General features: G+C 40.7%; 1 long non-coding RNA gene across 1 annotated transcript; it reads left to right on the top strand.

Moving 5' to 3' along the window:
- The first annotated feature begins 29,807 nt into the window (after positions 1-29,807).
- On the top strand, positions 29,808-42,590 carry LOC106500461 (uncharacterized). Its single transcript, XR_001295414.1, has 2 exons — positions 29,808-29,941; positions 42,327-42,590. It is a non-coding gene; the product is annotated as an uncharacterized lncRNA (long non-coding RNA).
- The last annotated feature ends 29,499 nt before the right edge of the window (positions 42,591-72,089 follow it).

Below are 72,089 nucleotides of genomic sequence, written 5' to 3'. Positions count from 1 at the left end.
CTTTAAATTAGAAAAGCTCTCAGATCTCCTAGATGCCACTGATTGCATATTTAGTCTCCCCATCCCCTCCCACCTAAAACATTTCCTTATCCATTTATCCTTCTCTAAAATCTGACAAAAGATAGTTTTCAGACTGCTTTGAAGGCCAGAAAGTCCCATCTATGTAACCTAGGCAGAATATGGCCATGTCTACATTGCCAAAGGTGTCTACCCTGGGAGCAGTCCCTGACCCATAGACCAAAAGGTGCCAAGCTGCTTGTGTCTACACTGCTGAAGACCAACTCCATCTCTAGAGCAGATGAGCTCACTGTACAGCACACAGGATGACACCAACTCCCCACATCCCATGAGGCTTCGTGTCTACTTTGGGCCTCTCTAACACAGAACATGTGGCACTTATCCAGTCCACACGCAGTGCAATATGCCTGCAATTATTGTGTAGGCAAGGCTCCATACTATGCTCACTGGTGATTTTCCCTCAGCATTTGTGAACAGACTATCGGCCTTTGTTGAGTGAGAGACACCACAAGAGATAGAGCAGGAGGCCTCAAGGACTTCCAAAGGAGCTGACAGTCCAGCTCCCACTCTGACCCCTCTTTCTCCTGAAACTATCTTTGAGGAATGCCAGGAAGCATCCCACAGCCTCATATTCCACCTAGCAGTGGGCCACCTTCTTCATGGATTCCAGAACTGGTCCTACTCCTAGCTGACGTCATCCAGTGCCTCACCTAGTCTCCTCTTCTTATCTTCCAGGTTTCCTGGCTTCAGAGAGTGGCAGCTACAAATGTGTCTGCTGAAGGAAAATAAAGAGATGCCTGCCAGTCAGTGCTAGCTTTAGGTGGGAAACTGTGTAGTGCACTTCAGTCCATTAGTCCTCCTTACAGAAATCTGCATCACCAGATCACACTTTGCAACTCCGTTCATCCTTTTTTCAGAGTGCACCCCCGAAGCACAGTCTGGAGAGGAGCTCTGGACTGCAAAGACCACTGAGTACTAATGAATGTTCCTGTGTCTTGCTGGAGAATGCCTTGCTCATGACCTGTGCATCCCAGTGGCAGGCTGATGCTTTGCAGTGGGTGGGGGGAAAAGCAGGCATGGTCAATAGAGTGTGCAGAGAGGTTACTGCAGTAATGCTACCTCTCTACTGAGTCCTCAGGAATGTGTTGCTTGCTTCCACTGTTCACATGAAAAGGGGAAGATGCCTTTGAAAGGAATGGCAGAGTCCTAACTCTGTTTGTTGTGCAGCTACTTCAGTTCATACTCGTGCCTGGACAGATTAAGAAGAGGTGGCACAACATGCTGCCAGCCCAGCTGCTAGGAGCTTCCCTTCAGAGCACATCAGGGTTCTTGCTGCAAGGACAGCATGCCACACCGTTCACAGGGACCGTATACATCAGATAAAAGACTCTGTAAGGAGGAATGCCAGAAAGCATCTAATTTCTGCAAACATCAAGAGGTCCTAAGTCTTTGCCTGCACTTGTTACCTGCAAAGAGAGAGGTCTGAATTCTCTGAACCTCAAAAGGAGCATGGGACAGCACAGCAGCACAACAGCCTGTTTTGCTAACTCTCCAGATAAACATCACACCATTCCTCATCCTTCTTTGTCACATCCATGGCCCAGATAGCTCTCCTTCCTGCATGAAGGACTCAGGAATGTGCAGAGAAAGGATCATTCTTGAATGTATGCTTTATGATTTACTATGAGATTTTAATCCTCAAGCTTTAAACCCTCTTCTTAACTTCAGTTCCATTTTTCACAGGTTTGGCAAGGATCAGTGGGCATCTTTGTTTGGGGTTATGGATGACTGAGACACAGCTTGATAAATTACAATTTTCAGTTTGTGGAAAAGAGCGCCTTTTTAACTTCCCTTTTATTGAAGCACCAGTAATCTACATTTTTATTTTGCATACGTTTTAAACAAAATGTTTCCAGAAGACTGGAGTTAGTGGAGAGAATCTGGGAGCAGCTTGGATATTTTTCTAAAAGGTTCAGTATAACTCCAGAGAAAGATGAATTTTATGGAGACGAGCAGGGCCTGCCTGGGAGGATGCTGTGTTGCTAGGAGACACTAACAACAAAGTACCATGAAAAGTATCTGCTCTTTTTAAATTTCACTTGGGCTAGGAAATGAATGAATAAAAAGTAGATTAATGAACCAGGGTATCAAAATTATCAAAGAATGTAAAAATATTTCATTTCTATAACAGTAAGCCAGTGTTAAATGAAAATCTTAATGTGATACCATCCGAGGTATGCCATAAAGGGCAGAACCGGCTCCGTGAATCATTAGATAGCCTGAGTCAAGAACATCAGTGAAACAAGAACACAAATAGGTTTGTGCAACTGTATGACTATTTCAACTTGCTGGTATTACACCAAGTTGTATAGTATGCATGACAGATATCTTCATGCAGTAAATTAGTTAAGCTTATTAAAATAATTTTCTCTCCCTTGCTCCATAGAATCACAGAAAATGCAGCCATGAAGAGATACCTAATCTGTCTCTGTGCCCAAGGAGATTTGTTTATTCATTTCCTCTTTTGAAAAGTGCTTACATTTTTAGATACTGTTATCACATCTCCTCTCAGTCTTTTCTTCTCTAGACTAATAATTCTAATTCTTGCAAGCTGCCTGCATCCATCATATTTTCAAGTGCTCTGATCTCTTTTGGTATTCTCCCTGTAACATGTCCAGTGCAGAGGCACTTCACATAAAGACTGGATAACTTCTAGTGGAACTTTGGAAATAGGTGACTTGGAGAAAAAACACAGGTTTATTAATTCATAGCCAAGGAAAATGGCTCTGGAGTACAGTGCTTATGCTGATAGCACAGCATACTTTTTCAGGTCAGCAGTAAGTGTTCTGTCTCATCTGTGAATGCACATCACAAAAAAAAAGAGAAATTCCTGAAATTGTCAAATGACTTCTCACAAGGAGCCAGAAAATCCTGAGAAAAACAGTCTTTTTTCTTGAAATAGCTAAGCAGTAACTGGAGATAAACACCTTTCTGCTTTCCTCTGTTCTCAGTTGTGCTGATAACCAAAAGTTTTGCAAGTGAATTTCAATTGCAGTTGAGTTGACCTCTTTGGAAAACAGTGAGGTTACAGTTTTAAGATTTTAATGAAATAAGCTGCAAATTCATAATATCACAATAGAACTTCATGGATTCTGTGCTAAATGGTATCTATCACCAAATGTTGGTAGTTCTATTAGTGTGGTAATGGGCCTGAAATGCCCCACATCTAGTGGTACGATAATATAGCATAGCCCCCCTTTTCTTTTAAATTTTGCCTTAAATGTGAAGGGAATTAGGAAATAGAAAAATGATGTTCAAATAAAATCAAGTGACTGAGAAACCCACAAAATGAAAATGAAATTTAAATTTTGAGCTGAAGCACAACAGGCACCTACCTGATGACTGTGCGCTGCCAGGATGTTTGTCCAGAGGAAAGGGTGAACTCTGTGCATGGATGGTAGCATACAGTATCCCTGGAAATTGAGGGGTGTTCAATGACACACAGTGCAGAAGTGGACTTTATATCTGCAGCCACATTTTACCTCAGAAATTATTTCCTTGTTTTTGTTAGTGGAGAGTCAGGCTCTGTAGTAACAACATATTTTTCCCCCAGTATTTAACTCCCTTTTTGCTTCCATAGGGATCGATTCTTGAGACTCCAGATGTGCAAGAGCCTTAGCAAGTGACCAATACTTTAAATGTCTTCACTTTTACAATGCAACATGTGGTTGGAGAAGTTTAAAAATGAGTTAAGATTAGATACTGTTTACCAAGTCCAGTAGTTACAAACACAATTGGAGAAAGACCCTATTCTTTTACTGTAAGGGGAAAATCTGTGCTGCAAATATTTGGAAAAAACAGTTAAAATTTTAGTTGAATTTCTCAGTAATCACTGCATTTTTCCATGAGTTGAGTACCACAAGATCCTAGGAACCATAATGAAAACCACTTAGTAGGCTATGATTGCATCTATATCGCTAAATAAACTAGGGAAGGGAGTGAACCGAAGTGAGGAACCCACAACTACACACTGCAAAGCCACTAGCTCTCTTCATCATTATTTTGAACCCCACCTGCTCACTCTTTCAGCAATAAAGCCCATGAGTTGTTCAGGAGATGGTTTGTTGAGGGACCATTTTATATGGCAAGGATGATACTTCTCACAGCATGGATGAAACTGAACAAGGTTTGGTGAACTTACCTAGATACCACCCCAGAAGGCCTTGCCATCTCAGAAACACCCTCACACCAGCCACCCAGCCACACCACATGCACTCTTGTCATCATGTCACAGAAATATCACTTCTAGAGGGCTATGAAACAGCCTTCTCATGTCCTACTGTCACGAACGGACAAAAAAAGTATGGGTGAGCCAGTCTGCCTCTCTAGTAAGAGCCTATGAGCATATGACTCACCTTGGATGGTGTGGAGACTGGTTGCACTGTTCATGCTGGAATGTGATTGATATGTGTGCTCTGGCGCTGGCCAGGGACTGGGGCTGATGTTCAGGAGACAGACAGGTTTTGGTGAGGCCTTGGTGAGACACAGGACTTTGCCTCTATTTTCTGTGCTATTTGATTGGGGCATCTTCTTTTTGTATGTGCAGAAATTCTGTTTTTCAAGCCTTATATTACATGGAGGTAGGAGGTATGACGTTCTAGAGTCTTTCTGTACAACAGAGTTGTAACAAGAGGCATGAGTGTAAGTGAGGTCACAGAAACATGAAAAAGTACAGAGGGAATGAATTCCTGAGCAGGCTGACTTGTGCCAAACAGTCAGGCAAGTATTTAGATGATTTAAGGGGGTGTTCAAAAGTTGTTCAGAACTAATTTTCTCCAGATGAAGACCTTGAGGATTAGAGTGCCACAGAGCCTCTCACTGAGTAAGTGGAAGAATTAGACATATGGCCTGGAGCAGGTGAATTACAGCCTCGTAAGTTGCTACCCATTTTGGGAGGAACACATAGCCTAGACCTGGATATCTAGTTAGTGAAATGAAACATACTCAAGAGATTGGCAACAGGTCTGTGCATGGTTCTTAGGTGTAAGTTAAAAACCACAAAGTTGCTAAAGGTTCCTGATCAAATTTATAATTCAGTGGTTGCAGGGATGCCTTTTATTAGACTTTGTGTGTATTTCTGTTTTTTCTCTTTGATTAAAATGAAATGATGTCTTGTTTGCCTTTATAAGTTAGATTATTTTCAGCCCACACATCTACTTTGCACTGTGTGCCTCTTCCCATGTTATTGAAGATAGCATGAGCAAAAATGAAGGAAATGTATTTTCCGAGATCTCACTGTGTAATGGCTCACATCGAGGTACCAAACTATAAATGGCCTCTTTACCTGGCAATCTGTCACTGTCACTTTAGTGTTGTGCTGCTAAGAAAACACTAACAAAGTATTTCATAACTTAGAGCACTGAACATTCTCTATACAAATGCTACATCAAGACTTTTTTTTGCTTTCTTTTTTTGTCAATGTGTTGCTTTTACACTTTTGAGTTTTTCTGTGTATTTAAAAACATGGCACTCTTGCATCTGGAGATGAATGCCAGTTTTCTCACCACCTTATACTGCATTGGATCGCTTGATATTTCCCAAGAATAATCATGAATACAAAAAATAAATGTTCTAATAATTTCTATGTACCAGTCCCTTCATAATTTGTTAGCTGTATGAATGTATCAAATATCATGTGGAGTGAGATTTTAAGCCAGCTTCATACTGTTACATGCTTTCTTTTTTCCATTTTGTTTAGATTCAGTCCTGAACTCCCTAATGTAGTTATTTCCATCAGCTCTCACATCATCATAATGCTGTATTTAGGGGAATTGTTTTCCTTTGCTACCCTCTCACATGATGTAATATTTTAAATGTGGGCAGGGTGGTATGGCAAACTGACAGAGGGTGAACTTCTACCGTGTGACTTGATTCACAACCATAACAATGCTGAAAGTTACACCTTTATTTAATCATTATGTTAAGGTGACTTGCTTAGGTAATAAACAAAAGTATCTGAACCTATTCCTCTGGGATCATCTTAGCTTTGAAAATTAAATTTAAAATGCAATTCCAATAATTATTTTCCGTAGTAGTTATCACACTGTCAGGAGGAGGGAGAGTCGGAAGATAACATTCTTCAGCTTTTTCTTGTAGCCAGGTTTTAATACCTATAAAATAGAGGGGATTTTGCTTTACTGGTTTACCTGCAGCTTCACTAATTCACAGCTGGCTAGATCCAGTATGTGTCCTCCAGCACCATCTGCAGTTAAAACACAGATATCATTAGGCATCATCACCATGAATAAACGCTAGAGGCAGAAGTTCCTATCAGAGATATGATATAATCCACAAAGTTGATGTTAAAGCACTAGTCGCTCTTTAAAGCAATGAAAGTGTAATAATTGTTGTTCAGTCTCCTTCTCCACAGCATGACATAAGAAACAATGAACAGCATGGCATAAGAAACAACTTTCCTTAAGCTGGCTTTATAAATGTAGCCTTTAATTAGTAAAACTCCAAGAGAGGTCTTTCTAGATACATCTTTAAGTGTAAAGGTTGATTCTCCACTGCAGAGCTTAGGTGAAATGAAGAGAGAAGAGAGGCCAGCAGGGAGCTGATTGCAGGTCCTTGATGTCAGACACCTAGTCCCAGGGTATGTTCAAAAGTCATAACAACTACCTTTAAATGTTAGATTACAGATGTAAGCACAGCATGCTGCCATACCCCAGCCCTGTCACTCCCCCGTGGTCTCCTGCTTGCACATCAGACAGCAGAAATTCAGCTGGAGAGGTAGAAAGGCCAAAGGGTGGCTGTGAAGGATATGATCTTCTCTCTATCCTTAATTACAGAATCACAGAATGGTTGAGGTTGGAAGGGACCTCTGGAGATCATGTAGTCCAACACCCCTGATCAAGCAGGGTCACCTAAAACATGTTGCACAGGATTGCACCCAGGCAGGTTTTGAATACCTCCAGAGAAGGAGACTCCACAACCTCTCTGGGCAACCTGTTCCAGTGCGCTGTCACCCTCACAGTGAAGAAGTTTTTTCTCATGTTCAGATGGAACTTCCTGTGTTTCAGTTTGTGCCCATTGCCTCGCATCCTGTCGCTGGGCACCACTGAAAAGAGCCCCATCCTCTCGACACCCTCCCTTCAGATACTTGTACACATTGATAAGATCTCCTCTCAGCCTTCTCTTCTCCAAGCTAAACAGGCCAAGCTCTCTCAGCCTTTCCTCATAAGAGAGATGCTCCAGTCCCCTAATCATCTTTGTGGCCCTTCGCTGGACTTGCTCCAGTAGTGCCACATCCCTCTTGTACTGGGGAGCCCAGAACTGGACACAGTACTCCAGATGGGGCCTCACCAGGGCTGAGTAGAGGGGGAGGATCACCTCCCTCGACCTGCTGGCAGCACTCTTCCTGATGCACCCCAGGATACCATTGGCCTTCTTGGCCACAAGGGCACATTGCTGCCTCATGCTTAACTTGGTGTTCACCAGCACTCCCAGGTCCTTCTCTGCAGAGCTGCTTTCCAGCAGGTCAACCCCCAACCTGTACTGCTGCATGGGGTTATTCCTCCCCAGGTGCAGGACCCTGCACTTGTCTTTGCTGAACTTCAGGAGGTTCCTCTCCACCCACCTCTCCAGCCTGTCCAGGTCTCTCTGAATGGCAGCACAGCCCTCTGGGGTATTGGCCACTCCTCCCAGTTTTGTATCGTCAGCAAACTTGCTGAGGGTTCCCTCTGTCTCTTCATCCAGGTCATTGATGAAGAAGTTGAACAAGACTGGACCCAGGACTGACCCCTGGGGGACACTGCTAGCTACAATTTTACCCCAGTAGAGATAGCCCTGCACTGAGGGATGTCTTCAGGCAGAGTCCCCTGCTGTTTTGGATTTGGTGCCTCAGAAAACCTGGACCTAACAGTCCTGCGAGATTAATTTGGGTCTGAAAGAGCTTTAGAACATCCCCCTCTCTCATCAGGGGCCATCCAAACAGCCCATGAGAGGAGCAGGAAGGAAACTGTTAGGGTGGTATATGTTTATAAGGTAAAGCCAACAAATAGGAAACATGTTCAATTTGCTACCTTTATTCTTACCCTCTGTCTTTCAAAAGAAGGATTTCCTCCTGACTCTGCACTGAAGAGCATGGTGCTCCTCTGCCATGGGATGTCAAGCTACTGAGACCTTTGTAGGATGAAGTGTGAGATGAGGTTCCTGACCTCTGAAGGTCCAAAAACCCTCCACAAGCTTGCAAGATGTGAGGTTTGTCATTCTCAGCTGACTACATGCCAGCTTAGAGGCTCTGCTGCCTACATGTCCATCCCCCCTGCTTCTGATTTTTAAGAAGCTAGGTAACTTTGTTTTGTGTTTTACTTTCCTCAGAAAAGCAGGATATTGTTAGCAGAAAAAGCTTTCAGAATGAGTTTTCCAGTTTAAGTCAATATTGAACAAATACTGACAAAAATGAGACTGAGAAGCAAAGGTAAGAAAAAGACTTACCTATTTAAATATGCACACATATGTGTTGATGAATTTATAAGAAAGAGAAGCGTGCCACGAGAGGATGGAATATGATGCTGTCTACCTCTCTCTCTTGACTAATTGCTTCCAGCATGAGGGAACTGGCCCATCCCCATGTATCTGCCAGTTCAATTCTTTGAGCTTTTTGTCACCACTTAACCACTGTTCACCAGAGTGTTAAAAAACATTTAGCAGTCATACATGCTTACACAAGCCTAGTTAGGAAGGTAGCAATAAATTCATCTGAGTTTATTAATTATGTTAGTGACAGGCTCTGGCCAGGGGGGAGGAGGAGAAATTCTTACTTTAAGTGCCTATAACTAGCAGTTTATATGTATGTGGGGTATAAACATTTATGCTTCAGAGCACAAACAAAACAGTCGCTAATGAGTTTTGGAAGGACTTTCTCTTACTAGCACTTTATTTCATAATTGCTCAGTATAAAGTTTCTTCTCTTCTCCTCTGATACATCCTATTTGTGGACTCCAACCAATACAGTATGAAATTTGATACAACTCTAGTCTGAACCGGTTGGAGATATACTGGATACCTGATTTTTGCTTCCATTGCCTTTACCTTATGGAGGTCCTTGCAGAATCATGATGTTTAAAAATTAAAACATGCTTTTCATCCTCTCAAAACTTTTACGAGAATGCGTTTCTGGTTTACAAAAATGGGGAAAAAGTGTGGGACAACAACTGTGATACAGTTTCTTCATCCCTTTACTTCAAATATTAAAATTTTAGCCAGCAGCAATTACCAAACTGAGAAACCCAATGAGCACTATGGTGTCAGTGTTTTTTATTTTCTTTATACTAGCTTAAGTAGATAAAATGAGACTGTATCACACTGTGAGCATGGTCTCATAAACTAGTTAATTAAAAGAAGATTAAATTGGCTATACTGGATCAGACTAATGGTCTAACAGGTTTGTTCTCCTCTCTCAAACAGCGGCCAGCAATGGACACCTTGGAAAGAATACAAGAACAGGCAAAGGATATGGTAAAATTTCCTGTGTATACCTCCCAAACAAATCAGAGCTTTTCTTTTTCTGTTTAATAGCACAACAGCAAAATCCATTTCCATGTTGAACTCATATGTGTTTCAACATCCACAACCAGTTCCAAAGTTTAACTGCATGTTGCCTGGATAATCTCCTTTTCCTTGCTTTGAATCTCCCACTTGCTACGTTCATTCACTGCCTTCTAACGCTTGTCCTGGAAGGGACAGCGAGCAGCCACCCTGCCTCCCTGCTCTGTGCCCCTCAGGGTTTGATCGTCCCCTGCCAAGTCCCCTCTCAGCTGCCTCTGTCCCAGACTCCCTGGTGCTTCTCCAGAGAGGGGCTGCCCCACACCTTGGGGCAGCTTTGCTCTCCTTCCCACCTCCTCCCGTTGGGCTGCAGCCTTTCCAAAAGGGGTGAGGACTGTCACGAGTATTTAAAGAGCTGCCACCTCACAAACGTATACAGCAGCACGGTGATTTCTCAGCCTTACTCTCCAGCCTTTTTCCAGCCAATCTTAACGTTCTGTTTAATTTTTGGCCACTGCCAAACATGGTGATGACATGGATCTATTCATGGATCTATTATACCTCCAAGATCCCTTTGCAGGGCAGTAATGTATATTTCAGAGCCCATCATTAAATGTATAAGAACTGTTTTTTCCCACCTATATGTGTCACTTTTCATTTGTCTACACTGAAATTCAGCTGCTGCTTCTTTGCCCAGTCAGCCAGCATCAAGAAATCTTTTTGCAGCCTTTCACCATGAGGCAATGAGGTAATATGAATAGTAGGGTGGTACAGTGTTCACAAGGTAAGTACCAGGGTATGTACAAGGTCTCTTTCCTACCTCTCCTGCTTACAGCAGATATTAGCCTCCTCTAATATAGCAACTCTGCAGTTCTGTTGACAGTGACTGGTTGCAAAATTTTGAAATAACTCAGTTGCTGCTTCTCCCAATGCAGTTCTAAAGATATCTTTGAATATCTTATATCCTACTAAAAAACATCACAGAGGTCTTTAATATATTCTCCAAAAGTTTACAGAGGACTAGTAGACATATTTGCTGTATGCTGTGCTGTTAGTACAGACAAGCAAATTTTTTGGGGGTGGTATGCACGAATCAACACATTTGGGGGAAAAAAACCACAAAACACTTACCATAACTTAGAGTGGACAGCTTTGCAGATAATTCAGAAATTAATAAATGGTATCCTTATTTGGAATGGGCATAACAAACAAAAGTAGTAAGAAAAAAGCTATACTACCATATCAAAGATTGAGACACCTGTCTTAGCAAACATTTCATCTAAGCACAATAACTATAAAATAGACATATACATAGAGAAAAAAAGATATTTGATATAAATCAACAGAAATGATTGGTAGGGATCATCCAAACTTGAATTTATAACTCAGATCACACAGGTTACCCCGTTTCTTGCAAAAAAGTATTACTATTATCAGCTCTGTCATGAGTATGACTCAATGAGTTGCAGGTAAATACGAACACATCAGATAAGAATGGGCAAAACTGGGGTCACTTTTGTAATCAGAAATGCTGTTCTGACTTTAGTGGTTGATTTTTGTGTTGCTAAAAAGGGTACAGGGGAAAACATGATCTGGCTGCACTATTCAAAATCCTGTAGGTAGAAAAAAAAGCCAGCATCAGTCTCTGATCTGAAGCTTTCAAGCTCATTTAAAGGCAAAGCATTGCATGACTCAGGAAAAACTAAAAACAGAATCACAGAAGGGTTGACGTTGGAAGGGACCTCTAGTCCAACACCCCTGCTCAAGCAGGGTCACCTAGAGCATGTTTCCAAGCATTTGTCCAGATGGCTTTTGAATAGCTTCAAGGAAGGAGACTCCTCAGCCTCTTTGGGCAACCTGTTCCAGTGCTGTTACCCTCACAGTAAAGAAGTTTTTTTCTCATGGTCAGACGGAACTTCTTGTGTTTCAGTTTGTGCCTGTTGCCCCTCGTCCTGTTGCTGGCACCACTGAAAACAGTCTGGCTCCATTCTCTCTACACCCCCCCCCCTTAAGATACTTACATGCATTGATAAGATCCCCCCTCAGCCTTCTCTTCTCCAGGCTGAACAGTCCCAGCTCTCTCAGCCTTTCCTCATAGGAGAGATGCTCCAGTCCCTTAATCATCTCAGTAGCCCTAAACTCTGTGTAGCATTGGCTGCTGAATAAGTCTGAATGCTGAACTCCAGCATAACTGGGAGTATCCCATCTTCAAATTTATTAATACTAAAATCTTGCAGGAAGGTGGGCAGAAGAAGGAAACATAGCCATCAGATTAATCTATTTGTAAAAATATAAATTCAGTTAGTTTTCTCCCCATTGATACTCCTGACATTCCCACTGCTCGCTCATGTAAGGTGCAACTCCCCCCTCCTCATCTTCCTGGCCTGTCCTTCCTGAATAGCCTGTATCCATCCATGGCAGCACCTGAGTCGTGTGAGCTATCCCACCATGTCCCCATGATCCTAATGAGACTGTAGCCCTGTATCTGCATAGAGACCTCTAATTCTTCCTGTATGTTCCCCAGGTTGTGTGCATCAAGGTACAGGCACTTCAGACAGACACCCAGTCATGCTAATTTCCCAGAAAATGTGTGAAAGCTTCCCTCATTATGCTGGTCTCTTAGCACTTCCTTATTTGTGTGCCTGTGCTTGAGGTGGGCCACCTTCAACTCTGTCTGTTGATTACAAAGTTTCTCTTGTCCTCATCACCTTTGATGCCACCCCCCCAGGCCACCACTTGCTCACTTGTTTGTGGGTTGCCATCTCCCTCCCACATCATTCCTACTTTAAAGCTCTCCTCACCAGCTTGGCCAGCCTGTTGACAAACATGCTTCTGTTTTCTAGGTTTCTACTGTTCCATATAACACAGTGAAGAAACACAACCTCCATCAACCTCTATCTGTTGAGGTAAAGAAAAAGTCACACAAAAGGTTTCTCCTTCTACTTGAGAAATCTGAAGTCACTTATTCTCTGAGGATAAAACAAGCTTGACAATTCTGTATAATTTAGTTTCTTGCAATCTAGCAGTTCTGTTGCTATGCTGTTGCTCTCAAAGACGAAAACCTCTGTGAATCTAAGCTGTCGCATACATAAAATTTGGAAACACCCTGTTTTCTCTTTCTTTCTCTCCATTGTCTCCAGCTCAGAGAAATCTTTGACGCACAGGCTGGTGAAATTAATATTAGATAGGAAACCAGGTTACAGCAAGTTGCAATCTACTCTGCTGACGTAAATAGTTTAAAAAATAATCCAGATTGGTTTAAAACCAATTATTAAGAAGATTCAGGACATCAGAAGACACGTAAATGCATAAACACATTTTCAGTTAGCTTCAACCATTGCTTCTGTCATGTAATTACAAGTACAAAAGTATTCTAATTTACAAGAAGACCATAAATAAAGAGAAAAAGGAGTGAAATTCATCACTTTATGGACCACCTCAGGTGTCTTTTCTGTATATCTGAGGATACAAAGAGAAACTGCTTTCTTTGATAAGGAAATTTGTTTTGATGGCAAACAAAAAATCACTGTACAGCATGATGTTTTTCAAAGTACCTGATGTCTATGGCAATTCTATAAATTATTGAAAAGTAACAAGAACACTGCATGACAGTCAGTAAGCTGCAATTAAAGATGGCATACTGATTACAAGCAGAGAAGAAGGTTTTCTGGATGTTATGTTCGTTCTTTTGTTTCCTGTGCAATATCAAGAAAATAAAAGAAGACCTGTAGTTTCACTTTACTAATGAACATATTCCATTAGTAAAAATAAAGCACAAAAATGATGAATTACAAATTCTAGAAAAAAGGTTTAATGGATTTTTACTTACCCAGATTTTCTTTTTTGCATTTGTCATAAGTGAATTCAAACTTCAGAAGTCTTTGCAGGACTGTGGTTATTTAAATGTATGATGAATAACAGATGAATCACTAGACTTAGGCTCTTACCTTTCCTTGGACTGAATCTGCCCTAATCTCTATTATCAGAAAGTGAAAGGAAAAAGGAAAGAACCTACTAGAATTTATCCCATTAACTCAGCAGTGGAAACTGTCCTAACTCAGATCAGAGAATGAAGAAAACCTTCGAATACTGCCTTTGCCTGCTTGCTTTTTCTTTTTCTCCTTTATTTTTCCATTTATATGTTCCTCCAGGGGCAGAGAGAGAGAAAAAAACAAGCAGGCCTCAAGTGAGCATCCAGCACTGGGTATGTGATTGTCACTTACAGCTTTTTTTGGACACTAAAACTTGCCATCTTCCTTTTCCTCAGAACAATGAAGAAATAGGGAAACAAATCTGTTTCTCAGAGAAAACATTTTGTGTAGCCCCAAACTGCCAGGCTGAACATGAAGACCTGTCCAGGCAAGGAGACAAGAAGCAGGGAATTGCCCTTTACATTACATGAGAGAGCTGTGGGGATTTGTGAAGCTCTGCCTAGGAACAGGTGATGAACCAGCTGAGATCCTATGGGTCAGGATTAGTTGGCAGATCAACATGGGTGATGTTGCAGTGGGTGTCTGCTACAGATCGCCTAGTTAGGAAGAAGTAGATGAAGCCTTCTTCAGACAACTGGAGGAAACGTCACATTCGCAGGCCCTGATCCTCATGGGGGACTTTAACCACCCCGATAACTGCTGAAGGGACAACACAGCTGGGCACAAGCAATCCAGGAGGTTTCTGGAGCCCATTGATGACAACTTCCTAACACAGGTGACAGAGGAACCAACAAGGAGAGGCTGGACCTCATACTCACAAACAAGGAAGAACTTGTTGGGGATATAAACGCCTGGGACAGGCTTGGCTGCAATGACCATGAGATGTCAAAGTTCAGGATCCTGAGAGAAGACAAATATCAGGATCAGCCCTGGACTTAGGGAGAACATGCATTCACCTGTTCAAGGATCTGCTTGGAAGAATCCCATGAGATACAGCCCTTGCATGAAGAGGGGGCCAGGAGATCTAGCTAAGTTTCAAGGGTCACTTCTCCAAGCTTAAGTATCCACCTCCATCTGCTGAAAGTCAAGCAAAGACAGCAGGAGGCCTGCATGGATGAACAAGGAGTTCCTGACTAAACTCAGACATTAAAGGAAGAATACAATAGGTGGAAGCAGGGACAGGTGATCTGGAAGGAATATGGAGACACTGCCAGAATGTGCAGAGATGGGGTTAGAAAAGCCTAAGCTCACCTGGAGTTGAATCTTGTGGGGGACATGAAGAGCAACAGGAAACACTTCTACAAATGTATCAGCAGCAAAAGGAATACTAGGGAAAATGTGGGCCCACTGCTGAATGGGGCAGAAGACCTGGTGAAGACATGGAAAAAGCTGAGGTATTCAAAGCCTTCTTTGCCTCAGTCTTTACTGGTAAGATTTGCCTTCAGGAAACTCAGGCCCCTGAGACCAATGGAAGTCTGAAGCAAGGAAGACACCCTTAATAGGGGAGGATCAGGTTAGGGAACATTTAAACAAATTGGACATGCTGGGATGCACTCATGGGTGCTGAGGGAGCTGGCCAATGTCATTGTGAGGCTGCTCTTGATGATCTTTGAAAGGTTGTGGTGACTGGGGGAGGTTCCTAAAGATTGGAAGAAAGCAGATATCACTCCTGTCTTCAAAAAGGGCAAGAAAGAGGGTCTGGGAACTACAGGCCAGTCAGCCTCACCTTGATCCTTGGGAAGGTGATGGATCAAATCCTCCTGAAACCATTTCCAAACATATTAAGGACAAGAAGGTGACTGGGAATAGTCATCATGGATTTACAAAGGGGAAACTATGTCTGACCAACCTGATCACCTTCTATGATGAAATGACTAGCTTAGTGGATGAGGGAAGAGCAGTGGATGTTTAGACTTTAGCAAGGCTTTCGACACTGTCTCCCATAACAGCATCCTCATGCACAAACTGATGAAGTATGGACTAGAGAAGTGGACAGGGAGATGGACTGAAAACTGGCTGAACTGCCAGGCTCAAAGGATTGTGATCAGTGGCACAAAGTCCAGCGGGAGGACAGTCACTAGTGGTGTACCCCAGGTGCCCATACTGGGTCCAGTGCTGTTTAACATCTTCATTATTGACCTGGATGATAAGAAAGAGTGCACCCTCAGAAGGTTTGCAGATGATAAAAAACTGGGAGGAGAGGTGGATAGACCTCTCTACATTGTGTTGCCGTTCAGAGGGACCTAGACAGCCTGGAGAAATGGGCCGATAAGAATCTCATGAAGTTCAACAAAGGGAAATGCCAAGTCCTGCACCTGGGGAAGTATAATTCTGTGCACCAGTACGCATTGTGAGCTGACCAGTTGGAGAGCAGTTTTGAATAAAAAGACCTGGAGGTGCTGGTGGACAACAAGTTGGACATGAGCCAGCAATGTGCCCTTGTGGCCAAGAAGGCCAATGGTATCCTGGGGTGCAGTAGGAGGAGTGTTGCCAGCAGGTCAAGGGAAGTGATCCTCCCCCTCTACTCAGCCCTGGTGAGGTCACATCTAGAGTGCTGTGCCCAGTTCTGGGCTCCCCAATATAAGAGAGACATACAGCTGGAGCGAGTCCAGCGAAGGGCTACTAAGATGATTAGGGGACTGGAGCATCTCTCATATGAGAAAACTGTTTAGCCTGGAGAAGAGAAGCCTGAGGGGGGATCTTATCAATGTTTATAAATAACTGAGGAAGGGAGTAAAGAAGAGGAGCCATACCCTTCTCAGTGGTGTCCTGTGACAGGACAGGAGACAATGGGCACAAATTGAAATATTTAAAATAATATTTAAATATAAGAAACCTTTTAACTGTGCAGATGGTCAAATATTGGAACACATTAGCCAGAGAGGTTTTGGTGTCTCCACCCTTGGAGATATTCAAAAGCTGACTGCACATGGTCCTGAGCAATCTGCTTTAGCTGACCCCACTTTGAGCAGGATGGTTGGATTGGATGAACTCCAGAGGTCCCTTCTGACCTCAATTGTTCTTTGATTGTGTGAATCCTGCAATACCCTTTACAGGAGTATTTTTGTGTCTTGATAGCACCAAATTTGCAAGGACAGTTAAGGGATATTAATCCAGGGAAGCTTCTGCCTTCCAGGAACTCTTCTCTAACAACTATAGAGTCTGAAAACTATCACATATTTTTGAGTCCGGGATGATTTTAATGTCATTGTCACAGAAGGGAGCACAGGCTCAGTGGACAGCATGGGGGATGGAGCAGCCTATTTAAAGACTGGAAAACATGGACTTCTTTCCTATGACATTTGGGACATCTGTCACAAAACATGACTTTGAAGAGCAGAAGAATATGTTCCAAAATATGTGTTGTTGATCTGAGCTAACATACTGGGAGAGTTCAGATATTTTAGAGAAATGAAAGGCAATAAAAGAAGTATATTTCTAATACATACTTGTGCTTTCTTCCCACTCTCTCCACTCCTCAAAAAAACAACATTTTTCTAGGCTAGAGATATCTGAGGAAGGAATTAAAGGCAGAAATACCTAAATATATAATTTTAGAATTTAGAAATTTAGAAAAGTGTGTGTTAGCCTTTTTCCATTCACTTTTACACACATTTCCACAGATAGTTTTATAACTCTGGCTTCTTTTCAATCATCAGCTTGAAAGGATGTTCAGTCTAATTTGTTATTCTGAACTGACAGAAACCCATTGGATTTGGTTTCACCTTCTGGTTTTCAATTTGTTTTTCAATTCTTTTTGTACCACCTGACTTTTAAGTTCAAACAGAACAGAATCCTTAGAGAGAGAGTCCCCTCAAATCATTTTCCCCCTACTTTAAAGACAAAACCACTGATTTTTACACTCTTACAACAACATCCACGAACCCATGCAGTTTCACTTCTTAGCAAGCAAGCCCTGAACATTGAAATGAAATCTGAAAATGGACAAAGTTATGGAGAGCCTGACCTGACTCAGTGCTGCAAATTGACTTAGCTTTGTTCATCATATCAGGTTATTTTTGTTATCAATAAAGCTTCACCACTTTGCTAATCATGCTGAACTAAGGAGATGAAATATTGTCAACACTTCTTAGTATGCAAAACTGAAACACTAGACAGTTCATTAAGCTTTAAAATATATACATTTGTTGCTTCACACCTTCAGAACTACTAATGGAAGTTAGTGTTCCTTCATTGTGCCAAATCCTAAATTCCTCCCATTTTGAAAATGAGTCACTTGGAAGTAACCTGTTCTGAGTACAGCTGGATGAATGTGGTCCTGAGCAGGGAAAGCAACTATTTCCCCATATATTGAGTTAGCCTGTGTACTTACACTAAGAAAAAACACCCAGCAAAGGAAAAATACTAGCAGTTGCTTTTAGTCTGGCTCAGGTACTTCAATGGGTGCTGAATAAGCAGCTTTTAATAGCAAAGAAGTCTGCAGGTGTCTCTTTCCCCTAGCTGCAGGAGGAGTGCTATTTATGGTACCAATAACTGCAATCATGTCTTGAAATCCCCAAAAGCAGCTATAGTTTTCTCCCATTGTGTTAACTGAGCTTTTAAAATGGTCTGAGGCCTGAACAGGAGGAGGTAGGAACCACTAAAACGCGTCCTGCCTGTTCTATCTGTCCTGGCAGGAGTCATGAATGAGCACAGCACAGCCTAAATCAGCATGTAATAGTCAAACTGGGAATATAAACTCACAGACTCAGCATCACCAGATAAACACAGAAAAGGAACCTTAACTGGTAAAGTGGATCTGTCTAAGAGATATATGTTATAATTCTAAACTGCAAAGTCTCCGCATTTGGAATGAAAGGAGGTTTGCACCAACATGTGCATTTTTCTTTCTTTTAAAAATGTGGCAGTCAGGTAAATCTTGTCATTTTTTTTTTCAGGGTGAAAAAAACTGACCTCCAGAGAGAGAGGTTTCTGTGTAGTGCTCATTTCTTTACAGACGGTAGCAACAGGCTTTTCTCACGGGTGCTCAAAACCACACAAGTCATATGTGAAAATATCAGACCTTCTGCCCTATGTATTCCCCATCACAAGATGCTGTTGTAGGTATGTCTTCAATGGATGTTTGCACTTCCTTTGACATTTGCAAATAGTTTAGGGATTTGCAACTAGTCACACCACAGTACCTGATTTTCTGCTCTTCAGCAGGATTCCTAGATTATACCATTTAGTTCAGCACTAATAAGGAATTATAATTATTTGAAGTTTACATGGTACAAACCCAAATGGATATAATCATGAATAAATCTACATAGGACACTTTTCTTTCCAGGAATCAGAGATGGGAAGATTTTGGGCAACCTTTTAAACAGGGCAGCAGAGACAAGAAATGTAAAGTGGTGTTAAGCAGAATTTAGAGAGGACTGTATGAAAAATAATATGCATGGCTCAGAGCTAGAGCTTGCATTTAGTGATGCAGGGCTTTAGCTATTCACTTTGCTGGTATTGAAGGAGGCTTGAACATGTTTTCTACACTTTATTCAGAGGTTATATTAATCATATGTTTCAAAGTTTCTTTAACTTGCTTATAATCAAAGGATTTTTTTCTCCATCAGCTTTTTTATTGTTGTCTTTGACATGTCAGAACAAGATCACCCAGGGCTAGAGATAGTCACTGGGGTGGGTGTGTTGGCGTTCTACCAGCAGCACTGTAAAAGCCACACTCAGCTGCCTGGTCGGTGGGTGCTAACCCCACCCCTGGATTAAACTGATCACCAGATGTGAGATCAGGAAAGAGTTGCTCCCCAGATCAGACTGGGTGGCTGGCTGAAGGCTTTTGGCTTCCCTTGTACTGTAGCAAATGCCATAGCTCACTTCATAGGGTCATCCTGACACTTTCATCTGACAAACTCTCTGAGAGTAGAGGGCACAGGGTACCAGCAATACCCCTGATTGCTCCTGCTGCCTGGTATGCTATAGTTTCTGTACCCAAACACCTTTGAGCATCTCTTTCTTAGGCACTTAACCACCCCTATGTGCTCTCTGAGGAGTGTCGATAGCACAGAGCTATTTAGCTCAAGGATGAAAATTTCATTTGGTGGCAGGCCCCTGAGGGTCAGATATGTCTGTACTTGACCAAGCAACATCCAAATCCCTTCATAAAGCTGGGTCTCAGAGCTGCAGTTCCTCGTCCATGAAATGTAGGACTTGCTCTCTCACAGGGCAACAGTGAAAATTTACTGAAGCACAGTTATATCCTCAGATAGGAGCAATGTAAATACTGCCAATAGAAGTTTTCATAGTTAAAAATAATCTCCCAAAAACTAAAAAGGAGAAATTTCTCATGCTATAGGAGCAATGTAAATACTGCTGATAGAAATTTGCATATTTAAAGATAGTCTCCCAAAAACTAAAAAGGAGAAATTTCTCATGCTATAATCTTCCATTATAATGGAGGGAAAGTATCAGAAATGCTCAACACAGAACTGTTGCAATGAGAGTCACTCTAGAGAGTCTTATTACAGATTTCTTGTTAGGAGATTTTTACAGCGGAGGGACAGTGATTGACTAGAGCATAAGGCCAAATAAAAATGAAGATCAGACACTGTTCTTGGAAGACTTAGTGCACTATAATAATATACTCTCTCTACCAAACAAAGCAAAGAAGGTCTCCCCTTCCCCTCTTCAAATAATAATAACTGCCCTACTTAGATTGCAAAACCCAGCTTCACACAGCCTAATGAAAAACTAAGCAGCTCAGTCCAGAGCCCTTACAGAAAATGCTCTTTCTTATCCTGAATTCTTCTGCATTCAGCTTCAGCCTCGTCAGGTCTCCACACAGGTGAGGGAATGCAAGGCAGTAAGTCATTGCTGGTGTCCCCAGCTTGGACTCATGAGATGAAACCTTTCCACCTTTACAGTATCAGATGCAAAGCTTGTCTGAATGTGTTCCTTTGCATCCTGAGAGAAAGAAACTGCTGTTCAGGTAATGAGGTTGATAGAGTTTAAGTCTACCATTTTGGTGCCAGCAGCATTTTAAAAGCTGCTTCTCAGTTCTTAACTGACTCTGTAGATATCTAAGTTTCTGCTTCTCAGCATTTATGAGATACCCTATCACCATCCCATAGATGGTGAGTTGCTGTCATTCTAGTGTAGCTATACTAAATTTAGAGTGAAAAATGCATCTCTCCATTGCAACCTATCTTCTGGTTGCATTCAGGGCATGTCTGAGATGTGGAGTCTGCTATCTGGAAAGCTGTGGGGATAGATCCCAGGGCAACAGAAGAAACGTAGGGCATAGAGGAAAATGTAGCAGGCATCTCATTTTATGATATGCAGGATCTGATGGATAAGCCAGAATGGTGGGGGTGAATCTACTGTAATTGCTTCTGCGGATATGTTTTAGGAGCACTATTGATTTCCTGGCTGCTTTTAAGCGCCAGGCCAGAATATAATCTATTTTTATGGTTCTTGTCTTTCAATGATCTGTCCAAGAGTCTGAATGTACATTTAATAAGAATGAACTCTGAGCCATTACAGATGGCCCTGGAAGGGAAGGTTCATCTGCAAGGGCCCTGACTTTGCTTCAGTAACCAAATATACTCTGATGGAAACAGTATAAGGAAGTGCATTCAGAAAAGCTTCAGAAATCTATAGTAAGAAGAGAAGATTTGTAAGTAAATATTCCTTTTGTTTTTTTCTTCTTTTTTTTTCAGTTTTGATAGGAAGAAACACCTTTGATTTCTGTAACTGCAGCACTGAGGTGATCATGGAGGAAGGATATCAGACTGAACAGTGGATTGGGGCCTTTGGGTTGGGGTAGTGAGGAGTCAGATGTGGAGGAGAAAGTTGGAAGGAGTTAAAAAGGAGGAGAAAGCTGGAGAGAGAAAGTTGCTGGGAGCTGGATAAATCCAGCCCACAGTGGATTTACAGACCTGAAAGTTTCATGCATTGATGAAGATGCTTAAGAAGCCTGAAGCACTTCTGTGTCGTTCACTCCTGGGCTTCTGGCTGCAGATTGCAGGGACGTGCTTGGTTTGCCCTGGCCTTGTCCGTAGGGCCACTGGCACAGCAGGGCCTTTGGGTGGGATGTTACTGCACATGGACCTTAGCATTTCTGAGGGCTCCTTCTGGCTGTGGGAATGCTGCACACCCTTTCCTCCAAGGGCAAGCTGCATTTCGCTGGACTTATAGTTCGAAACAAAGGTATAATGGCATGTAGATTATAAAGAAAATATCAAAGCAAAGATGCTCTGCTTCCTCCCTGTCCTGATGGTCTGTTGTGGTCACAGCATTGGAAAACGCTCACAGAGGTAAAAGTGGTATAAGAAATAATGAAGAGCAGAGTCTCTCTTACAGAAATGCTGAGGCCAATATTCAGTAGGCTTAGTTGTATACTGAGAGGCATAAACAAAAGTTAACTGGGAGGCATGTGAAATAGTCGAAAAGATCTTCAGATATATTCATCCAGTGAGGTTTCACAAGAGAGCTGTATTCATGCAAAAATTTTAAATAGAAGAATCCTATTTTTCATTCTGTGGTGCCACTCAGTAGTAATATGTCAGTGGAAGTTCTGTTTTACAGCACAGTAAAGCAGTGGGTTAGCGATCAGACAAAAGTATCTTTGCATTGTCTGGATGGTTCTGAAGCATGTAACTGAAGTATCCTGTAAAGTACCTATCTATGCATAACTAGAGCAACACAAGCAAAGCTGTAATATGGCATTTGACATGCAAAGGTGAAGAATATTTCACAGTTTAATCTTCAAAGCCTTGTACGAGAGCAGGAGACAGCAAATAGTGCAATAGCGCTCTCTGGTGGAAGCAGAATAAAATCTGATTCATCAGCTGAAACAAAATCAGTGATTAAGTCATATGTTTTCAGTTAAAGATGATAAGAACAAGAATGTAAGCTACCAGAAATTGTATACGATGCAGTACTGTCGAACATACTGGGCTGCAGATGATAAGGAAAGCTGCAAGACTGTTTCAGTAAGAGGGAACAGAGGTCACGGACAGCCTAGAACCAGCATGTGTGCTCCTGAAGGTCTGGTCTGGGACAGGAGAACAGGGGCAGGGCAGCGGAAGAGCGTGTATCACAGATGATAATTTAAAGTTTGGGCCTGTGTTTGATACGATATTCAAAGGATATTTTTTCCGAGACAAGACATCAAAGACCTGGTCATACCAGCACATTTGGAAGCTGCTTGGTACAAAATTATGCTGAGACATAAATATTCTTGTATTTGTAATTTCCAATTTCTCTTTTACTACTATGTAAATGAAAGGCAGAACTAGCAGCTTCTCTGATTCACTTATTGATAGGTACCACATGACCTGGTCATATATAGGCTTTTCTGCTGTTGTTATTGTATCAACAAGCATTCATAATTTTCATCAAAAAGTAGAAAGGTGTTAGTCAAAGGCAGTGTAAACTCTTTTTATGCTGACTCATTCATTGGGACATTCACCTCTCAAGTTTTGATTAAAAAGTATGACTTTGGCTTTATCAGTAGGAAATATTCCATTAATGGATGGGCTAAATATACAAAGAAATCTATATTAAATTATATATATATACACACACATATGTAAGTTGCTAGAATTTATTTTAGAATATTTCATAGCATTAGTGCCTGCAGGCAGCAAATGAAATCAAGACTTCATTTATGTTCAGCTCTCAAATAAAAAGATATTTTCTGTGCCAAAGGGCTTAACTACTAAGTAGACAAGAGAAAAGGAGAATAGGCATAAAGTAGTATTATCCCCTTTGACAGAGTTGAAATTTATGTATAAAGAGCCCAAGTCAGCAAAGCACATAAGCATATGCTTAATTCTATTCATATTCAACAGAAAGTGTTTTTATGTATTTTGCTGAAAAGAAACAGAATTAAGTACATTCCTATGGTCTTTCTTGGATAAGGGTTATTTGACTTGTTTACTCTCAAAAAGGATGTCTTAGGAAGAAATAAGAATTTGCCTTGGAGCAGCCTGTTCTAGATCTAATGTCCTAAAACCCTTTATTTGGAAGTTTTAGTCTCCCAAGGCAACCTACGCAGCCTATGCAGAGTAAGCAACCGGATTTACCTACAGAGAAAAGTACTGTTTTACATTGTCCCACCGCAATATGTAGGCTGCGAGCATGTCAGGTAAAAGGTAGGGGAGGTGTTTAGGAGGAGGAGGTATCACAAAACTTCAGCTGATGATTCCTCTGCCAAAAAGCCATTGTTTGGGTCAATATTTGCCCAACAAGTTAAAGTTGGCTGAGCATTAACTTGAAATAAATGTGTGTCTCAGTGATATCTGCCAATATTTAACAGGGAACACCTACAAATATTTCTCCACTGACCTTTCACTAACTCTGCTTCAGAGACCTGTGTCTCTGAACATGGCAGGGCCAGGGCAATGGGGATTTGTGAATGTATTCTTCACTTTTTGGAGTCAAGCAAGAAGACAAGCCAACAAAAAGCGAAAAAGCTAGCCCCATGTTCCAGAGTATTCTGATAGCCCAGAGGACAGTTGGTGGTACAGCAGCACACACGCGTATTTAGAGGGCAAAGAGGAGCTTAGCAATTCTCATTATGGCTGGAATAATTTAGCTCTGGATTAAACTTTTTTAACTATGTTTGCTTTTATGACCACTAAAGCTAAAGCATCTTTGTGGAGGCTAGTAGCATTTGAGTGTGAACTTTCAGAGGAAGGAAATCCTTTTACAGCAGGGAAATCATTCTGAACTTCCTTTTGACTTTGGGGCGTAATTCTAACTGGGGATCTGGAGAAATTTCCTCATGCTTACGGCCAGATGAATTTTATTGTTGGTACGTTTGGCTGAACTGGTGGCTTGCAGCACCGTGGGAATGCGCAGGCACCGTGGGGCTGAACATCAGGACCAGTCACCAGAAGTCACCAGAAGTGAGGATTAGTTAACATTTGTGTGAAAAACAAATCACTGTGTATACGCTTAACATCATTATTCGTGTTCATCTGAAGGAATTTAGAAACAAGACATTTCAATTTATGCATTTACGAATGAACAAGTTGTTTCAAACTGCTTAACTGGTGGACCTGAAAGAATTGCCTCCTCAGGGCCCATCTGTTACTCCTGATAGGTATCAAGCAGCTTTCTATAAACCTATACAGTGACCCAATTTCTAATGTATGTATTTCCAAATCTTTTCAAGGACATCATTTTCTGTGTATGAATTGAGGTACAGGTATTTGTTTACCCTTCAGTGTTTTTGCAAATAACACTTTTTTTTTTCCCCCCTAAATGAACTTGCCTTCCAGGCAGATGCATAAAATCCCATTGCAAGGATCATTCCTGTACTGTAAATATGAACCTCTAATGGAAATGGTCTAATTTTTTACTGACTTAATTCTGTAAATGAAGAGGAAAGTATTTAAGGAATGCCCTTTAGAAAATGAATGCATTCTCTTCTGCAAGTCATTCGCAGAAAAATAATTAACCCCCCCCCCGACAATTTATAATCAGGTTTAGTTTTTCTCTGTATTACCACATGGTGGCCACAGAAGCACAGCAATGTGGATTGCTGTTACAGTAGCGCTGGCAAACCTTGGTAATTTCAGTACCGGTTTTCTATTCAGCTCACATGAAGAGATTTCTACTCTAAGGCCTTCTTTGTAAATGCTCAGCTTCCACAAATTCAGTAAAATCTTCTAAAAACTCAGGCAATATAATTTCACAAATTATTCGGCTTGATTATTGGACACACATACAATGGCTTTATATTGAAAAATCGTTGTAATCAAAACACTAAAAGTATGAGCATAAATGGATGAGAATTGGGAAAAATCTTGTATAAATCCTCAAATTCCATTTTTCAACTTCTTTTGAAAAGTGAGGGAATTTGTTGTAAAGAACTGTGTTGTTTTAACTTTGAACAGTGAACATGCCACATTATGTATGAATCAGAAAGCTGTTGGAGGATCTTCTAATAGCTGTGACTGCAATGCCACTGGCCTCTGTCATCTGCTGTGAGAGGAGTCCCCGGTCTCAGTGGGACTGCAGGGGAGGAAAGGTGACTTACCAGTAGTCCCCAGGCAGAGGTGCTTTTGCCAGGGAGCCTGGCCAAAAACTGGGTGGAGACATGGGGTAAGTGAACCACGTCTCACAAGATACTGTGGTAACACCTCCAAAACAAAATATTATGCTTCTTGACCAAAACCCAGAATCTCTTCAATTTTAAGTCAATTCCTTTTCAGGTCTAAGAATTGAAATTTTCCATGGAAAGCAGATACTTTTCACAAAATACTTTCTGACTTAGTTTTTTCATTGTAAATCAATCATGAAGGTGATTTTAGAACTCCCACTCATAAAGTGTGGAGAATGATCTCAAATGAATTTGGGAAATTTGGGGTCTAAAAGCAACATTATTTGAACTGATCCAACACCCCGCAACACCACATGTGATAAGCACCATCAGGAAGAAGAGCTTTCTGAAAGGCTGACAGCATCTCCTAATGTGTGCACCATGGTGGAATAGATCCAACTGTTACAGGCTGCCTCTTGCAGAGTCCCAAAGCAGGCCCTAGCCAAACCAGTGCCCACCCTGGATTAAGCTGGGCAAATGGCACGCAGATTTGGCAAGCCCAGGCTTCCCCACAGCAAAGTCGCACTCTACTGATGCAAGCTCACTGCATGGCACCTTTGCGCAAGCCCACCAGCAGAGCCCTTCCCACTGGCATTTTGTGCTACAGTTCTTCCCAGGTGATTGCATCTTTTGCAAAAAAATGCAACTTGTCTATCAGTCCTGACATGGTACAGTTTCCTTCCTCATTACAAAGAGGACAAATTCCACACTAAGTTAAAGTAGAATCTGGGTTTGAGCCTAGGTTCCAAGCTGGGTGAGCTAGTCCAAAATTCCAGTGCCTGGAGAACGAAGCAGTAGGGATACACTATTTTCTGTGAATATATTTCTTCTGTGTAGAGGCCCAGATCTAAAAAAATTGCTGGCAGCTCCCCAGGGAAAAGAGAATCATCCACAGAATGAATTCTTTAAAGGACATAGTTATTCAGCTAGGGTAGAGAGGACAGGCAGGTTGCAACCATGCTCTGTGTGGGCACCGTATGGACCATATCTACCATGTGGCAGAGTCAAATTCACTGGCCAAGTTTCTAATGCCAGAGAACATCACTAAGGGACTATTACCCTCCCACACCCTCTCCCCAGGATTTCTGCAGCAGGGTTTAAAACAGTGGGATTTAGAAAAGTAAGAAGTTCAACTTCATTACTACAAATGTCTTTGCAGGAATGAGAGTTATCTCTGAAAACTGTGATTGCATCTTGCATATTCCTGAGAAAATGGTTTTACTGAGAAGAGATGCATTTTAAGGAAATACCATTATTGTTTCAGGTTGCCCCTTTGTGTTTTCTGCAAATCTTCAAAGTGAGTTTGACTGTAATTCATCTGGGCTGTGGGCAGAAGGAGACATTCCTCCCAAGAGAGGGACAAACTACATGTGTGTTTGGTCCAAGAGAAAACAGCTTTAATCATGCTCTGAGAGTAATAGGCATTGTACTGTGACTAAATTTACTGTGCTTTCTGGCAGACTCTTTCCGCAGGGAGAAGTGGTGCATCTCAAGCTCTAATCTTCGTTTTGTCTGTATCTTTTCACTCTTTCTATCCTATCTTGATACCAAGGGCCTGATCTTCACAAAATAGGGCCCAAAGTCAGTATCTACTTTTGCAAGCTCAAGTGCCTTCCACATGTACGTCTAAGTGCACATCAGAAGTGAATCATAAAGTGATCCAGCCACATGGCTATGCAAAGTCCCTATTTGCTTTTTGCACATTAGAGATTTTAAACCACTGTAGTTATGCTTTTGAGAAAAAGATACTGGCTGATTGATTCAGAGATACATTTTATCCTCATCTTATTGACACATGCAACTGAAATACCGTCAAAGTACAAGCACACTGCTGACCCTACAGTTAAATTGAAGTCCCAGGCTCAGCTTTTATATGGATTTAATTGGCAAAGCTGCAATCTTTTCAGATCTTTTTGGATTTAGTCATTCTCTTTGACCAAAATCAAGAGAATTAAGGCCAAATTCAAGCATTAAATAACACCATAAGGCCCCCATTGTCCTCATGAAATGGACAAACATCACATGTTTTGCCTCAGTTTGATTTACGCTATCAGCATTTGGAAGCTTAGTCATTGTTTAGCTGAACCTGCCAAATGTTTTCTATTTAATTAGACAACGCAACCACAAATTGTCCTGGGAAAAGATTCCGTGTGTATTTATTTATTTGTTTAATTAAATTTATGAGATATCATTACAAGATAACTAGACAGAATTCTCATAAAAAATTCCCAAAATAGAAGTGTTCATAAGCGATGTAAGAAAAAAGTAGTTGTATTTTCTTTAAATTTATCTGAGAACAAGAAAGAAGGCAGAGCAGAAAGTGGACTGAGGATTTTTTTAGTTTAACCATAGTAAATACAAAAATCTACAGAAGAATTGGGAGACAAAGGGAAAGATAACACTGTATTAAAGTTGTGTGTCATTTTATGCCATGTAGAGCAGATGAGGGACACGTGGCACTTCCATTCAGCCTCCCTTTTTTCCTTCTTTCCTTCCACCCTTCTCACTCTGTCACAGTGAATCTGTCTTGTCAATCTGAAGTTTGGCCTTACCTAGTCTGAAGAGAAGGTGTCTCATTGTCACAAGATATAGCTAGGGCAGATTCTTTCAAACATAGATTATATTTTTATAAATAAAAGTATCATCTCAAATTGTATTATCTAGAGTTATAAGTATAATCCTTTAGGGCACAAACTGATCACCACCAGGCTTGTCAAAGGAATGTCTTCAGGCCAAGTATTATTACCAGTGATGAGTGATAAGTTATGTTATTTTCCATACAGAAGTACTAACTTGCAGTCAGCATGGTCTTTTAATTTATTAGAACAACAAGGCAAGGAATAAAAAAACTGTAATGTCTTTCCAAGAAAGACAGCGAGCAGCCTCATGTACACAATGCATCCATACAGTGTGTACAATACATCAGGCACAGCGGTGGAGTCACTTTTCAGCCAGCAGACGGTTTTCAGATTTAAAGGAACATTATAAAGAAACCATAAATTCATCACTAAATAAACCAGACCCACTGATCTGAGAAATGAACTCTTTTCTCCTACTAAAATGTGCCCTTCATATGCTCTAGCTCATACCCTCTGAAGGTTTGGGGGGGTATCTCCCTTGGCTTTCCATCTATTTTTGTGGAGAGCAAAAGCAGCTTGACCCGTGTAATTCCTCCTCTCACATTTTGTTTTTGACGGGTCTCTGGGGCTTTGGGGTGTGTAGGTCCACTCCTGACCATCATGTCATCTCTCGTCAGGCAAAATGCCATCTCAGGGGGCTGAGAGTGGCTGTCTCCCTTCACTGACACAGCAAGAGGAAAACAGGCTAATTGACAGCCAAGAGGCTGCTGAAAGCCCCAACCAGCTCTGGGGCGCTTTGGTAACAAAAGAAAAAATATCCTCAAAGCGAGGAAAAAGTGAGTGGGAGCTCACTACAGTACAGTGTAGCATGGATAATGTCGCAGCAGGAGGACATCACCGTGGGGAGGGCAGCGGAGAAACCCAGCAGGCAGACCTCCACTGTCGGAAAGGCATGTTCACGGAGGTGGTGGTGGTGGGGAGATGTTGTGTCACACATTTGCAATGTTTCTGAGACAACTACCTCTAGTCATTCAGGGTGACAACCCACCTAGAGAAGGTCTGCCACAGTATGGCAATGCCAATGGGTGCACGTCAGCCCTGTAGAGGTGCTCCCCATGCCGGCAGGCAACCAGTGGCAGTGCACATGGGCCTTTCTGCCAGCACCAACCACAGGGACAAAGTCCCCTGCCTGGTGAGCTGCTGGGGGAGGGCCGACCAGGCCCCCAAAATGCACACACCAGCATTTAGCCTTCTGCAATTCCTCTTCCACATGCAGGATTTCCTGAAAAAGGGTGCATCATTCCAAGTGGTTTTAACCAGGTTTCACATCTTTCATCATTATTTTAATTTTAAAATGTTCTGGAGAGCTAATTACTTTTAATTCTGCTCAAAAAAAAAAGTGTGGTAAAATAACATTTTTAACTCTAGCAATTTAAATTGGGAACTCTTATAAAATTGCCAAGTCATTTGAATTCCAGCCCAGAAAGAGATATTTCCTTTTATGATTCTCACTCCCTTCTTCATGTAATATTTAACCCATGAAGCTATAAAGGTTATACAGGCTGCATACTTTGCAAGGTTTATTCCTCCTCCCAGTGTTATAGCACACAAATAAGTGACTGAATAAGTAAAGCTGAATAAACGAACTCAGAGAAACACAAACCAAAGTGAGGTATTGCTTATTCTTAATCCTGCCTCATTTGGAGCACTTCTTTGTGAGACTCCCGAAGTAGCTGGAGATCCCTTCAGAGAAAAGCTAGTTATAAAAAACTTATCCTCAGCGCTCATGTGATCAGGTAACGTACTCGATTCACACACACAGGTAATCCACAGGGCTGCACTCTAGACAGTTAAGTGGCTTTAACGTAAACTCCTATCGCAGAGGGCTGGAAAGCAGATAAAAGCTTCATTTGTCTTCTGAGCACTTGCTGAAAATCTACCCATTATACAGTGCAGACCTGTATGAAGGCTCCTGGTGCCTTTTTGATGTGGGGGGCGGCACTCTCTGTGCAGAGTCAATGACCAGCTTTTTTCTTCCGCGGGGCCAGGAGCGGGTGTTTGGGGGCCGTGGCGGAGCGCGGTGCTGAGCCTGGCCCGCTCGGCACGGCGGGATCAAAACGGGGTCGATGCTTTGTTCTGTCGCATGGTGTCAGCAAGCGGTAGCAGCCAGCCTGCCCACCGCCAGGCATGTCAAGGGGAGGACAGGTCCTCCGGTTCACAGATAGAGCAACAAAGGTTTGCTTATGGCTCGCTCACCTCCCGTGAAAAATACTTTTTTTGTGTGAGGATATTTATCATCCGCTCATGTCATCATTTCTGGGTTTATGGTGACAGTTGCGGCATGGACAGCATACAGAGGCTTTTATCTGTGAATGTTAACATTTCTTTGAAGACTAAGCATGAAATACATTACAAGAAGTTTACTGATAGAGGAGCTGGAATGACTTCATAAGAGGAGAGGATCACAGAAACAGACACATAACTGTTTGTGGGCTATGTTTAGAAAATAAAGCTATGTTCAAAAGCACAAAACTAAACAAATTTTGTGTTTGCTTCAGAGGTCTGAGGCTGGGACCCAATTCACTTCTCTGAAGTCAGCAGGAGTCTTCCCATTGACCTCAATGGGCATTTCATCCAGCTTCTGCTTGCTCTTAAGTTTATCGTAATTAAACTGCTTTCCTCCTTTACTGATGATAAAGATATGTTTCGATACAGCTGACATACACTACACTTTTTTTGCACCCCTAGCTCTGAGTTTCTAAAAGGACTACAGCCCCCCAAAGGTAGTGCCTTGGAAGAAGGGACAGCAGTCCTTCCTCCCGGACGCCTACAGCGTCAAGTGTTGGGCTAGAGTCAACCTGTGTAACCCTGCTGCCACCCACAAGTTTTTTATGCTTCTCACGCTTTCATAGCTCAGGAAAAGGTTTGTTTCAAAACTCTAATTTTTCCAAATCTTGTCAATATTTTCTGGTTTCGTTGCATGCCAGCTGTTGTAGGATTAAATAAGTAAAATATCTGACTGACAGAAAATACCAGCCTTGAATGCACAGTTTTGGATGTATCTTTTAAGTGGCATGCCACAAATCAATTTGAATTTAGCTAATGGGCCATGATATCTAAGAAAGCCAAATCTGGCAATGTGATATCTACTAATGTCTAAAAGCAGATTATGGTTGCTCATGAAGAACACTGAAGGTATGTTCACTAAAATCCAAGTTATGGAAAATCCTTTATTAAAAAAAAAAAGTTTTCTTTCCACTAGGGGTACTTGTTAATTTGGGGGCAATTTGTGCTGCTGCTGCTGCTGCCATTAAAATATTGAAAATGCATTTCTGAATGAAATTAATTCATTACTTTGCAATTCTGAGCTTCTGGAAGCAAAAGCCTATGTGGGCTGTGTGCCACTGAGATATGCTACACCAACTCTTCATTTTCAGAACCCTCCATAATCTTTTGTGTTTGCTGGTAGAGGCAGCCCACCCAGCATAAAAAGGCATGCAAACGATTTTAACAGACAAGCGTTGTGTTGACCAAGGTTTCCAGTGTTAAACTATCCAGAAAGATTTAGACAATTTTTTCCCTGTGGTAAAATGCCTATGTTAGTTTAAAGGTGAAGAGAAATAAAATGTGTTATTTATAGCCTGAAATATCCTTAATATTGCACACGTGTATTTCACTTAATCATTGTTTTGATAAATAACCACACTGCTAAACACCTAATGCACAACAGGATGTGGTTTCCACTTAAATTAGCAGATGCTGTAGTTTCTGATTGTTAATGATGGACCTGTTTGCCAATAAAAACAACTGATGGATCAGCATGTGTGAGCTACTGAACCTCAGCAAAAGCCCAAACTAATGAGAGAGAGAGAAAAATGCTTCAGGTCACAGTCAGCAGATGGGAACTGGCCAGATGTCTGTCTGGGGCAGGGAAAGTGCAGCATATATTTAAATATATATCTATGTTTTTATATAGCAGCAACCACTGGAAAGTTCAAATACTTGGACTAACCAAAGTAACAGTTCTGAGGTTTACTTTTGCAGTTGGGGGACAAAAATAAATGAAAAGGGTGAATCTCTAAATCTGAATCTTCAGCTTTCAGATGGCACTGAAATGGTCATTACATGCAATTCAAAACACAAGAAGTGGACTCAGAATGCTGCAAGTCAGATGAAAGCTGCATTAGGTGATTTTGGCAACATGAGATGCCATCTGTGAGCAGTAGAAAATAAAACTGTGTTTTCATTTTCTCTTATGTTTTTATTAAGCAAGACATGCTATAAAATGTAACATGTCTAAACAACATTTTTTTGAAAATCTGTGACATATGTAAACAAACTGAGATTATTAGCTAAAAAGATGAAGTCGTGCCATTTCTAATAAAGAACCAAGTTATATAGTTACTTATCAAAAGCTAAGCTAGCTAATTTCCTAAACATGCAGGCAGTAGATACATGATTGAAAATGTCAGGATTTTTTTTAATCACATGCTACTGCAAAATTGCACATATCATACATCTCTGAATAAAATAAATAAAACCTGCTTATTTTTCACTGAAAAAACTGCACTTCTGCCCAGATTCAGCAATCTGGTCACACTGTCTCAGTGAGATTTATTCATCAGCTAAAAGATACACAGGTGCTTAAGTGTCTGACTGGACTGGGGCCTATAAGACAAAATTCATTATAAGTAGAAAAGTAATTTGTTCATGGATTGAAGCAATTTGAGCGTTTCATTTGACTTCTCTATAAATGGAATTTCCCTATATGCAGTTCACAGCAAGCATATTTTTCCACGGGGATCTGATCCAGACCTCACCAGAGTCAATGAGAATCTTTCCACTCGCTTTGGTGGGCTTTGGATCAGTCCCCAGGCACGAAGGGGGTACATCTGCTAGCCAGCACCAGACCTGTGTTTTGCTGTAAATCAGTGTGTTCTCAGCTGATGGGTACTTTGCCATTACACTGAGGGGGCCATAGCACTCAAAAAGGAAGTTGCTGTAAGGAAAGCTGTTGTGTCATGCTAATTAATGCTAACATCAGACAGAGAAAATACAGGAATTTTCCGCTGGAGAAGCCACCCTAAGCCCTCAGGACGTTTGGGTGCAGAAGGGTCTCGGCAAGGGCAAGATGCAACAGGAGACATGGAGGGGGGCAGGTGTGCTAAAGCTCTGCCTCCTGCTGTTGCACCTAGAAAAATGGACTCAGGTGTGTCATGGCAGTGGCAAGACACTACCAAGTGCCACTTGCTTGGTAGCAAATAGGGACAGTGCTAGAGGGCAATAGGAAGCAGGAAGATGGGAGATACCCCAGCTGCCAATGTCTTCTTTGGCTGGCGTGCATAACATTGGATGCAGCTAGACACATACACACCCACATTGGGGGAAAAAGATTGTCATGAGACAAATGCCCATTTCTGTGGCTTTTCTCTTGCCTTTACACCCTCTTTCCACAGACAACATCCATGTTATTCAAGAGATACATCTAGGACAGCTGTAGGACAGGAGCATGTCTGTTGTCTTTCAAAAAGGTTCAGAAAAAAACCCCGTGAACTGCATCTGTCATGGTGTGCATGCTTTGTATCACGTACGATATTGTGCCTAAAACATACACTACTCACTCACTAAAACACTGGAAGGAAAGGTAGAGGTTATTCAAGCACAAGAAAACTCCTGTTCCATAGTTTGACTGCACAACAATAGAAACCTGCACCTGCACAAGTTTCTGCCAAAACTGATCTCACACAACTGTTGATCTTGGTTAAATTCATTAGGCAGGGAGAGATGGATTTCTATACATCTTATTGTGCGTGTTTTATAGGTTATGCTCCTGGGTGGAATATAAGGTGGTTTTTGTTCAGGAGACAGTAGGAAAATCATGCTGAGACCCAGGCCTGCTTTAGAATTCAACAGATTCAGCAAAAACTTTGGCCAGGACTTATTTTGGACTTCAGTAAAACTCTATTATAGGAGTTTCCGTAAGTTTAAAGGAACTGTCTGAGAGTTTGTATATATTATAAATCCTATTCTGTACAGATTTTGCCTGCAGTAGCAAAGCAGCAACATTTTTCAACGATTCTGGCTTAAGTCATAAAGCTCTATCCTGGAGCGATGAAATTAGAAAAATATTTTACAAAACCAGAACACAGGTCACATATTTGCAATATCTTGCTTTAGCATTAGCTCTCTTTGAAAGAAGTTTTATGTCACAGCTGCACAGCACACATTGACTGGTTGCATCCAAAATATGGAAAATAAATCACAGGTTTGTCCACACATTTGATAACATAAGAAAAACCAACAGACTTTCCCTGCTGACATTTATTCCTCCTTTCTACCTACTCTGTGGGGATGTGTCTTTATATGTATACATACAGACAAACAGAAACATGCACTCTAATTTCTGTCTTTGCACTTTCCCTTGATTTACTGTTGTGCAAACAAAAGACTTGAGACCTGATTATAATCTCACTACAGTTAATCAGGCTGTTTATGTGAGTAATTAATCACTGTTGCATGTAAAGGCTTACAACCTGCCCCAAGGTACATAATTTACCATTGCCTTTCGCTTTGCATCGTTATTTGCATCAGTATAAAGGGAGCGCAAATACATATGCTGTTGTGTTCCCCATTCCCCAGAGGTATGTGACAACAATCTATAGTAGGTAAAAATGTGAAACTAAAAGAATATAGCAGCATAAGGCATTTCCACTCTGGTATTGCCCAGGATGAAATGGGATAGTGCTTTCGCCCGTGTTCTTGCGAAAAGAGTCACCATCCACAAAACTCCTCTCCCAAAGAGTGCTCTTGTTAGCAGATGTATCAAAAAGAAGGCAATTGGTAGCTCTGAAGCATGAGCTCCTCTCTCACCTATTTGGTTGTATAGCCATACACTGACAGAGATAGGGTGCGGATCAATTGGGAAGCTTTGCCTTGTTGTAGCTTAACCTGAGCTTCATCTATAGAAAAATACAACCTTTTACCCTCCAGCGCTGATGTTCTGTCACTGTAAGATGACAATTGCACTAAGACTCATGGACATGTTTCGTAAGTATGTGTGTGTAAGTGTGCATATGTTTGTGTATATGTAAGTGTAGGGTTATAGAGCTAGAAACAGCAAGATGTCACAACAGCTGATAAATAGGATACGCTGCTGAGCATACAGCTTAGAACTACCATAAGCTCATAACAAACTGTTTATATTGGAATTATTTTAATGTAAAGCAACCATCTCTGAGATGAAACATGGGTATTGTTTGAAAAATGCAATGACAGTATTCAGTACTCTATACCAAGACAGTACCTTGCCTGTATAACAGGGACTTTCAAAGCATCATTCATGCGTCCTTTCAAACTGAAATTTGGGCGGTGTGGGTCATGTAAAAAACAAGATCTGTAGTGGACCTACATTTCTTTAAAGGATGTGGCATTAATATTAGACTAAACAGAGTTATTGGGTTCTTGATTTTTGCAACATTTTAAGAAATAAATGAATATTTATTTTAAAAGAACTGTTTCATGCTAACATTTTCCAGGTAGGCTCAGGAAGAAAACAAAAAATGCAAACAGTGTGAAAATGCTTTAATCCTGATGCATTGAGTGGGTCAGCTGGCCAGAGTACCCGAAATGCCGCAGGGCTAGATGAACTTATCTTTAAAACTCAAACAGGAAAAATAGCACAGATAGTTTTGCGCATACTCTCACTGAGGACTTCTGCCTGTTTTTAATGATTCCTTCCTGAAGAACTTAAAAAAAAAGCTTTTTTAAAGGAAGAAAAAAAAAACAAAACATCTTGACCCCTTAATCCTCAGTAGGTTGCCTAGTTTTTTTATCCATATCAGAGCTATCTTCTCCTATGGCTGTCTTGCACTGAATAAAAATATCTTTCAGGATTCTGGCTCTTGAATTGAGGGTTTTTATCCAGCTACCCAAACCCTCGTTTGCTATGGCCTTTTCTAAGGCAAGCTCTGAAGTCATTTCTAAAGTGAATAATTGTACATCTAGATGATAATTTCTTTGCTACATTCTGTTATTCTTATCTAAAGATGGGATGAATAACCCTGAGGTTATGCTTATTTCTCCCTGCTTAATATAGAGAGACTTACACAATTTGCTCACACAGGATGCTTAACTTTCAGAAAACACAAGTGAGGTGAGATAAATCCTATCCCTACATGCACTGAATTGCATTGTCTGGGCTGGATCTGATGGGCCTATAAATGGCATTTGAGAAAGGCTTCAGCCCAACCTTAATGTGCTCACTGGGAAACATGAAGAGACTGGGGACAAGAGAAATTGCCTGGTGTTGTTTTGGGATCCTTCCAGATGCAAGGGAAGGACTCTCCCCTGGGTACACCTGGTCCCAGAAGAGACCAGAGGTCTGTCCACAGCCCCCTTCATCAGAGGAATCAGGGGCAGCTGGTACAAGCAATGGGCATGAATGTTTCCTCTCATTTCGTTCAGAGATGAAACTTCCACTGACCTCAGTGGCCCAGGTCGATCCATTTACAAGGAGACCATCCAGCAGTGACACCAATACTGGAGTTCTGATGAGGGTAAAGAAAATGAACATATTCTCAAATAACTTTCCATATTCTTAGCATATGGCCCATACCCTGAACCCTTATTTGGGTCAAAGAGAGTTTCTCATTCAGAATGAACACAGAAAACATGCACAGCCTGTGCCTGAGAGGGGGCATATGCCTGGAACCACTAAATATTTTAACGGGGAAAATGCACTTTAACAAAGGAGCTAACTGCATAAGCTTAGGCAAGTTTTATTGAGGGCATTAATTTACACAAGCTGTATGACTGTGTTCTCGTGAAATCTGCCATGCATAATTACTAGAGATGTTAATAAACAGTCAGCAAATCAGAACAGCTGGTTATGATGATATCCAGCTTTTTCAAGAAAACACAGACTTTAATCTCACCACCATCAATACTGCAGAACATATTCTGACCAGTGTATGTGATGGGATACCCTAAATAGATGAATATCCATTGCATTTCCTGTCCACTCCTGGATAGCGCAAAAAGGCCTAAGGTTGGCATTTTCTTTGATGTGGACCTTCCAGCATAATTGTCTTTAGTTAAAAAAAACCCAACAAACTATAAATGATACATACACAGGAATGTTTTATGTTTTCCTTTGAAGTTAGGATGAGATGTTCAGATACAGAGATTGATGCTGCTTGAGAATGTGGATAATATGTAATTGCAGTCAATTTTCACCACTTTCTGGATAAAAGTGTCCAGTCACCCTTATACTAAAAACTACATTTGTGCACACAGAAATTGCTTCTTTTTCTGCATGAGATATCATAATGTTTTCATAATTTATGTAGCTAAATGCAACTTTGCTTCCCTCCCCTTTTGCCAATTCCAGTTTGCAGTTTCAGAAGTCAGTCATCCACTGAACTGTTTGTACTCTGTCGCTATTGCAAAGGCCAGCAGACTTACTCCCTGCATTTATTGATTTATTAATTATTAATTTATCTGTTCTAAATTTTCTCCCATCCAAACACATTTCTGAAGAGCTCCCTGGGTCTATGCTTCGCATGCTAATGAAGTGTGGCTATTCAGATGCTGTTCAGGAGGTTCTGCTTGTCAATATATATTATGTGTCAGAAACCTGCTAGCTTGGAGCAGAACCAAAACTGGGGATAAAGTATTGTTATGGCTGGCTGGCAACTTGGCACCTGGAGAGGACTTAAATTTCCTCAGCAAATAAGGAGTGACATCAAATTCATGGACTAATGTTCACATAAGCATCATACAGAGCTCTCCCTGGCTGGATATATCATACAGCTTCTTTTGACAAGTTGTCCTTCCTGAGAGCTATTTTCCAAGTTCAGCTCCCAGAATCAAGAACTTTCACATCTCTTAATCCTGTCTGTGCTATATGTTAATTTCCTCTTCAGCTAAAAATAGGTCTGATGAATTGCCTGTAGAGTGTTTATTATCTCCACTAACTAATACAGAAACCTTAGCACATATAGATGTCTGTATTGCATGAGAAAAATCCCATTACAGTCTCCATAGACCAAGGAATATTTAATTATATACACAAAGCAAAACAGATCTAACAGGAAAGTTAACCTGGTGCTTGTGGCACTTATTTGGTCTGTCAGAAATGCAGGTGTGAGACTCTGATCTGATTTAGACAGCTGGGGACTGTGGTGTTGGGTCTCCCAAGTGCTAGAAGAAAGTCCTACCAGTGGGCCTTGATTGCCCTAGAGCATGCTCTCTCCGCTCACTCATGTAACCATTCAGTCTCAAGAAATTTATGTTGAGGACACCACAGGAAAGTCCCTGACTGCTCTGTCCTCCACTTGTCCCATGCCATAATCTTTCTGTGCAGTTCCCGCTGTCCTACTCATGCGTGTCACTAGCCAGCCAACCTCTCCTCTCTGAACTGTGCCATTTGCTTCAAACCTTTTACAAACCCTTATCTCACCTCCTTCCTCACACTAACATTTCCTTCAGTAGATGCTTTGTCATGGTCAAAACAGAGCTATTTTTATGGCTACCTTCAGGCTAGAGAAAAGCTCTCTTTTTCTCAGGGTAGAGGAAAGCCCCACTGGCCTTGTTTATGGCAGGCCAACCCCACTGTGGGCTTGGTCTCTCCTCTGTGAGAAACAACCCACAGGAGGTAGCTGTCAACCCCATAGCCATCCTTACAGGAACATCGAGATCCCCTTGAATAAAACCCAATCCCTAAATCTCATAGCTGACAGATTGCAGCAATTAGCTGTGAAAGTATCCAGCCTCCTTTGTAACCAACAATAGCAGCATCAAGTTTGGAGGTAACAGCAGGCTCCTTTGATAAAGGCCTCTTCCAAATGCCAGCCTGTCACTTCCCAGTGGGAGAAGGACTAAAAGCATTTCAAGGGAAGAAAAGCTTCCATGGGCAAGTTACATACCTCAGGAAGCTTATTGTATGATGCTGCTTTTATAATGTATCGTTTTATTGTTTGTGTTTATATATAAATCCTGAAAGGTAAACTTCTGCATTGTAATGTTTGACCTTAAAAATGCAATTTTCTCTTTCCGCATAGTAGCTCAGCTTGTACCTAACAATCCACTAAAAAAAGCAGCAGGAACATTTTTTCATTCGAAAAAAACTTAACATTTTTTTCCTGGTTGACAATCAGAATTCTAAGTCACTTAGAGTAAATTTGCAATAGGCCTAGGTTAAGTGACAAATATAAATGTGGACCTGTCTTTTCCCCAAACTGAGAGGTGTTTTTGCTTTTTGTCTCACTTCCATATTTATTTTCAGTACTCAGACTATGAATATACTGAAGTTGTTCTTTGATATATCATAGCATATCAAGACATTCCAGCACTAAAGATGCAATCACTTGTAAAGAGTTAATCAAAAATCACATCCTTATTTGACACAAATCTTAGTTGCAAACAAAATATGTTTCCAAATGTTGAAACATGGTACAGAGAACATCTTTTTTTCCTTCTTAAATCTCTGCTGACTGCTGAGAATTTTATCAAGAAATGATGTGAAGAATGATTAGACTGAAAAGCTTCATAGTTTCCACCCTTAAAGATGAGACAAACGGAAAAGATATAAAGGAAAGTGGCTCATTTCTTCTCCTCCCACATGCATCATGGTGACTACTGCACTCTGAAAATTTGACAGCCATGCCAAAGTACATACTATCTGAAATTTTATGTCGTCTTGGAATAGGAATAAAAGGAAACAACAAAAATTGTTGTTCAGTGTAAAGGCTATTAGAATAAATTTCACAGAAATCATTGATTTTTATTTATGCTTATTTGATGAAAAAATGTGCAGCCAGAATATCAAAGAACATAGAGGACAATGGGACAGCTCACAGAGAAACTCAGAAAGAAACACTAAAGGTAAATATTTAGTTTCAAAGCACAAATCTCAAAATGAAACACAGAACTTAGAATGAAATGGACATTTCAGAAAGAAAATAAAACCCATAATTTGATCTGCATCCACTATAGAAGACATGGACCGGATGATTTTGTGACTTTTTTTTAATTTGACAAAGTAGAATTATTCATTTAAAATATTTCAACCTTTTTCAGCCACTTCTATCACTGAGTTCTTATCTCCAGATTTGAATGCACATCCGCCTTCACTACTATATGTGTGCTTTCCTACTTCATCTCCCATGGGGCAAGCTCTACTGCACTATCTTAAAGTAAATATTAGTTAAGTTTATGAGCCTATTTATTTCATGGTAACTTGTGAATGATTAGTAAATGAAAAATCACTGCCTAGAGAGAGCAGACTATTGTTGAATGAGGTGGAAAATGTGGCCAGGAAAGTCCAGTATATTTAGAAGTCAAAATAGCAATGATCGAAAGCTAGTATTCTCTATTTTCTTGTACTTTACACAATGTTCTGTTTCTCAGACACACTCCCCCACTTTTATGCAGACACACAAACATACAACATTTTCTTGTTGAGATTTGAAGTCAAGTATGTTCTGCTTTACATTAGATATATCTGGAAGTCCTAATCTTCCCTGTCTTTTCTGGTAAGACCAGGCTACTTAAAAATACTAGCTACCTCCACTGTCTGAATTCTCTCATAAATCTTCATGGGGGTAACAGAAAATAGCTGGAGATTCTTCTTGTATCAGAATCCATATAAATAAAGTTTGTTCTAGATTTGAAAATAGAATTAGAATGTACTTTCTCAGATTATATTAAAAATGTAGATTATAATAAAAATGCAGAATTGTTTGTAAAAATGTGAAGTCACAAAAAAGCAATATGTTGCTGTGTTTCAACTTTAAAACTCTTTTTTAATAACAAAGAAGCTGATATTTTATGAGAACACAGCTAGAACAATGCTAGATAAACACTCAAATGAAAAGTATCCCTACAGAAATTTCAGCTAATTAATGAGTTAGGACTTCCTTCAGTAATTGACCCATAACTTGATTGTTGGGGTTTTTTTGCACTTTGCACTTTGGGTACACTTCATGGGATTCCCAAAATATTTTACAAATAGTATTTACTGAATGGCCACAGAGTGTTGTTTCCAAGTAAAGAGAATATAACCATTTCTGAGGCATAGACACTGAGGAACACAGCAGTCAAGACCAAATTTTACAAATGTGAGTGACTAAGGCACCTAAATCTGTCAAGAGAAAATGAGGGAGAGGGTTGCCCAAAGTCCTTACAGTTTTCTGAATGGAAACATTATCTATGCTGAAGTCAGGCCATTCTACAAGCTATGAGAGTTTTGTTTGAGTTTTTAACTAAAAAGAAAAGGAAATGTCTAGCTCACTCATTTATCCAGTAGTGTGACTTGGGACAATCCAGAGAACTTGTGTTCTGAATAAGAAATTTAATGAACCTGCCATACTTTTTCACAAGGCAGATCCATCAGCTTCCTTTGCTAAGAATGTCTCCCCTTGTGAAGGCTATGGATATCAGCTGTGTGTGACTCCTGGAAGCACAGAAGTCCATTTTCTCTACAGTGTGAGTTTCATCTCCAGGAAAAGTAAAATGACCAGGGCCAACACTGGAGCACCTGCCCTCATGTCTCTTAACATTCTTCTCCTTCTCAAATACAAGAGGGTACTTTAATTCCAAGGGTTGGTGGACTCTTGGCATAGTGGGGGGGTACTTTGTGGCACCACAGTTTCTACGTGGTCCTCCTTTTCTGTCTCTGAAGCCAGGGAGTTCTCTGGTACTAATTAGAAAAAATTATGTTCATGTATAGGAGCTCCAAGCAGACATCAGGCTCTATGGTCCTACACATGCATAAGAAGAGATTGTTCTCCACCCTGCAGAGCTAGACATCTTTTCATCTAAATCGGGTTGTGGTGCTCTCGCGGGCCATGAGTGATAGTCTTTCAAAGTCCATTTTGACTTCATATGAGCCTTTGCCATAGTTTCACTCTTTGGGACTCCTCCAATGAGGTGTTGCCTGCTTAAGAAATTGAGCAGACTGAGATAATTTTAAATTATCCTCTGTCTAGCAAGTGAACTGTAAATTACTACTTTGCCATGTGGTGGAGCTGGTAGACAGCAGTTCTGAAACCTTCATTGTTTTCGCTGTGAAGGTTGTTGCTATGTTTGGGATCTTTCTTTTTTAACAGTTTTCACAACTATGTTTAGTCTGGTAAACTACCTATAAAACTTAATCTTTGCTTTTGTATTTATACCATAAAGGTTCAACACTGAGGAAAACTTCAAGGCTTGATTTTTAGAGTGAGAACTGCCAAGTCTGACTGCAATCTTTCCACACCAATGCTTAACGACAACTCATCTATTATTCCATGAAGAGCAAGGCTTCTGAAGGGATCTGTAGATCTCATTGTTCAATTTCTAGACACCAGAAGAACATCTAGATGACTGCAGAGAATGATCATCTAGAGTAACGCAGACAGTGTAAATAAGGTTGGAAATGCATTCCAGAAATAAAATATTGTACAATCTGCTGTGTTTCAGCAAAGTTCCTCATTTTCAGCACATGAGAAAGTTTCACTGATATCAGGTGGATCTATTGAATGTTGTATGCTTAAAATAACAAGTATTTAAGTACTGTACTGGCCTGGAGAAAAATCCTGGGTTTCTTAAGCTCTGCTCTGCTTTCCAAGTCTTAGGCCCAGGTGCACAGAGCGTTTTAGGCACCCAACTCACCCTGGGTTTCAACACAGCTTTTGAAAATCCTTATAGGATTCTGTCTGCAACTTCTCATATGAGTCTTTCCAAATCTGGTTCTAAATGAATAAGAAGTACCTCAGACAGAACAAGGTCCTGTGATTAAAATAGCACTGTATAATTCAGAATTACTAATTATATTCCCTGCATTTCCATTAACCATCTGTGTTGCCTAAAGCAAGTGGTGTAAATCCACTATGCCTCAGTTTACTCCTCTGTAACGCTGGCATAATATTTGCCTCTATTATAGCACTGCATGTGTAAAAATTCATTTGAAATCCTCAGATAGAAAGTGCTTTGAAAGCATACAGTAATATGGTCATTATTACTCTCAGTCTACACCTCATGCTATTTTCTATATTATTTATTATTTTACCCTGCTCTTGCCTCTCAATACAGTAGTCAACTGTTTCATTCCTGAGACATTACATTTTAGAGCATTTCATAGAGGTGTTGGTGACATATGGTCAAATTCCAGTATGACCAGTTTGCCAACTGAAATTCCCCCCAAAAGTAGATTAGGTATTTTTCACTTCCTCTAACGTGTTCAGCAAGGCTATCCACTATGAAATACCTTTTGCATTTCATTCCTGTGTAGCTGTGCAGTAGTGAACCAAGTTTATGTTTCTGACTGTTTTGACTACAAAGTAGTTTGAATTATTTGGGGAAATGCAAGACAAAATTAATAATGCTGACACTGTGTATAAAATACCAGTGTTTGAAACCACATTTGTGAATAACTGTTTTATTTCAGATTTCTCATGGGCTGGTTCTTTCTTACACATTAGAAGAAGACTTATATCCTGTCCAATTTCATGTGTACATTTTAAATTATGGAAAGAAACAGAAATTCACCTATTTCTTATTTTTTCCTGCATTCCCATAAGTTGAAAATAGCCCCATTTGTTATAAAAAAGACATTATACATAGTTTGTAATGTGGATTGACTCAAACAATGAGAATCTGTTGGATACTGGATTTGTTTGTGCTATTACAGAATGCTCTTTCAATGCTTATTAAGACGAGTACACACAGCTATGTTAACTTTTAATGGGTCATTTAAATTTTTGTGTCTGGAGAAGAACAGGGCACTTAAATTAAAAAATCCCCAGACAAAACTATACCACAAAACCCAGCAACGCTCCATGTCTACTTGTGGTCAGTTGTAAGATAAATAATGAGAGCAAAATTCAGATTTAAAACTGACGTTTGAGTTTGAACTATCAAGGAGTTCATTTGGGTCTGGAAGTACTAGCTGATCTCATGTTTACATAAACTGCAATGACAAAGTATATCTGTGGATTAAAGAATGAGGGCCAGATTTTCAGCTAGTGAAAATTGCGGTAGGTCCAGTGAACCCAACAGAAATAAACTGATTTATGCCTCTACAACAAAGAAATTATTTGCATTATTTGTTTAGAGAAAAAACTTATTACACTGTTCACCCATACATTCTCATGGCTTCAGCTGTAATACAAATGCTAGAAGGCTATGGATAGTAGTTTCAGGGTCATCTTTGAAAAAGTTTTTATTGTATATGAATCGGCCATGTGTAAAATAAGGACATATTCTTACTCTATAGGAACCCTTTGCAGTAAGCTTCACATTTCTTTACCTCTTTGACTTCATCCCAACATGACCTTGAAAGGTTAATTTAAAATAAGACTTGGGGTTTTTTTGCTATTTGCTTTAAAAAAAGGGTTTATGTAGGACATGTTGTTCACTTGATGTTAAATCTCATCTTACAAGGGTGTTCTGGAATGTGTTGGAATAAATCTCAACAGTCATATTCCCTGAATAATAGCTAAATGTTTGCGAGTGCAATAGGAGGTATAGCTCAAAATCTTTCATGACTAGAAAAAGCAATGTTATTTTAAGACTCAAATACTTAGCGCTTTCCTGTTTTCTCTCAGCATTGTATCAGTAGGTACATTCTTTAAAAGAAATCACATCTTGGTTTCTTTAGTCTGCAGAAACGCCATCTGTGTATGCTTCTGATAAAAACCAGATTCGGGACGATGGAATCCACTGAAGCAAAGTATCTGCAGTTCATTTGTGCATATTAGCCATGTCATTTACATATAAATTACATAACGTATGAAGTACAGACTGATTCATTCCTTTGATGGGGAGGTCATTTTGGAAGAAGGGGGCACAGGGGTGAAAGCTGCCCTTGGTGCATACTCTACCTGAAGGCATGGGCTGTCTGACAGCCTCAGAAGTGGGCAGAATCTGCTGAGGATGGCTTGGCACCACGTCCCCAGGGAGTGGGGCTGATCTGGGAATTTTCTTAGGACATGGAGAGGGGCTGCTGCTAGGAATGTGGCTGGAGTTACAGCCTGGCTGCAAAGGCAGGAGTCACTGCCTGCTGCTGTTCAGGCACGAATTCCTCAGCTGGTACAGTTGCCCTAAAGTCCTTTATATCTGTTTGATCCCCATCTCTCTTCTTAGTTTTAAAAATACTTCCTTGAGTGGCGTAATCTTGGGGCAATTTTCTTCTCATGCCAAGTTTATATATTGTATATACTACTTATATGTTGACTTGGGTGACATTATTTCCCAGTTCCCAGTAAGATAGGGATCAGACCACCTCTGTGCAGCTCAAAGACGAAAGTGTTCCACCAGACAGCACGAGATTTCTTAAGAACGTTTTGGAAGTGGAAATTGAAGTCATTTGAGGATTAGCGTTTTGTTAGATAGGGAGATGAACCCCAAAACACAACATCCTGAAATTGCTCAGCTGTTGTTCATCACTGAAAGTTTGAAGGCAGAGATCGTAATCAGTTCGTGCTCTACCTGCCTGGTGCATGGCTTGCAGAAGAACAAGCAAGACAGGTCAGTACTAGCCCTCCTTTTCTCTGTCTGTGTAACCTGGTATTAGTGAAAGAAAGCAAAATAGGTTTGAAATCCTACTTGAAGCGGATACTGGTTACTTAAGTCAGCATTATGTTCAGTAACAACAGACACAGCTGTCTTGACCACACACAGACCATTTTAGCATTTGCCAAAGTGTAACGCTCGTTATGCAGCCAAGTCTTAAATTATGGTAAGCAATGAAATAACCAAAGATGTTTTAAAAGAAAGCAAATCAGTTCCATTAATATTAATTTTACCTTTCAGATAATCCTTGACTTATAACAAATGTACATTTGCCAGTTATGTGAGCAACAAGACTACAGAAAGTAAAAATTACTTCATAAAAATGTTAACCAGTGTTTTATGTGAAAAGGATGTAATAACAATGTAATTATAATTTCTAAGTGCATGTAATTATTAAAATAGAAACAGACACACAGTCTTCTGCTTTCTGTATCTTCTCTTAGGCCTTTTTTATCAGAGTCACAGCGAAAATGCATCCAATCACAAGGTTTGTAGGGAAGATAAATTTAAGCTTTAGTTCATCAGAGAACTTAAGCATGTACATATAATTAAGCATAGACTTAAATTCTTTCTTTTCAGAGAATTTTGGCATTTTCAACTACTTTGAGCTGGGCCAAGGACAAATTTGGATTTGCCCAAACTGCTTTAGTTCCATTTAGTTTTTCCATATAGGCTTAGGGGAAAAGGGGGGGCGGGGAAGGTTATTTTCCAGGTTTCTTCTGCTCAGTTGTAGCTTTTAAACAGCAATAACAGTCTCTTGTTGGTCTTTAATTTTTTTTTTTTTTTTTTTTTTTGCTCTGATTCCAAGAGTACTGGGGATAAAATGGAGACTAAAACATACACAAAGCCACATCACTGCCATAGAAATAAATTAAGGAGAAAATTACAATTCTACAATATCACAGAAGCCTGTGAAACCTGCACACTGATTAACATTGTCCAAGCCACTGGAAGCACACAAGACCATAACTCCTTTCTCTAAGTATAAAAAACAGCTTCTCCCAGCAGCCCTTACAATTCTCCCCTTCCAGATAGATCCAGAAGCTACTTAGCATCCTGGATAACCTCAAATCTCTGTCTGCGCATGAGGTACACTGTAACTTCTGCTCTGCTGCAGTACTGTTAACAAAGTCTATCCCTTGTTCCTACTTGCATAACTACACTAGTCTTATCTTTCAATGTGAAACACAAAACACCATCTAACAGCACACCAGGGAAGGTATATTTCACCAAAGTGAGCCAAATTTGGCTTCTCCCTGTGGCTGCTGGATGGAATGAAAGTGTAGCAAAAGGAATAACTCATATTTTGAGGTCAGTAATTTTTTCCCCGCTCTTTCTGGGCTTCCTACAGGTAGCAGCATGGTGGTAGAATTGAAGAAAACATCTGTAGACAGACTTTGGCTGTTGCTCAACTACTACCTTGGCTGGGGCTTATCTAGGAAGAGAAAAGGAAATGCTTTTTAAGTGGCATGAAGTAGGTCATGGATGAAGACCCCCCCCTGCTTTTTGCCTACAGAGACTGGCTGTAAGTGCATCTTTCACAAAGGACAGCCCCTCACCAGTATTCCTGGGGACAAACAAAATCAGAGAGGGAGACATCTTATCAACTTTCCGCGTAGTCCTGCTCAACTACAAATTAAAAAGTAACAGACACCCCTCACTGCCATCTCCCTCTTTCATTACCTTTTTAAAGCCTGCATAATTAATCTTGATTATTGCTTTTCCCCGAAAAGGTAAATTTGCTTCTCTACTTTTCTAAATAAAAAATTCCTTAATGAAAAGAAATGCCACAAAACACACCATCCCGTCAGTTTTGGGAACATGATTAGGTTTTTGCATATTACTTAAAACAGTTGAAAAAGTGCAAAAGAAAAAAGTATATGTCATCATGGTATGTCTGTTCTTGCAAAAAAGCACAGCTTGTTCAGAGCAATGCTCAATATTATGTATTGTGACAGTTGCTATGGAAATAACTTTTTTTCTCCTTATATAGAAATGTAATTAGTTAGGAAAACCCATGGAAATTTTTGCTAGGTGGGGACCTTGCTGATACTTTTGGGTTCAGGTTTTGTTTTTCTAAAGGTAGGCATGTCTGGTGCACCAAAAATGGTCAGCCTTGAATAATCTGCGAGGTGGCCAGCTCTGTTGAGAGGGAGAAAGAAGAGAGGTGAAGTCCAGGAAATAGCACTTTCAAAAGACAAACATAACCTTCTATTTTCCCATAATTTCCCCAGAGCAATGATAATGGAGCAGATCCTGCCTGACGTAGGGCAATGAATCTCAGGAATGGGTTTCCAAATAAGAGATGTCTGGGGGAAGGGTGTCCAGGGTTCAGTGCACATGGCCTTCCGGTAGAGTTGTCCCAAATGCATTCATTCCTACCCTCATCATTGCAGACTGTAAAACTCAGAGTAAAACAGAGCCAGAACTAAATGACTTCAGAATACAGTTTTACCAGTGCAAAGGAACTTACACTGGGGCTTTTGTATGATAACTGGACCTGGATGCATAAATAGGATTAGAAGGAAACTTTCTGAGGAACATGGTCTGTAAAGTTCCACCTTTGGGGCACACTTTCCAACCACCTGCATTTGAGCCCTCATATGCTGGGTCTTGTGCTTTTAACTTTCCTGGGTCTCAGAAAGCTCCAGCCCTCTGTCTGTCAAAAGCCTTTGCAGGAAGACCCCCAGGCACAGGCTATTTGCTGTCCTGTCATGGAACTGAAACCCTTCATATCACCCTGGATATCTGCTGGAAAGACAACACAGCTAGGCACAAACAGTCCCGGAGGTTCCTGCAGAGCATTGGTGACAACTTCTTGACACAGGTGGTGGAGGAGCCAACAAGGAGAGGTGTGCTGCTGGACCTCGTACTAACAAACAAAGAAGGACCGGTGGAAGATGTGAAGGTCGAGGGCAGCCTTGGCTGCAGTGACCATGAGATGGTGGAGTTCAGGATCCTGCGAGGAGGCAGCAGGGCACTAAGTAGGATCGCAACCCTGGACTTCAGGAGAGCAAACTTTGGCCTCTTCAGGGACCTACTTGGAGGAATCCCATGGGTTAGGGCCCTGGAAGGAAGGGGCGTTCAAGAGAGCTGGTTAATATTCAAACATCACTTCCTCCAGGCTCAAGAGCAGTGCATCCCTATGAGTAGCAAGTCAAGCAAAGGAGGCAGGAGACCTGCATGGATGAGCAAAGAGCTCCTGGCCAAACTCAAGCAGAAGAAGGAAGTATACAGGAAGTGGAAAGGGGGACAGGCCACTTGGGAGGAATATAGGAACATTGTCAGAGTATGCAGGGATGTGACGAGGAAGGCTAAGGCCCATTTGGAATTAAATCTGGCGAGAGTTGTCAAGGACAGCAAGAAGGGCTTCTTCAAATACATCAGTAGCAAGAGGAAGACTAGGGAAAATGTGGGCCCTTTGCTGAATGGGGTGGGTGCCCTGGTGACAAAGGATGCAGAGAAGGCAGAGTTACTGAATGCCTTCTTTGCTTCAGTCTTTACTGCTCAGGCCAGCCCTCAGGAACCCCAGATCCTGGAGGCAAGAGAGAAAGTCTGAAGAAAGGGAGACTTTCCCTTGGTGGAGGAGGATCGGGTTAGAGATCATTTAAGCAAACTTGACATCCACAAATCCATGGGCCCTGATGGGATGCACCCACAAGTGCTGAGGGAGCTGGCGGACATTATTGCTAAGCCACTCTCCATCATCTTTGAAAGGTCATGGAGAACAGGAGAGGTGCCTGAAGACTGGAAGAAAGCCAGTGTCACCCCAGTCTTCAAAAAGGGCAAGAAGGAGGACCCAGGGAACTACAGGCCAGTCAGCCTCACCTCCATCCCTGGAAAGGTGATGGAGCAGCTCATCCTGGAGGCCATCTCCAAGCATGTGGAGGAAAAGAAGGTGATCAGGAGTAGTCAGCATGGCTTTACCAAGGGGAAATCATGCTTAACCAATCTGATAGCCTTCTCTGATGGAATGCCTGGCTGGGTAGCTGAGGGGAGAGCAGTGGATGTTGTCTACCTTGACTTCAGCAAGGCTTTCAACACTGTCTCCCATAACATCCTCATAGACAAGCTCAGGAAGTGTGGGCTAGATGAGTGGACAGTGAGGTGGATTGAGAAGTGGCTGAATGGCAGAGCTCAGAGGGTTGTGATCAGCGGTGCAGAGTCCAGTTGGAGGCCTGTAGCTAGCGGTGTCCCCCAGGGGTCAGTCCTGGGTCCAGTCTTGTTCAACTTCTTCATCAATGACCTGGATGAAGGGACAGAGTGCACCCTCAGCAAGTTTGCTGACGATACAAAACTGGGAGGAGTGGCCAATACCCCAGAGGGCTGTGCTGCCATTCAGAGAGACCTGGACAGGCTGGAGAGGTGGGTGGAGAGGAACCTCCTGAAGTTCAGCAAAGACAAGTGCAGGGTCCTGCACCTGGGGAGGAATAACCCCATGCAGCAGTACAGGTTGGGGGTTGACCTGCTGGAAAGCAGCTCTGCGGAGAAGGACCTGGAAGTGCTGGTGGACACCATGAGGCAGCAATGTGCCCTTGTGGCCAAGAAGGCCAATGGTATCCCGGGGTGCATCAGGAAGAGTGTTGCCAGCAGGTCGAGGGAGGTGATTCTCCCCCTCTACTCAGCCCTGGTGAGGCCACATCTGGAGTACTGCGTCCAGTTCTGGGCTCCCCAGTACAAGAGGGATGTGGCACTACTGGAGCAAGTCCAGCGAAGGGCCACAAAGATGATTAGGGGACTGGAGCATCTCTCTTATGAGGAAAGGCTGAGAGAGCTGGGCCTGTTCAGCCTGGAGAAGAGAAGGCTGAGAGGAGATCTTATCAACGTGTACAAGTATCTGAAGGGAGGGTGTCGAGAGGATGGGACCAGACTCTTTTCAGTGGTGCCCAGCGACAGGACGCGAGGCAACGGGCACAAACTGAAACACAGACAATTCCATCTGAACATGAGGAAAAACTTTTTCACTGTGAGGGTGACAGAGCACTGGAACAGGTTGCCCAGAGAGGTTGTGGAGTCTCCTTCTTTGGAGATATTCAAAACGCGCCTGGATGCGATCCTGTGCAATGTGCTCTAGGTGACCCTGCTTGAGCAGGGGGGTTGGACTAGATGATCTCCAGAGGTCCCTTCCAACCTCAGCGATTCTGTGATTCAACACAGCTGCCCTAAGCCCACAGGACCAGTGCTAGGACAAGGATCCCCTCGTAGCTTCATTACACTTTTTTCTCATCTCATGTGGTGCTGTCAGTTTCCAGCTCAGTTTTTCAAGGATGTTTGTCAGAGGAAGCTAACCAAGAGAAAGATTGCAGTTTTCCTTAAACAATAACTCATGGCTTCATTTACTACAAGAAACATGTAAATGTAGACAAAATTGTACATGTGTACTTACATTTCACTGCCTAATGTCCAGCAATGTTAGAGGTCCCTGTGTTGTCCAAGATCCTTCCTCTCTCGCAACCCTGTTACATGCTACCTCCTTCTCCAAACATGGGAGCCTATCCCAGTTTTCTGGTCTCTTCTCTTCAATTCTCTCCCTAAAAGAGCCATTTAGGGACCCTTTAGAAAAATAAACTAATGTGTTCTACACTCATTTATTAGGCAACGTCCTGTTCCACCTCAACCTGCAGTGAAATCCAGACAATCTGTGACATAGGTACCTTCCCACATTTGGTTCACACTTGAAAAGTAAGTTTGCCCTGAACTGTAGCCGATTCTTAGTCCACTGGGGACTTCCAAGTGAAGTGCCCAGTGTCATACAGAACTCACAGATTGTACATAGACAGATTTTTCTAAAATTAAACTGCTTAATTTTTCCTCTTAGATCTCTGGAAAAACATTAGGAGATTTTTCTGATTTCTTCCTGACTTAGCATTCGTAGGGATCAGAGATGATAAATTTGGAGTGCCCACGCTAAAAGTAGGCAGAGTATTTAGTTTTCGTTAGGACAGATAACCAGCTCAAAAAAGGGAGAGGATAGTGGAGATACAGAGCAGGATAACTACTATCTTCAGCAGGGGAAAGACAAAGACAGGATAATGGATATGGAAGGAGTATGGCAGGAATAGACCTGGGTAGAAGCACCAGAGCTGAAGGAGAAAAAAGACTGTCCGTCAGGAGGAAGGATGATACAGAGTCCATGGGGAGGTATCAGAGACCCCCAAGGGAGCAAAGGCAAGGGAGCAGGAGAGCAGCAGGCAGGAGCAGGAGCTGCCTCTTCTGCAGCAGAAGCATCTACACAGGCATCAGAATAAAGAAAATGTTGGCAGTATGTTTCTACTTACCTCACCTGCCCATCACTGAAAGTCAAGTCATTGCTTACCGACCCCTTGGATTACCCTGTACTCCAAAATTTTTCAGCTTGGATGTGAGAATCAAGCCCTACTATTTTAAATTAAAAGTTATGTGAACATCACAGGCATAATACAAGGATTTCAGTGGCAGTACCTCAATATACTGTAGTAATTCTTTGACATAAACTTCAAGATCACTCTGAGTGCTTGGTAATGGGGCAGGATTTAGTTTCTGGATGAGTCAGATTCCCTGTTGGTGTAAATAGACACAGTTACACTCACTGCAGTGGGTTTTTGTGTATTTATATCAGTGGGGAACTTCATTCTGTTTAGCAAGCCTTTAAAGAAAGGAATAGACCAGAAGAAAATAGAAATTTTTCTCTTCTCATCCATGAGTTTAAAACCATAAACTTATTTTGTCCTATGCTGTAGTATTTCAAAAGTAGAACAAAGAGCCTGTGAGAGAAAGCACAGCTATGTGCTAATTTATAACTGCTCAGAGTAAAAGGCAGCTCCAGCTGACAGTAGCTTCAAAAAAATTGTGCCTCCTGTAAATTAGAGTAAGGAAACTGATCACTGAAGGTAAACAGGTGATGAAATACTTCATTAGTACCTCATTTGTAATTTATGTCTGCTGAAGTAGTTGACAAAGAATCAAAACCTAAGTGGTAGATTTCTCAGAAGTGCAGCCTTTGAGGTCACTGAAGTGGATTAATTATAACCCAGTGTAAAGCACAGCCTGTCTCTGTGTCAATTACCAGTATTTGATAACTGAAATTATGTCAAGCTCTGTTCTTCTTCAAGATGCAGCCACACATTTTAAAATCATTATGACTGTAAGCATGAGCTTCACATAGCTAATGAGTTCAGCTCATTTTTTAAAGTTCATTTTGACTTAGGAGATAGAAGTTCAGATTCAAAGTGGAGTGGGTGGCAAGGGATCCAGTTCTGCAAAAATAAACTCCTTTACTCATCCCCTCTCCCAATCATGTGCAAGAGAAACAAATTTGGTTCACTTGCCAAAGAATCATTTAAACGTACTGTAGGAGAGAGAGTTGAGGGAGTCAGCTGCTATTAAATATGACCTGCTTCTAATGGCTATCAGAGCTCCAATTGTTAAATGGAGATGCTAGGCTTAATGGACTACCTGCTGTTCATATTTATAATAGCAAAATGACTGATAATATACCTCTACTATGTCTTGGGATTTTCTTTCCCCTTTTCCTCCCTTTTTCACACTCTTCCCTGGAACTGCAAGAATATTGGATAGGATTCGATAGCATCTGTTAGTATGTTATCAAAGCCTAACACACGCTCTTTGGTGAGTAACCCTATCTTGCAGTGGCTACGCAATCTGCTGCTAGTGCAGCAGGCAGGCAGTGTGAGTTCCCTGCAGCCCAGGCCTGTGGCAGCACTGGCTGCACGATATAAGCAAAACTGGAAAGCAAGGGGTTTGGTTTGGTTTGTTTTTTTCATGCATAAAGCAGGCAATGCACTGGGTTGACATCAGCAAACTGACCACCCTTAGGCCAAAGTTTGCTGCATGTTTCATGTGCATTTTGCCCCGTCACTGCTGCACACTTACACAGAGTGGCTCCAGTTTCGGCTCAGGTCAGGGTTTGATCTAAGGTGAAAGAATAGTGTTTGATCTAGTGAGATATTTTTTCACAGTTCTCTGCTCTCTCCTGCAGTATCTGAATAGTATCTTTTACTGAAGTAAAGGGTAATACGCAATCCTGTTGTGTAGGTAGTTTCTTTTTTTTTTTGCCCCAGCTAAATGACATACAGTCTTGGTTTAGACAGTGTTTCAGTTGAATCACTCACTTTTATCATGGCTGTAACTTTAAACAAAACTTTTTGTATTCCAATATTCGTCAGCAATCTTTTAAGAAAGCAACAAGTTAATTCTTTGAGGTGGACATAGTATAGTCACAAGATTTTCTTCTAAAGAATAAGTTTCTTTTTAAGATTAACAACATGTGGTGCTAATGTTTAAAGTACAAATTTTAGTTTGTCAGTGCAACTCATCATTCCTTATTACACATTATGAAATCATTTTAAGATTCTTTGCACATCTTTAAGCCAAAAGAACATCTGACAACAACCCAAGACCTCTACTACAGAGTCCAAAGTAAGTATACAGCTGTGATCTAAACCATAGATGTCTAACCTGAACCTCACAAAAATAACTGAGGAAAAGATTTATTTGTACTTCTAATTTAATAATACTTCCTTTTCCAATGGAACTGATCTCTCCAATTTACAACATGTTTCTGTTCATATTTTTAGTACTTTGATAATATTGTGATTAATATTAGAAGTACCTAAACAGGTCAGGTATGTGGAAAGATAGACTGAACAGAATATTCACCACAGGGTGATCTTCTGGCTCTACTGAAATTAACAAAAGTTATAGCATCTACGTCAATGCATATGGGATTTCGAATCTCATATTTTAACCTCCACTGTTTCAGGGAAAATATTTTATTGGATAAACAGCCAGAATGTTGAAACAATCCCTCCCTAAGTGTTTTGCAGCAATAATGACACTGATTTCTCCATAGCATCAATCAAACTGGAACACTTAAAAAAATACTAATTTCAATATAAGTAAGAAAAAATACGCTAGAGATTGGAAATTAGGAAAGAGAACTGGTATGAAGGGTATTGTAAGCTGTGTCTAGACTTACCTGCTAGGAAAAATGATGGCTCCTGTCCAGCCCAAACCTCCAGTTTTCTTTTCTGTGAAAACCAGATTGTGGGAAGGTGGGAGGGAAGAGGGAGGGACAGCTGGTGCATGCCTGTGTTTTGCCCCAGCAGGGAGTTGGGATGCGAGAATATGCAACTGGAAAGTGGAAAATGCTCCCCAGATCCCTCATCTAGATACAGCTATGTGCCCACAGTGACCAAGGAAATGGCTTTTTCATAGGAATTAAAAAATCTTTCCATCTTTTCCATTCATTCAGTTAAATATAGATTTATAGACTCAGACTTTTCAAAAAACCGGACAATAGATGGGATTATTTCCTTGAACGTCACCACTTTTAATGGTACTACATTTGAGATGAATTTGAGCTTAATAAATCTGCTGACTCAGAGCCAGGCTTTTGCAAAGGTTCAGGAACAGATTTGCAAACTCTCTGTATTCCCAAATGAGCACAGATTTGCAGAAGGCCTTAGCTCCTACATGGCACCAAAGCGATGGGAACATTTCCAAAAATGCCCACCATCTCTCAGTTCTTATTCTGACAGCTGAGCTCAGAGTTTCAAAGAAATGTCAGCACCAACACATCTGAGGACTTGTAAAAAAAAGATATGGCCTGCTGCTCACATGCCAAAATGTGAACTGGTCACTGGCTAAGAAACACAAAGAGTTAAGCCGAGGGGACAGAACAGCTCATCTCTCCAGGCTGCTGTTCATGCCTCCTGCCAGTTCGAGCAGATACTTACCCACGCCAGTTAAGGATTTATATACCTTGAGAAAAGGTGTGTGGCTCAGCACGGCTGGTAGAAGTGAGACAGCCGGCCCCGTGGGACCGGTCAGGAGCTGAACCAGATGGCCCTGAGCGGCCGCTCTGGAGCGGGGACAGATGGCAAGACGGGACTGCTCAGGAAGAGGGACATATGGCAACATAGGGCTGGCAGGAGCACAAGTCCTTGCACTGGTCCCAATTACGGGCCCGATGGGCCTGGATTTAATGGGGGAAGGTAAGAGGGCTTTAACTTCTACCCGTCCCTCTGCAGAACTGGCCAGGGGGACGGGCGCTGCTGGTCGCAGGGTGCGATTCGGGATGCGTGCTATAAAGTCAGGCAGGGACTTGGGCCACCACGAAGCGTTGAGTGATCCTGCTCATTTTCCTCTGATGTCACTTCAGCATCTACTTGCCACCATTCTTATATTTACTTACGTATTTTGATTTTCATCACCACTTGGATCATCAGAGGCAGGAAATGATAAAAGGCAGCATGTTCACTGCTAAGGTTTAATAGTCTGATTCAGCATGCTGCTATGTCATTTGAGATGTGGAATACGAATTTGCCTGTTCATTTAAAAAAACTGACAGATAATAAGTATCAAAAGCACTAAACACATAGAAAAACACAAAAGTATGTAACACAATAATGTATATATAGTATGTATTGCATATATTGTATCATTCAATATATACACCCTCCCACTTTCTTTATTTTGGGGATGGTAGAGACATTACCCAAGAAATCTGCTTTGCTCTGAGTTAGCTTTTTAGGCATGAATACTTCTCCACCACTAACCACTAACTACCACATCGCACATGTACAGGATAATTAAGAAGAATAATGAATTGGGAGCTGGATGCCTTCCCATTTTTAATAAGGTCATTTTTAATATGGATTTTAATATGGATGGCAGAATTAAAAAGCTGTATATTCTAAACATTACGGAATGTGCTTATATACAGACAAGCCTATTATTGTCAGTATGTCTCCTGTATTTCTTTGCCTTACTGTCCACACAGAAATGGAATCTTCTGGGAATATTTTAGATAGATGCAGGGGAAGTCACTTAGTCTTGGTCATATTAAACTGCTTCAGGACTCAGTAGTTAACACATATAGCATAGCCTGATTCCCTGGTGAGAATGAGAGGAGATTTTTTAGAGAGAATATTAAGTGTTTTGAGCAAATTGCATCCACCATACTGCACTTTACCTTTTTTAACTCTTGTCATTGCATTTTTTGCTTTTCCAGCATCCTTCATCATCTCTTTCACCATCTCCTTTGTTGAATACACTATTAAGAGAACAACATCCATTACAGAGGTATAGAAATTAATTAAGTTGCAACAGTCGTTATTCCTGGACACTGAATATAATGGGTTTTGGTGGCCATATCATTCAGATCAATTTCCTGACCATGGACAAGCATGTGCAATAATAGAATACCATGTATTGAAGCTCTTGTTAATAGGATTAATTCCCAAATTCCTTTTTTTTTTTTTTTTGGGGGGGGGGGGGGTCGGGGAGGTGAAATAAAGATAAAGTTAAAAATGCTACCTCAGGGTTGTAAAGAGATTTCAGTTATTCTAGAAGAGATGAACCCAAACTGTGAAATCCAGATACAGAAGTGGATCTGAACTGCTCCAAAAATGGTGCAGTGATCAGAACTGTATTTTTGAGAACCTTGTTTTGTGATCCTGTCTTAGCTAAGTGCAGTTATATGGTCAAATATTTCCTGTTTATCTCAAGAGTATAAATAAGCTAGTAGAGAATCAAGGTTAGGACTGAGATTTGCACACTGAAATCTCTTTGAACCAGGCTTACTGACACCTGCGACTTTCCTTTTACTTTTTGTGGAAGAAAATTTTCACAGTTGCTGAAGGGGAATTATTTTAACCATTCAGGAAAGGTTTTAAAATGCACCTTTTGTAAGGCATACACATTTACATGGTAAAAAATATAAAAAACATCCTGGAAATACTAACAGATAGTCTTGCTGCATCACCTTGCCACACAAGTATAGTTAATACAGCTGGATTTCCTCCAAATAAAAATACAGAGAGAAACTCCTTTATCCATCAAAAGAGTGAGTCTATCTAATAATGAATGTGTTATCTCCATGATGATACATTTCTGTATGTATTTCATGATTATCTTGCCTTAACAGCCTGGTATCCTACCACCAAAAGGTCAGAGTCTCAACTGATGTGTATTGGTATAGTGACACTCACATAGATGGAGCTATGCTGATAGATAGCCACTGATGACCTGCCTGAAGATTAAAGTTTGACAATTATTTTGTCTAATAAAATTTCTTTGAAAAGTCAGTTTTCTGTAAATGTTTCCATCCTTATTACTTACATTTCCCATAGATTTTAATTAAGCTCTCTCCAAACTCAAAATATGTTTTTTTTTCTTTTATGCAGAAATGTTTTCCTACAATTTGAGAAGACTGTCCTTGTATTTCATTGCTGTGAAATATTACTGTCCTCTTTGTTACAAATGCACTTATTCTGCTCCATTTGAGTGACCTTTGGATGATACCAAGAAGTTATAGAACTTATAAGGTAGAAATCCCTCTGTAGAAACTTCCTGAATCATTTTCCTGTGGGAGGAGGGGTTCCCCACCTGCAGTTTCAATAGGATGTTTGTTGCCCCCAGAGAATGGCTGAGAAGATCCACAATTTACTTTGGTAGTTTGAGGCAATATTCTATACACAGCATTCAAAAAAGCAAAAATCCACCAACTATAAGAATGAAAATAAGTGTTTTCATAAGCAAAGCACCACGGTTAGTCATGATGCTTCCAATTTACAGCATCCCAGAAAGATGAATGACCTTGCTTACGTTTGTTATTTTAGTTTTTCTAAGGGATGTATGATGAATGAGATTTTCCAAATATATTCATGAATAATAATGTCATTTCAATGATATTGCATCTATGCATATAGCAGATGATTATAAGGAATGCCAATGGGGACTGATAACCAGGTACTGTAATTGAAATCATGTCTAGAAGAAATACTATACTGTGGCTTAGCACACTTCAGGACTACCCAGAAACCAATATCTCTCCTGAAAACGGTAGACTGCCTACAGCTATCATTCCAGCTATTTCTGAGTAATGGTAATAGCTCTGGAATGACATCTGAGTTGAAGCAGTCAGATATTAAAATACCAGACTAGCACAGCTGCCTGTACCTGACTGTACTGCAAGAGCAGTGATCTGTGGCAGACTGCCATGGTAATATGGCCCTTTAAGATGTAACTTCTCCAAAAGGCAAAAGTTCAAGCAGATTTGATACTTGGTAAGGTCTATTCTCTCCTACCCAGCTTTAACAGGGACTTCTGTTTTTTCCTCTTAACTGTTGTATAAATAATGGTAAGATATTGGAAATAAGAATGTAAGAAAAAATATGTAGATTCTATCTACAAAGTAAATATGAAGTCCCCCAAAACATGGTGTTTCTTACACAAGGAGAAGTGGAGATTAAGCTGAAAGCTGACTTCATCAAAGGTAACAACAAAAATCCCACTAACATCGTTTCATTCAGACTGTTCCTCTTCTCTGCCCTGTGTAACTACTGGACATCACAAGAGTTTCTTTCTGGGTTTTATTTTTTCAGAAATAATGGAAATAACTTTGATCAAATTATAGCTTCATTTTCTTGGGCATAATCCATGAGCCTCAGGAACAGCTGATGAAATATCCTTGCATTTTTCACCAATTGTACTAATCCAGTCAACACCATAATTGCACTCAGAATCCCTTAGGCCTAATTTGAGCGTAAGGAAAAGCTACTGTGCTATTGTTAAACTCCTTGAGTTGAATTTTTTACCAGCCAATAATTACAAAACACAGGAAATGACATGGTGAATGATGGAACTATTTTGAAGTGCAAATTTATGAAGCAGCTGCAGCAAATAAAGTGGTAATTTAATTAGGCTTATGTCCTAAAGCTGAGGTGTAGTGAAGAGCATTTCTCAGACACAAGCTAATTCAAATCTGGAATAGTAATCCCACATTTAGTAATTTCAGTGCTATAGCTCAGTTAATTACAGCATATTAGCAAAATAATGAGATAATTAATCTTCAAATGCAGTTCTTGTCTACATGCATATTATAGAAGAATTTGACTTATCCTTTCTTTGTATGTTTTTCCAAGAACAAGTCATGACTAACTTAACCTAGAGAAACCCTTCCTCACCAAAATAGCTAGATTCTTTTCTCTTCCAAACCTATCAGGTTTCTGACAACTAGTTCTTTGTTTAAACTAGAAAATACTTTCATAACAGAAGCTGTGAGAAGAATCTCAAAAGGTATTAAGTTCATCTTATTTGTCAACAACAGACTAATGCATCTGGTGCTTTACTTTTAGAAATAGAATATATGGACTATTATTGAACTACTTAACATATCCTTCTTCTACTCCAATTTTATATGTAGTACAGTGGTTTCCATCTGAAAACATGCACTTTTACAAACAGGTAGCTGTTAACACATTGCATGCAATATACTCTATACATTAAGCATAATGTCACAAAAATATTATCTCTTTACAAATGCTAGTAGTCATAATTTTAACAGATTTCTCAGTGAAGTATTCCAGGCTTTCAGCTGAACCTTCTGTTTTGTCCAAAGAGCACTTAGCATCACCTTCAATAAATACTTATTTTTTTGCTTCTGCTTGTATGCATATTCAGCTACAAAAGGTAATTGTTGTATGACAGGTGTGCTTCAATCTTTTCAAACCATATCCAAAAGAGTTAAGTAACTGCAAAAAAGCAAGTTTTTTTCTTCCATGATGGGTGAGATAAGTTGTAACACTGGCAGAACAAATAAGGAAGTAAAACATTGTCTGGGAAAGAGCAAGACTTTATATCCGTTGTTCTATCGTTCACGTTTGCTAGACTCCTATTTGAAGAACTGATGAGATCTGCTAGTACTAAAAATAGTGGCCCAAATTCAACAGACTTGAAACTATGCACTTCCTCTCTAATAATAGGCAAAGGCGTAGGGAGCATGTGGCTTCAAATCATTTTACTTAAATGGGAATTGCATAGTGTTTGTCTCATGTAATTGTTGGCTTCGTAAAGTCAACTGGAGAACTGCTATCTGTAGAAAAAGACTAATTCAAACAATCCAGATATTTGTATTCAAATTATACTTCACTGGAAATCTTGGAAGATGATAAAAAACCTATATCCCTATTAAATACTCCTGTCTAACACTGTACAGAGACGTTAGTGAATATATACATGTATTTTAAGATGAGGGAGGAAATGGTAAAGTAAGAATGCTGACTTTTGTTTTTTCACTGTACTCCTGTGGCCTGAGTCACAGCAGGCCTGGGGGTCAAGCACTCTGAGGTTGCCACCATATCTGTAGACCTTTTCTTGCTAAATGAGCTACCTGGGTTTAGGCTCCAGGCATGACTCAAGCAACATATAGAAGTTGTAGTTTTCCAGTGTAATAAAGAGACCAGAAGTAGCCTCTGATCTGTCCTCTTTCCACTGCATGCTGTACTCTCCTATTCTGTAAGACAAAAGATCAAAACAAAAGCAAAAAGAGGGATCAGCTAAACACATGACTCTTCAGAAATTCGCTGTGATTTTTTCCTTCTGAGACCCAATGGCATTTGAAATCACTTTCCTAAGCTCCACCTTAAAATTGCAGGGATGAAAACTCCTTAATTCCCAAGTTCATTTATGACTGTCACATGATGCAGAGATGTCTCCTATTTTTCCTGACTGTAGACAGTATTTGTTGCTCTGAAACATTAACCTCAAAATGAAAAATCTGAGTCACAGTAGTGGCCAGGGGTCCGGAGGAAGAGAAGTCACTATCACTCTCCTGAGATAGAGAAAGCATGCACAAACAGCATATCTCAGAAAAAAAGAGATTCCCTAGAGCCTGCTTTTCAGGCGCTCTCCTCCCTAGGGATTCCCTTACTTTCTACCTCCTGTTTCTTCACTTAGCAGAAGTGTGCGGTGATAGCCCAAGTACAAAAAATAAGATCCCTTCACAATTGCCCTCTTCCACCTTGCGTGTGCATGTGCTCACTGCCAGCTGCTGGCACTCAGCACAGAGGGACAACATGACTGCCTCTGCAAGTCTCCTGATTTTGTAGGAGGTTGAATTAAGGAAAGTTATAAGGCACAGTTGCCTTCATGTGGTAAGAAGCTTTCTCCATTAAGCTTTTCCAGTGAAGCTGAAAATGAGAAACAGGAGCAGGAATTTCAACTTTCCACAATTCCTGCTGTTAACGATCTTATCACCTTTGTGCCCTCCCCTTGCCCACACAGACCCATAGATTGTAGGGGAAAGGCAGCCTTTTGAGGACTCCTTGCCTTAGTTTATAGTTTAGAAACTGCAGTGTGGGTTGTGGGAAGAACCAGCTGAGATCTAGTGTCACTGTAGTGGGCTGAGGCAGCAAACGAGCGCATCTACTTTTATCACTTGTCTAAAGCTTAGTGGTAGATCTTGGTGAAGTGAAAGCTGTTAAGTTCGGTAGTAAAGTACTTTTGCCCAAAGCCTAAAATTAGTTCTCAGGGAAAAGCACATGTTTGTTTTTCTTTTTGCATAAATGCTACAGGTTTTAAAATTCTTTTTTCAGTGATTTTGTTTTACCCAGAAATTGGCAACAGACACAGCTGAGGAGAATGGGCTGTTGGATGGCATTGGCACAGGACATTAGCTGAACATTTCGTCTTAACCTTTCCCCCTCGCCCCTCTCCCACAGAGGACAAAATAGCACCAGACTTTCCTTCACCCTCCCAATAAAATAGACACCATGTAATAGAAACATTTATTGTTGTATTTGTTCTCCAGAGGAATCCTGGTCAGACGTGAAAAGTTTGGTAAATCACCAAGGTGGGAAGAATTCATAGTTTGACTCACTAACCTCATAGTTCTCAAACTCGTGTCAGACTGTTTTAACTGAGTCTCAGTTGAGAGTCATATGCTCTTTTTCATGCAAAGTTCCTTTATTCCATAATATCACATATCTTGCTAATGCTGGAACTATATTTCTAATATAATCCCACTACTATGCAAACTGATTTTAGTAACAGGGAATACCTAACATCATTTTTCTTCAATGCAGTGCACCATCTTCATCATTAACTTTCCCTTAGAGATATTTAATGTAATATTTAAAGTATTTGAAGAGAAAGCCAGGCCATGACTGAAATTTTCAAACCATCTGGTTTCCATTTCAGAAGCGAGGAGGGTCTCTAATTTGGCTTACACCAACTGTCCAGGACTCTGACTCGTGGTCCCTGAAGCAGCCAACTAGCAACATTAACAGAGAAAAATGTCCTATTAGAAAAGTGTTTACAAGAGCTTTGTAAGTCTGTGTGCCTTAAATTCACCCTTTCTTTCCAGAAGGTACTTCTCAACATGCTATAATCCTTATCGTCTTCCAGGTCTTTACGCATTGGGATCATTGTCAGTTCTTCCTTCTCCGTTGTACCTCACATTCAGTCTTTGTCCATTTCTCGTTTTTTCTTACTTCCCAGTGATTTCTAACTGAATTTAGACTCTCAGTTGAAGCTGCCAACCAGCAGGCAAAGGACATGACTTGAAGAAGAGAAACAAACTTCAGTCTCATGATCAAAATTTGTTTGGTTATGCCATACAGTTGGTTCAACTTTTATGGTCACAATAGGAATTTTTAAAGCCATCGTTAGACTATAAAGTGACATATGGAACATTTTTGCAAACCTTAGTATAAAACAGAAGAATAACACCTATTTTTTTTTGGGGGGGGGGGGGAATTTCCCACAGGTACACAAATTGAACACAGTTGCTGAAATGCTTTGGGCCCTCATGGTGTCCCAGCTGTTGTATGTTCTCCAGAATGATTAGCCTCGATCGGAGGAAAGAAAAGAGACGTAACACATGAAACTGAAGTAATGGTGTGATGGCAGAAGAATATACTGTTTACCTTGCAGAGATGCAATGGGATTTCTTAGTAAAATAAATTTCCAGCTGAAGATAACGATACCTAGCAATGATTTCCAGGATTATTAATGAAAGACAGTGTATCTGAAATGCTAGATGTGGTCTCAGGAGACTTGTTTCTATCTCCTCGTTTCATCTGCTAGCCATGATTCTCAGTCATGTTACTTTCAGTTTTCTGTGCCTCCATTTCTCCATTTACAATACATAGACAATGATTCATTCCCCCCTTAAAAATAGTGCAAGAACTAGGATGATGATGATGGTGATGATGATTATTATTGTTATTATTAACTGTAGTAAATGTACACAATAGTGCATATTAGGAGATAAAATGTATAAACGCCCTTCAGAACAGTGTTCCAAAAAAACATCTAGAAACACAAGCATAAGCACACGACACAGAACTAGGCAAATAAATAGACATAGGGATGTATTGAAGGATTATAGTTTGGCTGCTTCGTGACGTAGTTGGATCTTATCTCAGAAGCAACCGCTCTACTAAAATTAAAACATTTTTAGTCACATTATGAATAGGGATTGATTTTCATGCAGTACATTGATTTTTCAGGGAGGCTGGGAATGGAAATCTGATGCCAATGAGATTACAGTGAGCTGTTTTCTCTCCAGGAGTGAGGCAGCAATTCAGCAAAGTATTTAAGTATGTAGCTAATTTTAAGCATTTAAATAGTCCCAAATCAATTTCCTGCAAAACTCTTCCCAAACACAAAGCTGCATTCTCTGTGCAGAACAAACGTCATCAGACTTTGCCATCCAACTCCATTCTTCTTTGTTTTGATGAACATTCAATGATTGCTTTTTACTCCTATCTGTGTAAAGGGAATTAATTGTAAGCTCTCATACCAGCAGATAGAAAGTTTTCAACTGAAGACTGTGATCAATCCTAAATACAGGAGACAAATAAGATTCCCCAAAACTTCCTTCAAGCACTCTGGTGCAATTGATATTAAATGGTATTGGAAACTACTTTTTTGCAGCAAGACCACAATCTAGCCAACAGATGACTTTGTATGACTGTGACCAGGGAAAATCTTGTGTCTATTTTCTCCAAGCAGAAGCAGGACTCATGTGACCCAGAAAACAAAAGGCTATTACATTTTATTTCATCTCTTCTCTTTTTCCCAAAGATTCAAGGCCTCAACATGTTCCTCAAGCCCCTCTCCTTCTTCCTTCATCTATATTACTTGCTTCTTATTTTGTTTCCTCCGTGAATATACATATGGGACACTTGCTGGAACTGAGCAAGGGTAAATCGTGATACATCTTGCATTAAGTCTACATGGGCCTGTATACTACAGCATGGTTTTCCCATCACAGCCATTACTCTGCTAGCCCAAGAATCTGTTGTGTACCAAACTCTACTGCATGATTCAGCGATGGCTTAAGAGAGCTTACACAACAAATAACAAGCACTGTAAGCACAAAAAATGCTTGAACAGCACCTGCCTAATGGGGCTGAAATCCTGATACAGTCAATGACTGCAATATTCTCATCAAAGCTTTGGTTATTCTGCCTGTAAAGAAGTTTACTCACTTAGAGAAGAAAATTCCATTCCAAATGGGAATTACACTTTGAAAACCTACTATGCATGAGATTAGAGAACATGATCTGTCTGCTCTTCCCTTGAGATAAGGAAGTCAAAGATGTTCAACATATTAATCACTCTTTCTAATCATATTTCCTTATGCAGTCACTTTTCTGAGATGCTGGTACCCTCAGCTGCTGCAGTCAATTGCACTGAGAAATGCTACAACCTGAGAGAGCTCCACAGGGGCCAGCCCAAGGCAAAGTGTCCCATGAAGGAAGAAATTTCCAAATGCGTCTGACAATGAGGGTCCAGCACTGGGACAGAGCCTATCGCAGACCTCAAACCTACATGCCTCAGCAAACCTTTAGTACCTCAGCCAAAGAAATAGCTCATTTAATGGCAAGTGTGGAAACCTGCTCTCCTCTACCTAGACCAACCAACAGAGAAGACTTGACACACGCTAAGGTCATAGCAAGAGCATAAGTTAAAATAGAACATTCTGAAGAATTCCGTTTATTTATATTTAAATGTGATTTTTGAGTATACAAAGATTTCTTTTGTTTGACTTTTAAAGTCCCCAAAGTATCACGGTTTGAGGGTCACTAGAAAGGTGAACAATAATTTGTCAGGTAAACAGCACGTCAGTGTACGAAGAAAGGCAATTGGAGTTGGAAAGGTGCCTTTGGACTTGGTTTTGCTTTCAATGATACAATAAGGTTTGGGCTTATGCTGAAATTGGCTGCCTTGCCAAAGGCTATTTTTACAGGGAGTCACTGTGGAAAGATGCCAATTAGACTTAAAAGAATATTTAAAAGTGAAAAAAAACACTTTCAATGGATACAGGGAAAGTGTTCTCTTGAGAAAACAAAGCACATGCCTAATCATCTGAGCCATATTCTTCCCTCAGTTACACAACCATGAAAACAGATTCTTTCCAAGAGCTTTGAATTAATTACTCTACTTTTAGCTGGAAGCAGAATCAGACCCACTTTGTTCATTGGATCAGTTTAAAAAGTATGAAGGACATAAGCTTTATTGTCAAACATGAATCTGAACTGGACCACCATCTATGTTGGTTTCATCTACATAGGCAGCCAAAACTATAACTGCTTTTAACTCCATAGTGGTATGGGTTTCTTTAACTAAAAAGTGAAAACTATTGGTACACAAAATCTGGTTGGGAGCGCATGGTGGGTGCTTTCTTCATATGAAAATCATCAGATTTTCTGTCTTTATATATGGTGTGATTGCTGCTGTTTTTATTGTTAATGCTGTTAGTTTTTGCTAACTTGGAGCTGGATTTATTTAATCACAAGTTTACAGTTGGAAAAGATTTCAATTTTCAGCGCACAGTGGGACACTTTCAATGTGGATTGCTTGCATGTTTGTGTGAGTGTGTGTATGTGCATGCACACACAACACACGTTAACAAGTAATAAAAGATATCTCTCTGGTTCATTTACGCAGTGGAGATCAGATTATGAAAGGTTAAACCATTAAACAAATGCTAATGCACCCTGATGCCTGGACCTTGTCCAATAGTACCTGCAGCAGCTGTCAACCTAATTAAGCCAGATGTGTGTTAAGTGTAAACGGACCTCCCAGGAGGAACAATAACAGATTTAAGGTCCTTAGGGGGCTTAGGGTACCAATGCATATAGTGTTTCTGAAGGAAACATCACCCCTACCTTGCAAGTTTTCTGCTCATTAGTACCATCCTGATTGTACTCCTCTGAGACTGGGCTTGGTGGGGGAGAGAAACCTCGTTTCAATACAGCTAAGGCCAGCAAGAATGCTCATTTTCAATTGATTCTGGCAGTCATGACATTTACTCAACACTCTAATCTATTTTTTTAACCTCCACTTTGCTCTGTCTGTAGCGTATTTTAAAAGTGACATTTATGCTATGCCAAGTTTGCCAATCCTTTAAGTATATGTGCAGACCATAAGCTGATAGAGAGGGTCTTAATAAGCCTTTTAATATTAACAATCAAGAGAAATTCATAGAGCAGGGGAATATTAGGTAATTATGAGCATGCTGTGTGCAATAATGCATTACAATAAAAAAGAAAATCTTTTTACAGTGTGAAAATATTATGGGAAATTAACAAAAAACATTTGGTAATATTTAAAACCTGTTGAAACTTGCAGCTGAATTGTTTCCTGTGTGCTATTAACTGCAATATCTCCAGGAGGAAAGAGCTAGAGAAGCAGGCCTTCAAACCTTCACACCTGGTCAAGAAAAGCTAAATCTCAGAAAGTTCACATACATGTTGAACTCAGCACCTACTTTTTCAGTCTCATCACCACCAAGTTGTGGTATCTTTTCACAGAAATGTAGAATAAACTCATAAGGCAGCATCACAGAATAAAAGGGAGTGTTTCACTGGACTAGATGAGCTGTGATGAACAAGGAGAGCTCCACTGATTTCTTGGGAGTGCTGTCCACCTGCACTGTCTTTGGATCTAGCCCTCAGTTCTCCTCAAGTCACCTGTGATGATCTGATAAATATATATGATGTCATGTTGCCTTAAATAAACTTTCACCTGTAAATGTGCAATCAGGCAACAGTTCTGTTTTTCCTGGCACCGAGCAATCACTGTCTATTGGGACATTAGATTTAGTTACAGCTTTACTAAAATAAATTATCATGTACTGGCTAGGACCCTAAGAGCATACATATCTTTTTAAAGCCATGGCCATAATAGATTACTTTTGTAATGAGTTTACCCACACCATGTCTTGCTGTGAAGCCAGAACATATTGCTCATTTTATGACTGAGCACACTAGGGTGATGCTGGAATATGACTTATTAAGCCACTTTTCCTGTTGAGTCCTACAAAGACCAAGGCCATAGAAGGTCTTTGAAGAGAGCAGCTTTCTCCTGTCCCATCACTACTTAACAGCATTGAATTTGCTGTGCATTTGTGCCCTTAATATTGCATTTCCTTGGCTTACTGATAACACTGCAGCTAAATGAGTGTGCTAGTTTTCATAATGCTGGAAGGTAATTGTATATGGTCCATCAAATCACCATGTTGTTCTTCTTATCCCTGGTCTCAGTATGAGGACGCAGGATTTGGGACCTGAGCTCCATCCACGTGCTGTGGCTGTCGCCAGTCTAACCCAGGATGCCAAACTTGAGGTAGGCTGACAGAGTCAGTCTCCTTCCTTGCACCTTTTCCAGACCCTAGACTCCCTCACAGTCCTTGCAGCACAGCGGCCCATCTATGGCAGGAAGGATGGGAGCTTTACCCGCAGGCTCTCTCCTAGGAATGGGAAATGTGGGTCAGATTCCCTCAGGCTGAAGAGAGCCCCTCTCCCCTCTGTCTTAGTGCATGAGTGGTGAACGACATGAAAAGTGACTGAGACCACACGTGTGTCAAAAGAAAGCATTAAGTGCATTTTGTATGGTGATTGATCCTTTTGGTGTGCTGGACACATTTTGAGCCTTTCTACCATGCAAGTCTGGTAGGAGACCTACACAGAATATAATACACTATATTAATACACTACATATATCTACATAATATATCAGAGCAGAACACACAAATCCCTGAGCTAGTACTAGGATGGGCAGTGATATGGTCAAATCTGTGTGGTTTTGTATATAAACTAACCAGCCTTGCTGAGCTTATATGTCTACATTGCACAGCTGTGAGCCATGTGAATGTACCAGCTTGTTCCTAGCTATCACGGGGACTTCTATTACAATATCCCGCTGTGCCATGTAAAATGGGGGGAAACACCTATGGGAAAATCCTATGGGATTCATCTGACCAAATGCGAATTTCAGAGTGGGGACATCTACATCTGAGCTAGTCTCCCTAGACATCCTGTACAGTTACTGGAGTAATTGCAGCTCTTCTCATCCTAATGCAGACAACTAAAATAGATAGACTGCACCCCAAAAGTGCCTGTTTCCCCACATTAACTGAAGAGGTAGCCTAGTTTAACTACTCAGACACTTTTCTACACTGTACAGGTCCAAAGCTGGGTGAGAGAAGTCACACCTGCAGTTTCTGGGACGAAATCATGTTGGTAGTTGTGAGCTAGATGCAAAGCCATTCAGCCCTGTTAGAAATAGGTCTGTTCATGTATTGCCCAGAAAAACAGCTCTAAGCAATTAAATAACTTCAAGGTCAAATATTCAGGTGCCTTTGGAGTCTAGTGAATACAAGGATGGGTGGCAGCTGAGCACTATGGGTTGGGTTGCGGATTTTGCCAAATCCCACAAAAGGACTTAGACGGCTCTTTAGGCATCTAAATCCTTTATTTAATGAGTCTCTGACTCCTTTTGATACTGCTGGTGAAATGCCTAATAAAGTTGCACATAATTACAATGTGTGTGTAACAATGTTTGGTCTCTGAGCGGTATATTTTCAGCTGTGATATCTCAAATAATTTTTTGTACAATGACATGGAAAAACATTACACAACATAGTGATAAAATAAAGATAGTAAGTTTTCTTATTCCGATGTGATAAATTGTAGACTGGGAAAAGGAACAGCATTTATTTCAAGCACGTTTAATCCAGAAGAAGAAGTAGGCTGGTGTAATACGCTTTCCAGTAACCTCATTTCTCTCCTGTGAAAAGAAGACTAATATCAGTGGAAATGCTGAGTGTATTCGGAAGGCTTTGAAACCAATTAATCACCTTCAGAATTTTTCATAAAACCTGATTTCATTTGGGACAAAGTAGGAGCTGAAGTAATTTAAGGATGTCAGATTAAAAAAGTTTTCACAGGTAAACATGCAATTCTGTGAGCATCAGAATTAATGAATCCTGCCTTCCTATGGATTTATGCCTTGCGTCAATGAAATGGCACACTGATTTAAGCTGTTCCTACTTTCGGGGCTGGGGCTTTTTGCTATAGGGATCTAGGAAGGAATCCAGGCTTGCAAGGCTGGGTGAGAGATACAGTACACTTCAGTAGTTTAATTGCTCTGGATAACTGATGCTTTGGGGTGACCTATGGAAATGGCCTTGCAGTTTAAACACTAGGAGTGACTTAAACTATATGTGATTTTATGTCTTCAAGACAGTGTTGTCACAAACATGCAGTGTGGTTTAAATGATCTATTTAAATTCCCAACAAGATAAATTTTCTTTAGTATTCTCCTATAGGTGAATACTTAAAAGGGAAAAGAAATGATGAAGAGGGTATAAAAAATAGCAAAGGATCCTCTGCAAACTTCTGTTTGTGGTAGCTAAGTGGCCTTGATATCAAGTTGGAAATATTTAGTATCCTTGAAGTTGCAGGTTCAGGGTTAGTTTAATCTTTCATCCAGAAGAAAGATAGACTGAGATCCATTCAATTTATTGTCTGGATTTTTTTCAGATAAAACCACACTAACTTAAATCCATTCTGTATTGTAGGGATGTAATTTAGCTCATGATGTGTTTTCTAGGAATGAACTCCAGAGATTTGCAAGGTAGCAAGGTAAATGTGCTGTCACCAGACACATTTTCTCCTTCCACTTTTGTCCTGCGCCTTGTGAACCAGCTGTGTGCAGCATCCCACTGCTCCCAAACCTGCTGCAGCTCTGTGCGTTCTTTCATGCAGTGTTTGCAAAATGCTAGGATGAAAAACACCACTGTAAATGCATATGATATCATTCAATATCCTGCATTAGCTGGTCTGAATAAAAGTAACTCATTTATTTACATGTCTTCCACACCAAGGACTATTTGATTATACATAAGAAACACTTTAGTAAGATAAGATTAGCTTTAGTATATTGGACAAGTAACAGAAGTAGTTGATGAGTGTACCCAAAGAACTTCTAACTGCTATGCTAAACTACTTTCAGATTTCACATTCCTGTACACAAGTTTTTAAGTTTAAAGCTCAAATTTATTTGAGATATTAAAGAACTAATTTTCAAATCTTAAAACTACTTATGTCTACATAGATATGTGTTGTGTTTGTTTTTCCTTCCTAAAACAAAGCTGAATTGTTGTAAAAATAGTTTAATCACTTAACAATTAATTAATATTTATCTTCACTTACCGCTTCTTTTTTCCTTCCTTAGTTCTACAATCTGTTCTGTAAGACACTAGGATTTTATTTTACAATGATACATATATTTGAGGATGGGGGTAACAAACAAACTAGGTTAAATTAGCTCAGAACGTAAAGACAATGATCAGTCTTTAAAAATCTGTCCTTTCTCCCTTCATATCAAAAGATACAAGAGAAAACCATCAAGACAAAAGAAGCTATTAACAACTTAGTTTACAGCTTCACTGATTTCATCAATGTGGTACTAGTCATATAATTGGACCCCATGTGCAGAGAAAATATTTTTTTTCTAAGTGTCAAATGCAAGGATTAGGTTACAACTGCAGTCCAGTTGTTGCTTTATGAAATGCAGCTGTTTTCTGTCATTTGATAGCTAAAGCCAATCATGGAATTAAATACTGAAGAATATTTTATGTTACTTTTTGCTTTTAATCTCACACTGACATTGCTGCTGCACTTATCTGAGGCCCTTGCACCATGGTCACATACATTATTTCTGTCGGTCATTTGATTCCCTCCTTCCAGCCATCATCTTCTTCCAACCTCCTTTTTCTCTTTATACTCCTCCCCATCATCCCTCTCTGTTCCCACAGTTTCTTTGAACACTTGTGTTTCCTGCCCATCATCTCTTCTCTCTCCTCTTTTTCCCGGATCACGTTTTCTTCTCATTCCTGCTTCTGCCTTTCCTTTGTTGGCACTTCCCATAGCCAATCATCTGGCCATGACCAAGCTCACCAATACCAAGCTGGTCTTGCCTCTCCTGTGCCCCCAGTCATGGCTTTCCCTTTGGCCACCACACCAGCCAGAGTCGTGGCAACCCCAAAATGGTTCTTCGTTCCCCAAACCTCCCTCCCTCCTCAGACTCTCCCTCCTGCCCTCACCAACACGCTGGCCAAGTCCCCTCGTGCTGCACTTGCCACCCTCTCTTCTAGCTACGCAGGTCTGGGTGGCTCTTGCCCCACTGCCACGGGGCCATTCCCACCAGGGCTTGGTATCTCTAGGTAAAACCTTTGCGATTTCCACACTGCACTAAGCGTGGAGGGCAGGCACGTGGGCACCACAGCCCAGTGGGGCTGGAGGTTTAGCA

The sequence above is a fragment of the Apteryx mantelli genome, chromosome 1 (assembly GCF_036417845.1).
Source record: "Apteryx mantelli isolate bAptMan1 chromosome 1, bAptMan1.hap1, whole genome shotgun sequence".
NCBI lineage: Eukaryota > Metazoa > Chordata > Aves > Apterygiformes > Apterygidae > Apteryx > Apteryx mantelli.
This window is presented reverse-complemented; position numbering and strand designations above follow the sequence as displayed.